At 33.4% G+C, this 72,089-nt stretch overlaps 1 long non-coding RNA gene across 2 annotated transcripts; it reads right to left on the bottom strand.

Moving 5' to 3' along the window:
* Positions 1 to 27,507: 27,507 nt before the first annotated feature.
* On the bottom strand, positions 27,508 to 38,392 carry LOC124887328. Of its 2 annotated transcripts, XR_007044838.1 has the most exons (4): positions 38,115 to 38,392; positions 36,012 to 37,837; positions 35,447 to 35,575; positions 27,508 to 27,563 (listed from the first exon to the last, which is right to left on the bottom strand). It is a non-coding gene; the product is annotated as an uncharacterized LOC124887328 (long non-coding RNA). The 2 variants fall into 2 exon arrangements; XR_007044839.1 differs by lacking the exon at positions 27,508 to 27,563 and having other exon boundaries at positions 35,226 to 35,575; positions 36,012 to 36,504.
* Positions 38,393 to 72,089: the final 33,697 nt, after the last annotated feature.

The following is a 72,089-nucleotide window of genomic DNA, read 5'->3' as shown; positions in this document are numbered from 1 at the left end:
AGTAAGCAATGGTAGCCTTCCTATGTTAGTGTTTAAGGAGAGGTCTTTAGCTTTGGAGGTGTAATGACTGGCCAACAGTTTTAGAAGACTCAATATTTCTGAGTTAGGCAAAGTTCTGACATGTCTAGACTCTCGATTATTATTAGTGGAAAAAATAAGGGATAAGTAGTTTGAGGATGGGAAGTTATGTAATATCTAGGATACAATGTTGAGGGATGAAGTTAAGGACGTGATCCTTGATTCAAAGGCTATTTTACAAACTAACAGTCGGGCATGTATTCCTAGAATGGATTGACTTGACTAGGTTAATCATGAAGAAGGCTCATATTTTGAGGTATTTCATTCATTCGAGTTCATCAAACATGTACATGACTTCAAGAGACACTATTGGTAGTGCGGGATAAACAGGGGAATAGTGGAGTATGTGGCTAGTTGTTTGAATTGTAAGTAGGTGGTTTTATTCAGAGGATGTCGATATCAAAGTGGAAGTAGAAGCAAAGTATGATCAATTTGTGGTTGGTTTGCCATATATTTAGAAAGGTTTGTCTCAATTTGGATGATTATGGACATATTGACGAAACAAGCTTATTTCATTCCAGTGAAGGTAAACTACAATGTAGAGAAGTGATAGTTCTACTACGTGGAATACATATTTTCATCATGTTAGATATAGGTAATCAACTCTCTTCTTATTTTTAGAGTTTCATGTAGCATGAGTTAGGCACTCAATTAGAGATAAGTATAATATTTCACCCTCAGAATGATGGTTAGTCAGAGCATACTACCTAGGTGTTGGAGGATATTCTCCACACTTGGGTTTTGGATATTAATGGCTATTAGAACCAATTCATTCCACTAGTTAAGTTTGCCTACAATAACATCTACTATCCAGTGTTCATATAGAACTATTAAGGTGTTGTATGGGTGAAGTTTTAGGTCCTTAGTAAGTTAATTTGACTCATTTGAGGCTAGGTCTTGTGGTATGAATATTTTAAGGGAATCTATAGAAAGGGTGAGATTAATTTGGGATCGACTCTTAGTTGCTTATAGTAGGTAAAAGAGTTATATTGATATATGGGTTCGTGGCTTAGATTTTATGAGGGTGAATTTGCCTATGGTATCACCCATAAAGGATGTGATGAAGTTTAGAAATAGGGATAGGATTAGTTCGAGGTTCATTCTCCTATTTGAGATCTTTGGTAAGTTTAAGAGGTATCTTATGAGTTGGCCTTACCTCTGAGTCTTTCATATGTGCATCCAATGTTTAATATTTTGATGTTATAGAAATATCATTCTGATAGTTCTAATGTTATTTAGTAGGAGTTAGTGGATTTGGATAAGAATCTGACTTTTGAAGGAGAGCTTGTACCTATTTTAAATAGATTGACTAGGAATGAGGTCTAAGAATAGTGATTCAGTGAAAGTTCAATGAAAAAACCATTTAATTGAGGAGGCTACGTGGGGGTTATATTCTGAAATATGGAGTAGATATCCTTATATTTTGAAACTTTAGGTACCTTTCTTATCTTTATATTTGAGGATAAACATATGTCTTAGTGTTGGATGATGTAATAATCCTAGTCATAACTTTTATCTTTTGGCATATTCTTACCAATTTACCATTCTCTATAGTTGCATTGTAGTATTGGTTGTGTGATAGTAGGTGTCATAGTTTATGAGATAGTTGATGAGTGGTGAATTTACCACTCATTTGAACTCAACATTCATGCACACTTCTATTATTTGAATGTCTAAGTGATACATATTTGTGGCTAAATGCACTAATTCCCATATTTTGCAGGTATACAAGTGCAGAGAAGAAAAGAAGAAACTTTGAGATAAAAAAGATAAAAAAGGGAATAGAAGTGCAAGAGTTGGACATGCTGAAAAAGGGAGCAGGATCTAGACCTTAGTTACCATGATCACGAGGATAAGGGTCGCGATCGCAATCAATCAAGCAAGCCAACCAACAGCGATAGCGATCAGTCCTCCATAATCGCAGTAGGTTCTATCGCTATCAAGCCTCTGTGATTGCGTGAGAGCAAAAAATGACCCAGGGACAAAAATATCATTTGTCCAGTCGATCCCCAATCCCGTTTAAGGCTCAATACCCATTCATTCTAGATCATTATTGATATTGGGTGTATTTATGCATTCTAGCATTACATTTCTAGCCTTTTAGCCATGTTTTGAGGATGATTCTTATACTATATGTGTTGATAATGACATAAATGAGCTTTATGTGTCCAAGTATGTGTTCACAGTGATTAATGGTGTTTCCACACAAGTTTTGATTCAATTCGACCATTTAGAGTTCAGCAAAGAAAACTAGTTTGACTAGCTTGAGCTAGGTGTTGTCTAGTTTCTTGTGTTAGGTTCTAATGTGTTTTAATGAGTTCCTAAGGTTTTTATTATGTATTTATATGTGAAAAAACTTGTTTATAATGTTCAAGGGTCAATTGGATCACGCCAAGGGTCAAAACAATGAGTTAGAGATCAAAGTGATATTAGCCTATGCTTATCTCATGTTTTTTATTCACCATCTTGGATGTTGTGTTGTTTTAAGCTCTAAATTATTGTTTTTAATGATTTACGATGCTTGGTGAATGGATTATGATGATATATGAAGGATATACAAGCTTCAAATCAAGTGGAAACAAATCAAAAAGGCTCGGAATGGCTCAACGAAAGCACAATACAAAAATTGACGCAGTTTGGACCCTGAAATGAATAGGGTGTATGTATGCTGTAGTAAGGTCTAATGGAAACATTCAAAATACCGATGGATTCATAAGAGGACCAATTAAGTTACCCTTAGGCGCGTGTAGCATTTGGTGGAGTTTGAGAAGGTGCCGCAACGCAGTGAAATTACGGTGAGTTTTGGAAATTGACAATTGTGGATTGGCATGTCACCACGTAGCGATGGCTATCAAAAGTGGAAAAAAAATGCCTTGATGAATAAGTATTACGTGTAAATCCAATCCCAATGGATTTATGACTCATCTACTATAAATATAACATGTTAAATCATGTTTTAATCATCCTAGGACATCTTAGAACACCCTAGATCACTTAGGACATCATTGGAGGCTACCACAACTTCTTTTTAGGTTTTCTCATTCTTTTATTTAGTTTTTTTATGGTTTGTATCATCATTCCAATGGATTGGATGATGAATATTTCCATTCAAGGATAAACCCTCTTTCCGGGGTTAAAGCCAAGAACATGATTATTATTGTTTTGGATTAATTTCATTTAATTCACTTATCATTATTGGTTGTTTGTTTATTCGTGTTTTAATTATTTTATGGATTGATCACCCATAAAATACATATATTGTCCACCTTTTGATCTCGGGAGAGGGAATAGAGAGATAGAATATGGGAATAAACAAAGTTTGGATTTTTATTCTTTTATATAAAAGAAAGAATTTAACTCAGAGTCTAGGACGGGGATGTATTTAGATGCCCTACTTGATTTAAACGTAGGATGATAGCTTTAATTAACTTAATTGGATTATTGCATCCCCGCTCAACAATTTAGTTGTAATGCCCATATTAGGTAAAAGATTAGAGGTTGGAAAATCATGATCATCCAATTAACCCTACGAATCAACAATCAAGATAAGCAAGTTGACGAATGAAGTTTGACACATAGTATGATTGTTCGAAGTTCTTTAACTCTAGGTCCATTGATTATCCCAAGACTTTTATTTTTATGCATTGTTTATTTTATTTTTAATTTACAATTCTAAAACTCTATTTGCTACTCTCCTCAATTGGTTAAACTTGAATTAGATAGCCGGTGAATGCAAGTCCCTGAGAGATTGATACTTGGGCTTTATTAAAGCCACTTTATTACTTGATAAGACCACGTACACTTGCGTGTGGGCGCTGTCAAGCTTTTGGTGCCATTGTCGGGGACTTGTAACTAGGCAACTATCTTATTTTTAGTTTTTCTATATTGAGTTGAAAATAGTTTTTGTTTTTTAGTTTCTTTTTATTTTTGTATTTCTCTTTTTATCACACTTCTTGACATGGCAGCCTGGGATAGATGGTTTTTAAGTGATGAAGATTCTATATGGTGTATGGTTTATAGAAATAGTGGTCATTTTGAAGATATGTGTGTTGTCAACCCTGATTTAGTAATGTTTGTGGGCTATGATTAAAGGCAATACTATGTGAACGCCTACAATCAGCAGCGGTATTTTCAATAGCCACAGGTTCAGAATTACCAGGTCCAGCTTCAAACGAGCAATATGGAAGAAATGCTGAAACAAATTCTAGCTAATCAAGCACAGTTGTCAGTAGATATGAAGAGTAATGCGACCATTTTAGAGCGTCAAAAAATTATCATGAGAAATTTGGTGATGCAGGTAGGGCAAGTGTAAAAGGAATATAATACTAGACTTCAAGGTGATTTGTCAAGTGACAGTGAACAAATAATTAAAATCACTTTGAGGAATGGTACGGAGCTCAATGAAAAACCTTCAAAGACAACTAAGGAGGTAGATGCAGAGTTGACTTCCCAACCTATTGAAGACAAAGTTGCTGACAATTCGAGGAAGTTTGAGTACTCAGAAACTCAAATTACTGGGGAGATACCACTGCCACCATGTCTACAGTGGCTAAGCAAAGAAAAATACGAGGAGGATATTAGCCAATTTGTGGAGAAAACACAAGAATTGCAGCCACTCGATTGTCATCTTTATCTTGAGACTAAAATTGAGAAGGTGAATAAAAGTGAGTGTGTAGTAGATAGTGTAAATTTTGAAGTAGGATTGGTTGGGCCTCACTCAAAGCGATTTTCTACATTATGTTGAGATGATATCTTGTTTGCAGAGTTATTTAAAATAGTGAAAGAGTGTGAAGATGAATAAGAATCCTATATTCTTGATTTTACAGCGGATAAGCAATATAAAAACACACCTCACTTTAAGGTCGAGTGGTTTACCATGCACATTCCATTACTCGATTCCTTAATCTTTAAAACACCAACCTATGAGCGAGGCAAAAATATGGATGCAATGTTGGGGGTAAAATTCATATCCTCAAGGTGGAGGAGAAAGTTGATTGGGTCATGCCGCGACACTAAATTAGGCACTTCTTGGGAGGTAACCCAAGTAAAGTTAAGTAGGTATGTTTTATTTTTCAGTTTTTAGATTTTATTTCACGTAGTTTTTATTTTTGGTTGAGTCACAGGTTAATGGAAAGTTTGAGTACCATAAACTTGAGCTTGAAGCATGACAAAGACTGAGTGTGGGGTCCCTTGGATCCCATTTATGCAAAAAGATGCTACTAGCTAGGCCTAGAGGCCTCAAGGAGTATTTCTATCTCTTACTTTTAAAAGTTCACTTTGGGGACAAAGTAGATTTTTAAGTGTGGGGTGGGAAAATTCCTAATTTTTGGCTCAATTTAAAATTCTTTAGGTTAGAAATAAGTGAGATATTCTTGTTGGTTTTTTTTAATTACTTGGTGCGAGTATTTTGTTTGGTAAAAGCAAGTTGAATGAGTGAATTAATATTTTTGAGACTCGTAGGCTCATTTTTATGACTCTTCCACTTTGTGGCTTAATTTTGAATACATGTTATTGTTTAGTTGGGAGTCTATGATGATCCTATTGAGTCAAGCATGTTCCATATGCATGTGAGAATTTTGTATATTCCTTGTTTCATATGATGTCTAAAACTTTTTCGGTCTGTGTGTGAAGCAAAATAAAGAGTGTGGGTATAGGAGATGACTTAGGTATTTCTTTGATAGCCTTGTTTTATATCTTCTTTTTGCCCTACCCTTGCGCATTGTCCTAGATAACCTCCATTGAGCCTTTAGCTTTTTCTTTGGTAACCTCATATGTAGCCTAATTCCCTTCTTTGATAAACCCTAATTTGATCCAAAAAAAATCTTAAGTGCTTTAATTGTAAAAAAATGATTTAGTAAGGAGTTTGACAAATTGAAGAAGAAAATGGTGAAATTGATGCCCCAAGGTAATAGTTATTGGTGTATAATTGATGTGTGGTGGATGATTGTGATATAATTTATGCTAAAAATATTTCCATGATTGGGGAAAAAGAGAAAAATTAATTCTTGTAGTAGTAAACTATGTGTCCACGAAATGTTTGTTAAAATGCTTAAAAGAAATGGGGGAAAAATAAAAGGTATGGATGAATGAATAAGTGTCAATTGCTTGTTAGAGATTTGTTTTAAATGTATGATGTAGTGTATTAAAGAGCTTAGAGAGGTTAGTCACTATTCTTGGCCAAAATAGTTCCTACTCGTCCCTTAGCCTACATTACAACACGAAAAATTCTTATTTGATCCTAAGTTCATCATTCCGATAATAATGGAGCACTACACTGAAGGCAAGCCTATGGTTCATTGTGTGTAACTTGTGAATTCTTTGTGAGAGTGGGCGTAATTTGATTTTTGTACCCATTATGTTATACATTATAGTATTATGAGTGATTACGGGTAACTCTCTTGTTGTGAGGGCACATGTTTGATGAATGTGGATGAATTGTATGATGTCTTTAATTAAGCAATATGCATAAGTATGCCACTTATGGAGTCCATTCTTGAGGCTAGGATGTTTTAGAAGTAGGATTCTTGAGCTTTCAATTGCGTATAACATGCTTAGAGTTGTAAGCTTGCATTCCATGTAGTCATTATAGTGCTAGCTTGAGTGTCTTGGATTTAGTAGAAGTGTAGAGTCTTTCCAACTCATGATTCTTTTAGTTAAGAGTTGTTCAAGGACGAACATGTCTTTAAGTATGGGGTGGTGATGTTGGTGTATTTATACATTCTAGCGTTACTATTCTAACCTTTTTAGCCTTATTTTGAGGATGATTCTTATACTATATGTGTTGATAATGATATAAATGAGCATTTATGTGTCCAAGTATGTGTTCACAATGTTTAATGGTGTTTCCACACAAGTTTTGATTCAATTCGACCATTTAGAGTTCAACCAAGAAAACTAGTGTGACTAGCTTCAGCTAGGTGTTGTCTAGTCACTTGTGTTGAGTTCTTGTAACGACCTGAAATCGCCTTCCGGGACGTCACACGGTTCTTAAGGCTACAAGTAGCCCTAAGCTAACCCTTAGAGCTGGTTTCTACCAAAAAACACCCAATTCAAGATAAGGATAGACTTAAACACTCGCATAGACATATCACAAGAAAAGAAATAAGAAAGGATAATTGGTTCATATGACCACAACATAGAGAAATCTCAAAAAAAAAACACAATACTGATCCCTCTCGACATATCACAAGTTTGATACTAGTCTGACAAAGCCTCTATGAATCAAAATCTAGAGAGTCATTGGGACAGGCCCCAACTGACTCAAAATGAACTTAGGATAAAACATAGTCTCTCAAGTATGGTAAATATCTGAAGATCGGTCCTCAAATCATGAGGACTCACCACTATAGAAAACATAGGCAAGGTACTTGAAGAATAACGGGTGAGGCTAAGACTGATCACCTGAACCTACATTATGACACAATGTAGCACATAGACATATATGTGGATCAGTACTTTGGAATGTGCTGAGTATGCGGGGGTGCATGCATATGTATAAAGTAGTAACGATATTTTCTTCAATCAAATCATGTATGCATAATGAGATGACTCACATAGCTTGAACAAGTGTACAATATGAAACTCATAAGTTATGTAGAATGAAGCATGTAACACAATCTCGTGAGTCATCATTATTTAACTTCAAAATTGGAAACCTTCTCTTACTCTCAATGCCCAAAGGCTAAGGGATTTCAAACCACACTTTCAAGTCATGCATATATCTCAAGAGAGTAAAAGTTCTTTAATGCTCAACACTTCACAATCATTTAGAAACTCATATACTTGGAATTTGAAATCATAAAACTTGAAAAAATACTTGAAGGCATTTCATTCACTAGAAAATATCTCATTTCTAATCAATACCTTGATTAGGGAATATCTTTGCAATTCAACCATTTAGGGAAAATATCTTATAGGGAAGGAAAATAAGCATTTAATTTTGAAGTTCGAAAAGCAAGGGAGGTTCTCGTAACCGACATAAACCATGCGAGCAACATGGAATCCAACGTTTTGTCCTCCTAAGGAAGAGATCCTACGTTGGGGAGGAGCGTCATACTCTTGCCAAGGAGTATAACCTAGGTCTAGTGATCACTAAACGAAAATCGACCTTGGGCCCACATAATCAAATCAGCCTCAGGCCACTCATAATCATAATATAATCAGCCTCAGGCTCACATCCTAGGTGGCACGTAGTTTTTGGGGTAATAAACCTTAGTATCTTACCCGCTTGGTGATAAATACTACTCCATTTAGATTACCTGTGCTCATCTCATAAAAATCCACTTTTAGAACAATCTCATGGTTCACCACGAACCCATTAATCAAATCAATAATCTCGTATAGTAAAGTGGATTTCAAAGCTTTCGGACTATTAGGTCAATTCAATTTTCAACCGTTTCAAAATACTCAAATCATGGGTTCTTGTAGCACGAGAGTTCATAATTTCATAAGTCTCGAATAGGGCTTACTAACTCATAGTTCAATTTCAAGTTAAAGCTTATCAAAAGCATAATATATAGCATATAGATTCATAAATCATGTGGAAATCGGAAAATTTCAGCAATTCATCTCAAAATCTCAATGTAGTCATATGCTTCAATATCTCAACATTTCAAATATAAGATTCTCAAAGAGTAAAGTCATGGGGTTTATCCAGCTGTAAAAACTCAAAAAAACATATAGAAATCATGCCCTTTAACTCTCAATTCATGAGAAATATCAACATAATGCATTCAATAAATATAGGTGAAAACCCCAATTCAAACTCATGTAGAAAACCCCATAATTTCAGCAAAATTTTTATGATGTAAATAAACATTTTGGGCACAAGGTTGAAAGGGTTACCCAAGTTCAAAACCCCACATACCTTGAATTTGAAGCTTTAGAAGAACTCTCACTTTTGGAACTCTACTCTTGCTCTAGAATGAGGGTTCTTGAGACCTTTCACTTGGGAACCTAGAATCTTGACTCAATTTAGAAAATCCATGGTGGATTCTAGAGATTCTTTGAAGAGGTTTTAAGTATTTAGGGTTCTTGTTGAGAGAAAAATTGATAAAAACCCTTATAGGATGCTTGCAAATGGCTTTGATTTAGTGTTTCCACGATTTTATAGGCTTGGAAAAAGTCCAAAATGCCTTTTTAAACATCTATGCGAAACTAGAAAAATTAAACTGGAACCTAATTTTTTTGGACTCCGCGACGCGCCACTAATCGCGTTGGCTCTCTAGAAAATGACAATTGGGAAATTGATAGCCTCCACAACGCAGAGCCATGCATTTTCATACTTGTTGGGACCTGGGACTCCTCCGTGACGCATCACTATCATGGAGTCCCACTGAAAATTGGCAATTTCTAAATGCACCCTCTCCGCGATGCGCTAGGCTCTCAAATGACGTAGTTTTTAAGACGAAGGCTTAAATTGGCCATAACTTCTTACCCGAGTGTCCGATTTGGGAAAATCTTATATCGATGGAAAGCTTTTCAGATTTCTCATGTGATAAAAATTCAAAATTAGGGAAATTCTACATGGTTATAATGATACTCACTTAGGAAGCCACTTCTCAATCTTTTAGGGCCGAAATCACATCTCACTCGACACGCCCTAAGGCTCAAACTACGAGGGAACTTTGCGGGATCTTATAGTTCTAATGTATTTTAATGAGTTCCTAAGTTTGTTTTTATGTATTTATATATGAATCAACTTGTTTATAATGTTCAAAGGTCAATTGGATCAATCCAAGGGTGAAAACAATGAGTTAGAGATCAAAGTGAAATTAGCCTATGCTTAGCTCATGTTTTTGATTCACCATCTGGGAGTTGTATCATTTTGAGCTATAAATTATTGTGTTTAATTCTTTAGGATGCTTTTTGGATGGATTATTATGATATATGAAAGATATACAAGCTTCAAATCAAGTGAAAATAACTCAAAAAGGCTTGAAATAGCTTAACGAAAGCACAATACAAAAATTGACGCAGTTTAGACCCTGAAATATATGGGGTGTGTGTAGGCTGTAGGAAGGTACAATGGACACATTCAAAATACCGATGGATTCAGAAGAGTCCCAATTTTGTGACACATAGGCACGTGTAGGATTTGGTGAAGTTTGAGGAGGCGACGTGATACGGTGAAATCGCGGTGAGATTCTAAAAATTGGCAATTATAGATTAGCATGTCGCCACATTGCGATGGCCATCAAAAGCAGAAAAAATACCTTGCTGGACAAGTATTATGTGGAAATCCAATCCCAATAGGTTTATGACTCATCTACTATAAATATAACATGTTAAATCACGTTTTAATCATCTTGGGATATCTTGGAACACCCTAGATCACTAGGGACATCATTGGAGGCTACCACAACTTATTTTTAGGTTTTATCATTCTTTAATTTAGTTTTTTTATGGTTTGTATCATCATTCCAAGGGATTGGATGATGAATATTTCCATTCAAGGTTAAACCATCTTTCTGGAGTTAAAGCCAAGAACATGATTATTATTGTTTTGGATTAGTTTTGTTTAATTCGCTTATCATTATTGGTTGTTTATTTATTCTTATTTTAATTATTTTATAGATTGATCACTCATAAAATACATATATTGTCGATCTTTTGATCTCGGGAGAGAGAATAGGGAGATAGAATATGGGAATAAATAAAGTTTGGGTTTTTATTCTTTTATATAAAAGAAAGAACTGAATTTAGCGTGTAGGACAAGGATGTATTTAGATGCCTTACTTGATTAAAACGTAGGATGATAGCTTTAATTAACTTAATTGGATTAATTCATCCCCGTTCAATGATGTAGTTGTAATGTCCATATTACGTCAAACATTAGAGGTTGGGAAACCATGATCATTCAATTAACCCTACGAATCAACAACCAAGATAAGCAAGTTGACGAATGAAGTTCAACACATAGTATAATTGTTCAAAGTGCTTTAACCCTAGGTTTTTATCCATTGATTGTCCCAAACTTTTATTTTTACTCATTGTTTATTTTATTTTTAATTTACAATTCTAAAACTTTATTTTCTACTCTCCTCAATTGGTTAAACTAGAATTAGATAGTCGCCGAATGTAAGTCCCTGATAGATCGATATTTGGGCTTTCTTGAAGACACTTTACTACTTGATAAGACCATCTACACTTGTGTGTGCACTTGGCCGCTGTCAATCATAATTTTACAAACCTACATCTCATCGGTAGTTTAAGGTTTTTGTAACTTCTTGGAGCTTGGAGATTTGAAATAAAATTTAAACTAATTTGAGGCAAGATTTAATTTGAGGAACTCTAAAGGGTATATTTGGATTTGTCTATTGAAGATTCATTTGAGTTTAAAGTGTGGTTTGTCCTCTCTTTATTTTTCGTATGAATAACTTTGATGGAAATCTTGGTATATTTGTTTTCATCATCCTTATGATGTGCTAGATCTACCCTTGGGATTATGTTAGAATAGGGTGCAATTGTGTGTGGATTGTGATTCATATGTTCATATGCTAGTTTGTTGGTGATGGGTTCTTCTATTGCTTGACTAAATTTATTGGGGTTTGTGGGTGAAATCCCCAAATACCTAAATGGGTTTGATGGGTGAAAATCTCAAACTCTTAAAAGCATAAACCATCCTTGAAAGGGGGGTTTGGGTGAACTTTAGAAACCCTCATCATCCTTGAAAGAGGGATCAGGGAACCAAGGCAATAGTAGACAATTATTGAGCTTAGTTTTCTAAGTTTCACTATCTTAGACATAAGGATGAATATGAGGTTGACTATCCCATGGGTACCATCCTTGAAATAGGAGTGCCTAATTAAGATATTGGGTGGCTTTAATTGACATACACTCATTAGGTACTCTAAAGATTCAATGAGTGACATCTTTAAGGTTTTGTTAAAGAACCAACCTTAAGGACTTTAGACCTAGCCTACCACTTCATCAATGATTAGAATTTGCATCGAAATATCATGTACCTATGCGTAAATCTCCCCTATGAAAGCATAGTCCCAAGATCCATTTTAATTCATTATACTCTAATTATTCTTAGTCTCAAATTAGTCCCTTAGAAGCCCAAGAAATGCCTTTACATTCAACCAAATTGAAGACCTCCCAAACCATTTTGTACAATAGATTTAACCTTAACAAGCAACTATTATTCCAAGCTTACTCGATCGCCACTCATATTATTCCTAGTGGATTTGACGCCAAATCCTGTTGGGTAAATATATTGAAAACGATCGTCTTACACTCAAATTGATATGTAAGTTGAGCGTTATCAATGGTTGGTTGAGTTTTAAGTGAGTTGTTTATTTTTTAAGGCTTTAGAGCTGAAATGATTGACTTTGATCAGTATTTAGAGATTGAAGCATCATATGAGAATTCTATTAGTTTCATCATTTCTACAATATCGATTTTGGATTAGTTTCATGGTTGGTTTGGATCCGACGGCTTTTGGTGAGATTATGAGAATTTAGATAAGATGTTGGAAAATTAAGGCTTATAGTTAACTTTGATTAATATTTGTTTAAAATGACCTCTGTTGTACACTATAATTATTTTGTTGAGCCCAAAATATTGATTTTGGTCTAGTAGCAAAGTTGAATTGTGTTCATGAGGTTTTGAATGCATTTCAAGGGTCGATCAAAGGGTTTTTGAGCTAACTCTTTTGTTGATCCAGTTGTTCTGGTGCAACCACAGTAGTAGGCCTCAAGTCACTTTTGTGGATCCGCACTAATGGACCAAGCCCTACTTTAGCGAAGTTAGACCAACTGGTCGAGTTCCTCTTTAGCGATGGTCCTCTCACTCATGCAGCCTTATATTTGCAAAACTAAGTCCATTACAATGCTCTATAAGGCAAATGGCTTCTGCTTATGAGAAATTCAAGTCATTTTTCTGACCTCATGTGTGCAAAACTTTGCTTTTGTAGAGATTGCTAAATGACATCAATAGGATTTCTCCCTTTTTCATTCTATTTTTCCATAGCCTAACTTTTGAAGCATGGAAACTAGATTTGTGAGACTTTCAAGGTGTTTTGAAAGATTAGAATCTTGGATAAGTTTATAAACCTATATTTTAACATTACTCATTACTTATTTCATGATTTTACCTTTGGATCTTGATTTTTTAAATTAAAATTTTGGGGTTTCTTAATAAAGTTAACGTTTGATAAATTAATGATTTCAAAATTGATTTCAACTTCATTTTTGATAAAATTTTAGATTTAAACTTTTTAAATTGTGGAAAACATGACTTTTCACTAAAATTTTAGTTTTGCCTTTGTGGGATGGGGCATGACTTTTTGGATGTGTACTCGAAGTATAGCAATATGGATTCTTTAGTTTTGTAATCTTATATATAATTCATATTTTCTTAGATTGAGGTTATTTGGAGGCGATTGGAAAGGGCAAAGCTTTAATTTAATTCTTTGAGCTTCCTTAAGGAAAGTTGAGACCTTCTTTAACTCTTTTTTTAAGTGTTTATGTGTTATTTACTTGAATTAGAAGTAATGATGATGGGAGTCCCATATAGTTATGTAGGTACCAGTGTAGTGCAAATGGCTAAAGATAGAATTTAATGATTTGCATGACATATTTTCCTATTAATTCTTAATTGGTGGATGTTTTGTGAAAATTGGTTTAGTGATGACATGGCACTTACTAGGTACTGATATTGATGGCATATCCTTTTATGAGTGAGATTTAAACTATTTGAGTTAAATTGATGGATTTGGGCTTGTAGTCGGTGTGGTTGATTGAGGATAGCCTTGTGAGCCTGGATTCTCTCATATTCACATCATGACATTAAGAAATATTGTATTAAAGTAAGAATGATTTTGAAAAGATTTGCATACCCGATGAGAAAATATATCGAGTAGTTTTACTAATGAAATCTTGTTTCAAGTGCCCCGACAGAAAGTGGTTCTGCATGGAGTCATTGATTTTCATGCGTAACTAGAAAGTATTTCGAGTGGGTATATGGACCTCGCGAATTCGCATGGTTTCAAGCTAGTTAGATAGAGTAGATGGTGCATATTATCATACATTACATCATATTTCACCATTTCATTATTTTCATATGACTATTTGTTTTATTTAAATACTACAGTAGTTGGAGATTGTTAATATTATTCTGGTTTGATAGTTGGTTATGATTTTCCTTATTATTGAGATATATCTGTCAGACTAGGCTAGCTATCATGAGTGCAGATCATTTGGTTCTTTGGATGTTTGCTTTAATGTTTCTCACCACCACTGTGAATTAGGGTCAGTCAGTCACTACAAAAATGGGTAAAATTGTGGAGGTTTGTTTGCAGGAGTTATTTAACCTCTATAAAATTATATGAAATGCGAGGGTTAAAAATCTGTCACTAAAATTTATAAATTTGAAGAGATTTCAAACCCCCGCTATCAATTGCTGGGGGTTTAAACCCGTACTATCAATCAAAAAATAGCGCTTATGCCATAAAAAAATTATTTTTCCTTTTTATTTTAATTGGCCAAATATTTTCCCCTTACCCTCTCTCTAGACAGCTTTAGCATTGACCCTCTCTCTCATATTTTCCCCCAAATCAACCTCTCTCTCATTTTTCCCCTAATTCGATTGACAGCTTTAGAAGGGGTAAGGCAAAAATGAGTATGCTTTTTGTAATTACGTTGATTGTTAGTACGTAGTTGTTTTGTTCCGCTGTTGAATCAGCTTCAACCGACTGTCTACTAATTAAACAATTTGGTTTGAATGGTTGTTTGGTAGTGTATTGTACGCCCTCTATTTCTAAATCTCTGGTCGGCCGGCCATTGCTCCTTGGGCCGGCTATTCCCCAAACAGCTTCTCGTTCTTTCTTTTTCCCCATTTTGCTAAGTTGAAAACTTTAATTTATTTCATAGAATTTTTGTTAATGTGATTGTAAACTTTTGTATATTTTGTTAGTTTTTTGCTAATGTGCTTGTAAAAATATTATCTTTTAAATTTATTTAAAATCTTGAACAACCATTCTTGAATCTTTATGCAAAATTACACCTTTTTTGTTATGTGGGTGTTTTTTTTTTTTTTACATTTTGTTGGTTTTATGTTAATTTTCTTGTAAAAATGTAATCTTTTTTTATTTATTTAATTGCTTGAATTTGCTAAAAATTCCTTTTCTTGTGTTTTTTGGTTAGGCTTTAGATGCATATCTTGCTATCTTTCTATGTTCTTGAACTAACATTCTTGAATTTTTATGCAAAATTTTACCTTTTTTGTTAAGGTAAGTATAAAGTTGGGACTCAAATAAGGTCTTTGAAAAAGATGGTTCATTGATAAAGTTTTAAATTTAACTTCAATTATTTAATCCTATTTCAGTTCCAGTTGTCAAAGGAGCTCAGGTTAAATAAAACCTTCTTCTCAGGCAGGCTGGATAAAAGAAGATGTAATAGGCTAGTCGTTGAAGTTCTTGTTGTACATATAATATGGTTGAATTTCAAGTGCATTAGTTCTCTATCGAAGCTTTCTGTGTACATGTATGTTGATTTGTATAAAATTGTAATTAGCGCAGTTTCTTGTAATATACTCTTTCTCAATTTTAACTGGTTGTTGTACTGATTTACTTTGGATCCCATATTAGTTTTTGTTAGTTAGGAAGAATTGAGGTTTCTTGAATCAGATATTTGAGGGCTTGTTTTGAATTCTCGATGTTACTGCTTACTTTTTATACTTTATTTTAGTGAAAGAGGCATAGTGACATCTCAAAAGGAACATGATGATGCTTTTAATTATGTGACTTATTGATATATTTCATATTAATTGCACCATTAAGTGACAAGATTGAATCTGGGGCAATGTTTCTCTAGTACCACGAATTGATGAGAAAGTTAATTAAGTTGCAAGTGGATCTGTTTTTGTGGATTATTTACTGGTCATATTGTTACTAGTTTAGATCAATAACAAACTTCTTGAGCTTTTGAATCTATTTGCTCAAGTTAGTGTTGCTCCTTCGGGCTAGAAGAATATGAATTGGATAGTTAGAGACTAAGTTTACCGCTAAATCCAATCTTTCTATCTCTATGAGGTAGGAGTAAGGTCTACATACACTCTACCCTCGAGACTCACTTGTGGGATTTACACTTGGTATGTTGTTGTTATTGTACCTCAACTAGTTTGGGGTTGAAGTTTAGTTGACTAATTGTTGATTAATTATGGTCGTTGAAGTTATTTTTTTATGTCTGTATAGTTAGTCGAGTTGTACAAAAGTTGATCTGAACATTACAATTATTTGTTAGAGTATTTTTCATATGATATTTGTTATGTATGTTCTATGTTAGAGTTCAACAATTTATTTATTTTCTATTACGTTCACTGTTCTTCTTTATGAAATCTTATAGGTCATATTTAGCATATTCATCAAATTCTTTAATGGATAGATCTTAGATTGGAATGCCAAGAAACACACCAGACTATTTTCTTAGTTTGAATCAGTTTCTTGATTTTGCATTTACCAATGGAGCTATAGGAGATAAAATAAAGTATCCATGTCCTATATGTGATTTTAAAAAGTGGCAAACAAGAAATATGGTATTTCACTATTTGATGAAGAAGGATTTTCCTAAACATTACGTCAATTGGGTTATGCATGGGGAAATAAATGTTTTCCCTAATTCCAAAAACATAGAGGTCACTCAAGATTCACAACCTTTTGAAAATCCTACTGAATTATTGATTAATAAAGCATTCGGGGGTTCAAGGTATGAGAGTGTTGATGTAGGTCTATCACAAGTAGCGAGAGAAGAAGAAACTTTACATGATTTGTCTGATTAAACTATCAAAAATTATTTTGACTTACTTAAAGATGAAAGTGAAGATATGTATGACGGATCCAAGTACTCAAAGTTGGAATTTTTACTAAAGCTTTATCACATAAAGTGTTTGTCTTGGTTAAGTGATAAGGGAATGGCTATGCTGCTAGAAGGGCTGAAATGGTGAGTGAATTAACCTCGAATGTAATTATTCCTAAGTAGTATATTATTTTGATTATGTTTTTTAATTTATAGATAGTCGAGACTGTGCAATGGCCTGAACAAGCACAAATGTACAGTACTACTCATAAGAATCAAGATGGAGTATATGTTAATGAAGCGGCAAAAGAAATATGTGTGAGTTATACTTATGTGTCATAGACTCTTATCGAGCAATCAACCACGGTATTCCAAATAAATTTCTATTATTAATTTATTTTGACCATAAATTTTCTATATGTAGGAAAAAATTGAGTCAACTTTGAGCCAAAGCGTCATAGATGAGTCTCAAGTTTTGCCAAATGATGTCATTGGTAAGGTGCTAGGTCTAGAGAACTCTTGAAGGGTAAGATGCTTGGGATTAGAAGTTGTTCCTAGTAGATTTTTTAAACCATATAGACCTCATTTTGATGGTACAAGTGCTTCAAGTAGTGGAGGTTCTTGTTCATTCTAATGTCGACAAAACTTTTCTCAAATGATAAATTCTCACAATCATATAATGAGTGTTTTGAAGGCATATATGATAATAAAAGAAGGAACGATACCGGAACAATTTGTGGAGCTCTTTGATTCTCCTTCAATGGTTTCTCACATAGTCGTAAGTAAAGTTTTCTTTATTTTTTTCAATTGAATTGGTTGTGAAAATTTTCTCTAATTTTATGTTGTTTTTGAGCTGGTGTGCTGCAACTTTTCTTGATCAGATTGAAATTTTTTCTTGTGTTATTTTCTGTGTATTCATAATTTCTTGTGAATTATAACTTCAGCTTTTTCCTTATTTTCAAGTGTAACAAACTGCTGCTTAGGTTTAAAACATTATGTGGACAAATATCTTCATGTCCGTAGGTAGTAGTCTATTTTGGTGTTGTGTTTAATTATTCAATTCACGTGCTAGATATCTGTAGCCATGTTTCCAGTATTGTTATTGATGAGTGAAGAGTTTTGTATTGCTTTCTACTTGTTTGACATAAGTATTTGAGACCTCCCTGGGTTGTTGAGTTCTATATCCTTTGCTATAGAAGAGTGGTTCTTTGGAAAATCCTTAATTAGTTTTTAAATCTTCCATTCCTTATTGAATCCCTGCTCTTAGAATCCCAGAATTGGTGACCATATCCTTTATAGCATCCAGATAAAAGTAGTAGTTTTAGTAGGTTGCAAGTACAAAAATATTCCTTTAGCTTATGAAGTGAAAATTAAAGTCTAACTTCCAAACTTTGTTGCAGTTCATACTATGTAAAACATAAGCTACCTATAGGTTTTTCTATGAAATACATACTTGGGCTACTCAAAGATTAGTCGTGGTGATTGTGTGGGATGTCTGTCACTGATGTGAGTTGTGATCTGGGTTGTGTTTTGAAAATTTTTGTGTTTTTTAACTCTTTGTGATGTTGTGTAAAATTATAAGTTGAAAGTGACACACCATGTACATGCGATGCACTGTCGCTTCCCCTTAGTTTTGATAGAATTGTTTGAATGTTGAAGTAGCATTGGGGATTGAATTGAAGGTGTAGGATGCTGATGTTAAGAAAGTATGCCGGATCTTTACATTTTGGTATTATTTACACAGTATTCTTGAGTGTGATCATTTGACGTGCTTATAAATCTGAACCCTATTAATAATGTTGGCATCTGGGTTAAGAATGAATTCATCACACTATTATATGCTAAACTTAAGGAACTAATGTGATGATGTTATTGTTTGTTGAATTCTGTGGAAGTGAAGTGGGGTGTATGTTTAAAGTTTGAGTAGTGCAAGTTGATGGTTTCTATTTAGGTCATTTAGATAATGGTAAAGTTGTAGCTGATAAATATTATGACTAGTAAGCAGTAATTCTAGAGTTAATAAGGGTAGATTAGAGGAAGAAAAATAAAAACTATTTGTCAATAATATTCATATGCTTTGGTTGTATGTTATCTTATATGGATATTAATTTACAATATAATGTAAGCAATTGTGGTATATTTCCTTTGTTTACATGTCATGAACTGCACAGACCATAGTTACATGAACTGCACAAACCATATCCGAAAAATAGGTAAATGAAAATTTTCAAACATGGTGTTAAAGCATGATGTTCACTATAATGTGTTGTTTTTATCTTTGCTTTTTATCATTGATAATGCAAATGATTAGTCTAACTTGTTGTTTATAATAAGGACTGAAAGTTTATCGATTGATTTTTATACTTTGCATTTTTATGTAGCCAAGTGATGCGGCTAGTGGACCTATTTTCCCCATGGATGCAAGGAGATCACGTGATGATAGTGATCCTAATGACATTCATTGATTTCATTGCAAATTATCTAGTATATCTAATTATGATGATGTAATTGTGTAGTTAGAGTGAATCTTAGAATATTGAAGGTTTTGTATTTAAATTTGATTTTGGAGTTTGAAGATACTAGTTAATGTTGAAAATGTGGAGTTTGAAGATGTTAATGTTCAAAATTTAATTTTAAAGTTTAATGTTCAATGTATTTTTGATATGCTTGTCAATTACAATGTTTAATTAGTCATGTTGTGTTAATGATATATGAATTGAACAAATATTAGATTGTAAGTTATGTCTAAAGGAACAATTAAATTTGAGCTAAAATTGGAATCTATAATTAGTTATTAAAAATTGATGGGCCCCACTAAATTAAAAAAAATACGGAGGTTTTAAACCTCCATAATTTTTAAATAAAAATTTATTATAAAAAGAATTAAATTCAGAGTAATGGGGGTCGACTGTCGCAAAATAACCGCCGCAAATTATTTGTGACGGCTTGTATTGTGGGGGTTTTAGGAACCACCGGTCACATTTTCATCTTAAAATTAACCCCCTCAATTTGACCCATTTTTTGTAGTGGATGATGTTGTTCAGTACATCTGCTTTCATACTTATCATTGCTATGTTTTGCACCTTTTATGCAGGTACTGATCTAGTGGTCTCCGATCATTAATTTTTCGATTGTGTGGTGATTACTTCATGAAGATCCTATAGGGAAAATTGGGCAATTTTCTCACTAAAATAGAACAACCAAAAATTCCCGACAAATAATATTTAATACTAAAAATAAAGACACCAGAAAAAATTAATAACGGAGTTCAGCCAAATAGGCTTAATCTCCGAGCACCCAACGTTTTCTATTATTTGTGGGAGAAGAGAATAAATTTTTGGATGATACAAATGGGAGGAAGAAGAGTTCTTTTATATCTCTAAACCTCCTCCCCAAATGGTAAAATACCGATGTGGGATAAAATGAGCCAACAAACAACAAATCTTCACCTTGGCTCAATTTCAATTCCACCAAAATACAAATCTCCTCAAACAAACAAATAATAAAAAAGTCTTTTGCAGTGCTTTCTATTTTGCTCCGTGAGGCGCCAACTTTAAATGTACAGGATATTAACCAAGTCTAAATAGTGTTCTAACTTGGCCCTTGTAACCACCTTGGTTAGCATATTTGTAGGATTCTCCGTAGTATGAATCTTCTAGAGAAGTATCTCCTCTTCGAAAATTTCCCGCACAAAATGATAGTGAACATCAATATGCTACATCCGTGCATGAAAGACTTGATACTTTGCTAAATGAATAGCACTCTGACTATCAGAATATACCTCAAGTTGTTTATGATCAACTCCCAAGTCTTTAAGCAACCCATGAAGCCAAATTACTTCCTTCACAGCCTCTGTAATTGCCATATACACTGTCTCTGTTATAGACAAAGCCACTGTAGACTGCAAGGTAGACTTCAAACCAACTGGTGCCTTTCGTAAAGTGAACAAATAGCCAATTGTAGAGCATTGCTTATCCAAATCACCTTCTTAATCGAATCACAATATCCAACTAGGCATTGACCATGTGTTTTATCCAGCTCGAATGTCAATCCAATATCTACGGTATTTTGGAGATACCGCAGAATCCATTTCACAACTTGCCAATGACCCTTGCCTGGATCATGCATGTACCTGCTAACAACACTACAGCTTGTGAAATATCTGGTCTCGTACACACCATTGCATACATCAAGCTTCCAACTGCATTTGCATACGGGACTTTTGCCATGTATTCTCGCTCTTCATTGGTTGTCGGAGATAATCTACTACTCAATTTCAAATGAGGAGCAAGTGGGGTACTTACAGGTTTTATATCATCGTTCATACCAAAACGTTGTAGTACCTTCTTTAAAAACTACTTCTGTGATAGCCAAAGTTTTCCCCTCTCTCTATCCCTGCTTATCTCCATGCCGAGAATCTTCTTGGCTTTCCCTAAATCCTTCATCTCGAACTCTTTACTTATTTGAGCCTTCAACCTGTCAATCTCAACTTGGCTCTTTGCTGCAATCAGCATATCATCAACATATAAGAGTAATTAGATATAGGAACTATCTTGAAGTTTGCGCAAATACACACAATGATCGTATTTTCTTCTCTTGTACTTCTAACCCTTCATGAACATGTCAAATCATGTGTACCACTGTCTCAGAGATTGTTTCAGTCCGTATAACAGTTTGTTAAGTTTGCAAACCCAATTTTCTTTACCATCAACCTTATATCCTTCTGACTGAGTCAAATAGATTTCCTCCTTCAAATCACCGTGTAAGAATGCGGTCTTTATATCAAGTTAAGATAGCTCTAAATTCAATTGCGCTACCAAGGCCAATAAAATTCTAATAGAGAAATATTTTACAACTGGAGAAAATACCTCATTACAATCAATTTCCTCCTTCTGAGCATAGCCTTTGGCCACCAATCTTGCCTTGTAGCGAATGTCTTCTTTATCAAGAAATCCTTCTTTATTTGAAAATACCCATTTGTACCCAATAGCCTTTCTGCCTTTCGGTAGTTGTGTCAGCTTTCACATCTCGTTCTTCTTAAGATATTGCATTTCCTCTTTCACTGTACCTTCCCAACTTCCACTTTCTGTACTTCGAATGACCTCTGCGCAGGTGGATGGAACATCTTCATCAGTAACTGGAAGTGCATAAGCTACCATGTCAGTGAAACAAGCAGACTTCTGAATTTCTTGTCTCTGTCTTCTAACTGCAATTGGTTTTGATTACTGCAGAGGTTCTTGGGTCGGAACCTCTTCCTCATCTGACTCTTCTTCTGCCATATTAGAGTTAGTGGTGGTGCTTCATGTTGGGGTCACTACTGTTTTCTAAAACTCTACCTGCTTTGGATTACACTCCACCTGCTTCATAGTACTATTAGCTTTCTCTGGATTTACCTTTATCAACATGGAAGATTTATCAAAGGTAACATCACTGCTAATAATCTTCTTTTTTGCCTCAAGACACCATAAATGGTATCCCTTCACTCCAATATTGAAGCTCATGAAAAAAGCCTTCTTTGATCGTGGATCCAACTTTGATTCAATCACATGATAATATGCAATAGAACCAAAAACATACAAAGTATCATAATCAGTTGCATGTTTTCCAGACCATGCCTCTAATGGAGTTTTGCCACCTATAGCAGATGATGTCAAATGATTAATGAGATGTTGATCGTACGTCATAGCCTCAGCCTAAAATTTTTTGCCTAACCCAGCATTAGATAACATACAACGAACTTCCTCCACAAGTGTCTTGTTCATACGCTCAGAGACCCCATTCTATTGTGGTGTTTTTCTAACAGTGAAGTTTTAAACTATGCCACATTCTTGGAATACATTTAAGAATGGATCATTCTTGTATTCTCCTCCGTTATCTGTTCGGAGAACCTTGATCTTCCTCCCTGTCTAGTTTTCAACTTGAGCTTTCCACTTAAGAAAAATTCCAAGCACCTCATCCTTATTCTTCATAGTAAACACCCAAACTCTCCTGGAAAAATCATCAACCAAAGTGACAAAATAATACCTACCTTTGATTTGCGGAGTTTTGGCAGGTCCCTACACATCTGAGTGAACATAATCCAAAATACCCTTGGTATTATGAATTGCAGTACCAAACTTCACTCTTCATTGCTTACCCAAAACACAATGCTTACAAAATTTAAGTTTGCAAGTCTTCATACCTTTCAATAATCCTTTCTTGGCAAGAATTTTCAAGGACTTTTCACCAGCATATCCCAACCGTATATGCCACAGCGTCGCTGCCTCAACATCCTTATTGGTGCTAGAAGTTACTACTGTTATTGTCTTCAACACTGTACTACCTTGGTATTAGTACAAATTATTATTCCTCATGCCTTTCAACTTCACCAGTGCTCCTAAAGTTACTTTAAGAACTCCATCTCGTATCATCACAACTAGGCCCTTAGATTCAAGGGCCCCCACTGAGATGAGATTCTTTTTCAACTTTGGCATGTACCGCACATCCCTCAAAATTCTGGTGGATCTATCATGATTCCACAAGTTGATCAAGCCTATCCCAGTTGTTTTACATGGATTATCATTACCCATGTAGACAACCCCACCATCGAGTTCCTGAAACTCAAAAAATCATTCCCGAATGGGACACATATAATAGGTACATACTAAATCCAATATCCACTCATCCGGATGAAATGATGTTGAAGGCATAACAACTAAGGAAAAATTTAATTCTGCATCACTTTTGCATTCTGCAACATTTGAATCTTGCGGATTCTTCTCTTTCTTTTTCAACTTTAGACAGTCTTTCTTCCAGTGCCCTTTCTCATGACAGAAAGCACACTCATCTTTGGCAACGGTTCGGCTCTTTGATTTGGACCTTTCTCTTCTCCCCTTAGTTTGACTTTGCTGAAGACCCCATACCACCAATGCTTCTTCAGATGTTGTTGATCTAGTTTTCATCTTATCCTGCTTTCTCAATTCATGACTATATAAAGTAGAACAAACAACATCATACGACACATTCTCTTTTTCGTGAAGTAACGTAGTCTCCAAATGTTCAAATTCATCGAGAAGAGATAATAACAACATCAAAGCTAGATCCTCATCCTCAAATTTCATATCTATATTCAACAGTTCTGCTACTAATTGATTAAACATAGTGATGTGTTCATTCATAGTAGTACCTTGTTGATAATCAAATTGGAATAACCTTTTCTTCATAAGGAGCTTGTTCTGACCACACTTTTTTAGAAACTTATCCTCTAACACCTTCCATAATTTGTACGCAGAAGTCTCATTTTTTAAAGCATACTTCTGCTCTCTGGACAGGCACGATTGAATTGTTTCACACGCCAACTGATTTATGATGTTCCAATCTCTTTCTTCTACCTCTTCTGGTTTCTTTTCTTCAGTAGCAATATCAATACCCTGCTAGAAAAGAGAGTCCAGAACCTCTCCTTGCCACATACTGAAATGGCCAGTACCATCAAATATTTCCACCGCCAACTTCAGACTGGACAGTAGGAACCTCGACCATGATGACAAGGAGCCCGATGCCCCCGGTGTAGGATCCTTCATTTCTTAATCTTTATTTTTCATTACAGACTTAATAAAAAATATTCAATATTACAACAACTGTAAATAACCCAAGAGGACCAAAGTAATTCTTTGTTGATGTGGAACATCAGGCAGAGCTGCAATCACAGAGCATATTCAGACAACACCTTAGCCTAGGACAAAACTTCAGTTCAAAAAGACTAAAGGAATTCTTTTCTGATGTGGAAGATCAGACAAAGCGGCAACTACAGAGCATACTCCGACAAAACATTGGCTCTGATACCACTTATTGGGAAAATCGAGCAATTTTCCTACTAAAATAGAATAACCAAAAATACCCGACAAATAATATTGAATACTAAAATAAAGAAACCAAAAAAAATTTGAGAACTGAGTTCAGCCAAATAGGCTTAATCTTTGAGCACCCAACGTTTTTAATTAATTATGGGAGAAGAGAACAAATTTTTGGATGATATAAATGGGGGAGGAAGAGTTCTTTTATAGCTTTAAACCTCCTCCCCGAATAGTAAAATACCGATATGGGATAAAATGAGCCAACAAACAACAGATCCCGAGGTAGCAATTGTTGAATCAATTGCCCAGGATTTCCTCAATATTTAGTATTATGCTTCTTTTGAGTTTTTGACAGTTTAGAACTATTCATTGTATTATTTCTGTTATAGGCTTGTAACTGTTACTATTAGACCTTGGGGATTTGAGATTATCGTACTCTATCTATCATCTTTGAGACTATTTGGGTTTTATTATCATTTTGTTTTCTTCCAATTCTAAATCCATTTTCTCATTTGTTACCCCTTTGATCTAGCAAGTAAGAATAAGACGTGTCCTAATGCGTGCAGTAGTTAAAAAACAATCAATATGAACAGAAGAACAATACATGTTTGAACACCATTCAAAAATCACTTAAGTACTTTAACCGACGTTAATTTATCATGGTTCCACAACCTTAGTTATGAGACTTAGTTATGAGCAAAGAAATCTGATGTAGGGACACAATCTTGGTGTTTTAGTTTTGTAAGTTTTACCATCTTCTTTAGATATAACATATTTACTTTTTGCATATTTTAGTTTAGTCTACAACATCTTTATAATTTCATGTAATAAAATTGATTCTAAGTCTGGTAGTTGCTCCGATAGTGAAGCTATAACAAGTTTCTATATTCTCTTCTTGGAATTTGACCCCAACCAAGTTAGGTGGCCATATTTGCGTAAGACTGGATTTTAAAGGTGTATCTTTGAGCATATCAGTTATTGACACTTATCGTATGCATAATTATATTATTAATCATTATCACGAGTATTTTGAGCTTATCATAAATTTCATATATTCATGTTGAAATGTGTCGGTGAATACAACATGAAAAATGTGATTTGACATAATTTAAAGGAAAGAAATAAAGATCAGAGATTGGATGAGCTCATCTTCCATCCTCAACTCGCGAAGGTGTCTAGGTGATCCAAGAAAGCTTCCCAAGAATACAAAATAGTGAAGTATAGAGAGAGTGAGGACCATAATGCGACAGGATGAAAGAAAGAGCTAGGGGAGCTCGCATTTCTCAAGGCCTCGTGGCTCGTGCAAACAAATGAAAGATTGACGTATTTTACCATTATATTTTTTATTTTATATGACAAGACTCCTACACACCCAGAGTCATATTTAAATGCCAATGAAAGAACATGCGAGAAACGAAGGCTAACGGAATTTGGTGACGAGTTTTAATTTTTTTTTAATTCTTTTATTTGCTTGTTAATGGATTGATATGTTATGTTCATTATTATTAGTAGCTAGATTTCTAATCTAGGATTTTAATGTAACCTTTTATGGAGTGGATTCTTATTACGTTTTTATATAATTGAGTTATTGAATTTTTCCACATATTCAAGCGTGTATTTATTTCAGTTGATTGAATGACAATCCATGGACTGCCTATTTTTATGTATTATTTGAGAACAAAATGCATATTTAGGTTTTGGTTGAACAACGTCAGTCCTTCGTATGTGATAGATCAATCTTGTGGATTTAAAAATGAGTTTAGAGATAACAAAACTTTGACGTGGTCATAATGAGCAGATTTGTAGGACTTTGACGTGGTCATAATGAGCAGATTTATAGGTAGAGTAGTTCCAGAGTGAGCTAGGAAGAAAGAGAACACGTTTAGTAAACTACTAGATAGCATTGTTCTGAGCAAGCACGGGCCCAATATTTTGGTTTACCTTATTTCAACATGACGTTATATTCTGTAATATACATATTTGCTGAATTTAACTCATTTTTAATGGTTTTATAAAAATTTTAGGTAACGAAAACAATCTCTCAGAAAGAATGAAATACCAAATAAAAAGGACAACACGTAGTTGAATTCTATTCAACACGATTAGATGTATTAGTAAGATACAACCCCTGACAAATGTTTTAATTGCTTATATCTTTACTTTCATTAACGTTGAACACATCTACAGATGCATTACTGCTAATAAAGTCATTCGCTATTTAGCTTATAGTTGGTGTAGTCACTTGAGGCCGAGCTTTTCAAAATGCATATTCTTGTGTCATTATACATATGATCAAGGAAAAAAATTTATGTTTTCTTCTATTTCTCGACAGCTGCATACTCTCAGACCTAGGTCAGCGCTTCTACCTAATGGGAAAATCCTCAAAGCATGATAAGCCAGCCTGCAGTGACCAGTGCTAACATATCACACCCCTTGTTGTCACGACCCGAACCTCGGCCTGGCCGTGATGAGCATTTCGAACCATGAAGGCACGAAACACCCCTATCTGTCTGGTAATCATGCACGTAATTCATATGATCAAAGTAATGCAGAAAAACACAATAGTTCAGAAACATGGTCATAAATATGAAGAGAAACAATAACGAGGAGATAAGGTTCCCTCAACATCAATTAACCTCAAAACAACTGTCTGCGAAAATCCCTAACAAATGACTGAGCCAAGTAACCGTATATAAACTGGGACAATGCCCCCAATAGACCCTAAAACTGAATATAAGATAAAAGGACTGCAGGACATAAGACCTTCCGAAACATAGAAGGCTCACCACTTGTCTCTACAGCTCTGACTGAAAGATCTACTGATTCTCTTGACCCCTAGACTGGGCCTCTAAACCTGAGAGGTTGGAGAGGAGAGGGGGGTCAGCACAAAAGTACTGGCACGCAAAGATATCAAAACAAAACATAATATTTTTACAATACATAGTTGAGAGCCATTATAAAGCAATTTCGTATCAAATCATTTGAAAGCATATGGGTGTAATGCAATAGTTTTTCTCAACAATAATGAAATGCAACTGAGCTAGGTGGAATACCCTACATAATTTACATCAACTGTCAAACCTCGGTTGTCGCTGAGATTAGAGTATAAGTGAGGAAGAGACACACAAGATCACATAGCATGGTGTCTCGACCCAATGGTAATGCCCAAGATCACTTAGCCCGGGCTCCTACCTATAGTCCTAATTTGGGAATGACATGAAGTCAAGTACACAAGATCACTTAGCCTGGTACCAATATTCCGTGTCAGCCAACACGTTTTCCAACGATGAGCCCTTGTGTCTCAAACACCTTCTTCGGGCATCCACCTTTCTTATGTAAAATCAATGCATTCAAATTTCATCTTATTCAATCACATATCGTATTCTGAAGGGTATCATCATACCCAACTTGCAAGTCATCAATATCACATCCACATATGCATAATCATGTAAAAACTAAGGTGCTTCATCATTTACAAATGGTGAACAATATTTATTTCAAATTCATTCTCTCTTTTGTTGATCACAATACAATATGGAGTATCGAAACATTATCATGGGAATTTGAAAATAATTTATCACTCATATTTATCAAACTTCCATGGAAAATCTCAAATCACATATGCATAGTTTCAACCATTGAAGTATATAGGCAAACAATTCCCACGACATAAAGAAAATGACTTAGAAATCATATTGAAAGCAAGATATTAGCATTTGATTGAAAACCCCATTTTAAAGCATGCATGTTCATAAAAACTACACCCATGATATTTTTGGATAACCCCACGTACCTCTATATGCGAATATGATAGGTGCTTCTTGAAGCCTATGTTGCAGAGATTCCAAATCTTCAATTTGTTTTGAAAACCCATGGTTGAATCTTGAACTATTTTGATTTTTATTTTGAAACTCTAGAGAGAGTTCTTAAACTATTTGGATAAATGAAGGTGTATTTTGGGGTCTTTGGAAACTGAATTTCGTGTTTATGGCTAAATAAGGGTGGAAAAGGACCATTTTGCCCCAAAAATGAATTGTTTAAGTCACCTGAAACCTTTACATAGGCGGTGCCTATGCCATTGCCTATGCTTACATAGGCGGTGCCTATGCTATCGCCTATGTTTGCATAGGCGCCGCCTACTACTTTAAAAGGCCATAACTTTTTGCTCGAGTTTCGGATTTTAGTAAAATTGGTATCGTTGGAAAGCTAACTCGAAGACCTATCATTTGACACATAGTAGGCTCTCTAATTTGACATATACAGAGAGTTATGATCGATAGAAGCTGACACAAATTACAACGTCCACTAAAACTTAATCGATCGAAATAGTTTCAACTCGTCCTTGAGTTGAAGGACCTCTATGGTCGAAATTCAAGCTTGAATGGATTCACATACTACGCAATTAATTAACATGCCATATTGGCATAGGATTTATGGCTTCGTAATTATCAACGCATCGAAATTATGATTTTTATTCTAGCCCAAATTGCGGGGTGTTACATTATCTCCCCCTTGGGATCATTCGTCGTCGAATGATGGGTAGGAACATATTGAAGCTTAGAGGTATGGAATAATGCGGAAACAACATGTCCTCTAATAAAAAATACACTGATCTAAAACATGACCATATGGCTGGAACTACTGATGTTCTGAATTCTTATACTGGACATGCATGTCTAATACATGCATATCATGAACGTATGACTGAATATGCAATGAAAACTGGTGCAGAGCTTGTAATAAGAATCTATGCATGCAGCTGAATGGGGTATCTCCCCCTTAGGACCTTATGTCCCTCTATGAATGTTCAATTCACTAAGATACTCGAAAAACTGAGACGATGCACAAGGCACCTACGAATTGAATCATAACTGAACATTTGGAATCTGAATTTAATGCATGATGCATAAACTTGGCTATACTCGTAACTACTGGTATACTCTATCTTGGAATAGTAGCATGTCTGAGATTTCGAATAGCATGAATAAGTGCAAAGACGAGAAAATAAGTCATGCGAATCTGACTGCTAAACTGACTTATTAGCCATACAGACTGTATTATACTACAGCCTCATACTTAACTGGAGTATTCTCTTCAACACTCTCTCTAAGGAAGCTCTAGCAGTAATAGGGAGCCATATATCTTGGGTACGGATTACACAAGACATCCAATTGAGGAAATCACAACATTGACACTACTCTGCAGTCTGGAATATAGATATATAACTCCTAAATTAGGATAGAATTTTCAGACCTTTGGCAATACAACTTCTTACTTTCAGGCTTAGAGCACTTCCCGAATATCCCTTAACTATATTATTCCCTATAAATATCATATTCATTCAACTCAGCTTAAGATTCTCATATGAGCATTGACAAATCTTTCTACTAGTGTCGGAAATAACTTAATCCCTTTGCCATGATCAAGCCTAACTCTAAATCACAAAAAAAAATACATCATGCCAAACCACACTATTATTCTAAACCATATGATGCCACCTTCTATATCTCCTTTAAAGATCACATCCTAAGTATAACATGCCTTACCACTTCAATGACTACTCTGAACTCTTAATATGAAGTCGCTAATGCATATTGCGACCTTCTGCTACAATCCCAAAATATCATTCAAGCCTAATTTATAACCACATGTTAACTTCAAGGCAACCACACATAAATACATACTTCAAATAGTTTCTAAACTATTGTCAATATAACTCCCACGCGCTACCCTATGACATACACACACAAACTTTTCCACTAACCATCACATGTATCAAAGACTTAGCCCCAAATCTTACTTCATACTTATCGCCTTATCTTAACAAGCATACTATGATCTTGTATCAACAAGAACATTTACATCATCACCACTATCATTGCATAGGAAGGGTCACTAAAAGGTTAAAACATAAGACTCTCAAGCATGGAAAGATCTTTATACGGGACTGAGCACACTATAAAGAGTGAGTACATGCGTCATGAGTTGCATGACCTCAACTAGAGTTCATAACATAAGGAATGTGATTCTGACTACTTGAATGAACTAGAACTCATTATCTTGGAACTGGAAGAGTACGTGACTCTCTATCATATACTAGAATCATGAACTATTATCACGCAACTGAATCGTAAGGCATGAGTAAGCATCCGGATAAGAAAAAACTACTGAGGTAGGAATAGGTTGATATTTACCCTCACTTTCTGATGTTCTAAATCATACTGCATCACAACTAGAATCTGAGAGCCTTACTTAGTTATTCGTTATATCATCTCCCCCTTAGCTTCAAGTCATCATCTAGAGTTTGGGATATCCCTTACCAGATTCTAACTGAACTACACTTACTGCACTCTAGGGTTTCAAAGAAGAAAAAACAATGACAGTACATGCATATCGTAGACTTAACCCGAATGACTACCTTCTAGGATACACTCTATCTTTCCATAGCCACCAATAGTCATAGTATAATGCTTGCACACTTATTCATATCGGTTCAACCTTTAAAACTCAAACCTAGATTCTAACACTTAACATGGCTAATTAGATCACCATATACCATCTAACTAGTCTTTCTCCACTTAACAATTCAATGGTACCACTAGCCACACAAATTATGTAAAGTCTTAGAAAAATATGCCACAACCTCATATCACCTTGGTATACTTCTACACCATACCTACAATATTATACTTCATTACGAATCAATTTAAACTTAAGCTATTTCATACACCGTTCAAGCCTATTAGATCACTTTCATATAACTAACATCATTGATCAAGAAATCATCACATCCACCTTTATGAACTTCAACTGTTCAAACTTAATGTCTAGTGCTATGCATGATTTACAACCCAAACTTACACAAAATTTTCACTTGGAAAATATAAATAAACATCACGAAACACTAGTGCACTAGAACTTCATAACCACGGTAATCGATTATGACTTAACGATTTTCCTTATCATAATCCGTTAGCATGTACTATGTCAGCACCTCAAGCCTACAAATTTAATCCCACAAAACATGCATCATCAAACTCTTGCCACTATTTACCACCACACCATTTAAATTCAAGCCTATAGTTTAGTATCAATCATCTACCACCAATGAAAAATGCAACATAATATAAATATACTAATCCATCAAATTGGGACATTCTACCCAAATATCTCAAAAATCTACTACATACCTTCTCATAAGTAGCACTAGTTTACAACTACCAATGAAAAGAGGGTCAAGGGGGTTAAAGCCTCATAATAGACACGGTCAACCTTATCCTTATATTATAACCCCGTACAATTGTATCTACTTATACAGCTTTCTCACATCACAATTACTTACCCAAGCGTACATTTACACTACCTTCAAATTCCTCAAACAACCATGAGTCTATAATCATGACTTACTCGCTAATATAGCCATTTTCACATTCAAGCAACCAACAAATCACCCTGACCAACAACTCCTTCTCTACCTTCTACTAATAACACACAAGAACGAATCACTTCATTACCAACTCTATCTCATGCAAATAGATTCATCCATACATATATTAAACCAACGAAAGAACAACAAGTTGGACAACAAATTACTAGTGAATCAAAACAGGCCTCGCACAGCTTCACTAGACTTTGGTTTTGTATTTTGAACAAGAAAATGGGATGAATGACAAGTCAACTATGCTAGTGAATCGAAAGAGCCCCACACGGGTTCACTAGACTTTTTAGTTTCATCAACACAATGATAAAATATTTTCAAGAGATAGAAACTTGTCACACAATATTCCATAATCTGAGAATACACATCTTACTTTGTATAGATAAAAATCTGAGTCAAATATTTCCTCCACAGATTATGATATAATCCACGCACGCTACTAGCTACCAACAGGTCATGACATTGACACTTTAACTTATACTACTATTCGGGTGGATACAATTCCAACACTCCTACTACACATCTTTTCCCTTAAGCATGACATCTGTAACAAAAATTTCTAAAAAGGGCTGAATATACTCAATACAGAAGGCTGAAAAGCACGATTTCATCAAGATCAAGGTTCACACTAGAACCCATACACTCTGAAGCAATAACGGACTCTTCTTAAGTCCTTGCACAATTTTAAGATCTTATATGACGCTATCCGAAGGGACAATACCATTTAGACTCTAAACTTTTGGACTTGAATCACCCCAGTAATGTGATGGTTCTGAGAACATCCGAGTAAGGAAAGAATTTAGGATGATTTTACTTTCGTATGGACGTCACCATAGCATGAATTAGAGTATAAAGGAGAAATATTCTAACTCTGTTGCACAAACTAGAACATAAAGAAAGAGAGACATTCCTAAACGTCTTGTAGCCTCCTGCTTATAAGTGTGGTGCGCTACACCGACATAATTTCGCAGACACCCTGGGACCATGAATCATTCTTTGATACCAAGCTTGTCACGACCCAAACCTAGGCCTGGCCGTGACGAGCATTTCAAACCATAAAGGCCTGAAACACCCCTATCTGTCTGGTAATCATGCACCTAATTCATATGATCAAAGTAATGTGGAAAAACACAATATTTCGAAAACATGGTCATAAATATGAAATGAAACAATAACGGGGAGCAAGGTTCCCTCAACATCAATTAACCTCTAAACAACTGTCTACGAAAATTTTTAACAAATGATTGAGTCAAGTAACCGTATATAAACTGGGACAAGGTCCCCAGTAGACCCTAAAACTAAATATAAGATGAAAGGACTGCAGGACATAAGACCTTCTAAAACATAGAAGGCTCACCACTTGTCTCTACAGCTCTGACTGAAAGATCTACTGATTTTCTTGACCCCTAGACTGGCCTCTGAACTTGAGAGGTTAGAGAGGGAAGGGGGGTCAGCACAAAATTACTAGCACGTAGAGATATCAAAATAAAACATAATATTTTTACAATACATAGTTGAGAGCCATTATAAAGCAATTTCGTACCAAATCATTTGAAAGCATAAGGGTGTAATGCAATATTTTTTCTCAACAATAATAAAATGCAACTGAGCTAGGTGGAATACCCTACATAATTTACCCCAAATGTCAAACCTTGATTGCTGTCGAGATTAAAGTATAAGTGAGGGAGAGACACACAAGATCACATAGCATGGTGTCTCGACCCAATGGTAGTGCCCAAGATCACTTAGCCCGGGCTCCTACCTATAGTCCCAATTTGGGAATGACATGAAGTCAAGTACACAAGATCACTTAGCCTGGTACCAATATTCCGTGTCGACCAATACGTTTTTCAGCGATGAGCCCTTGTGTCTCAAACGCCTTCTTCGGGTATCCACCTTTCTCATATAAAATCAATGCATTCAAATTTCATCTTATTCAATCACATATCATATTCTGAAGGGTATCATCATACCCGACTTACAAGTCATCAATATCACATCCATATATGCATAATCATGTAAAAACCAAGATCCTTCATCATTTACAAGTGGTGAACAATAGTTATTTCAAATCATGCTCTCTTTTGTTAATCACAATACAATATGGAGTATCAAAACATTATCATGGGAATTTGAAAACAATTTGTCACTCATATTTATCAAAATTTCATGGAAAATCTCAAATCACATATGCATGGTTTCAACCATTGAAGTATATAGGCAAACAATTCCCACGACATAAAGAAAATGACTTAGAAATCATATTGAAAGCAAGATATTAGCATTTGATTGAAAACCCCCATTTTAAAGCATGTATGTTCATAAAAACTACACCCATGAGATTTTTGGATAACCGCACGTACCTCTATATGTGAATATGATAGGTTCTTCTTGAAGCCTACATTGTGGAGATTCCAAATCTTTAATTTGTTTTGAAAACCCATGGTTGAATCTTAAACTATTTGGGTTTTTATTTTGAAACCCTATAGAGAGTTCTTGAACAACTTGGATGAATGAAGGTGTATTTTGGGGTCTTTGGGAACTGAATTTCGTGTTTATGGCTAAATAAGGGTGGAAAAGGACTATTTTGCCCCAAAAACGGATTGTTTAAACCACCTGAAACCTTTACATAGGCGGTGCCTATGCCATCGCCAATGTTTACATAGGTGGTGCCTATGCTATCGCCTATGTTTTACATAGGCGGTGCCTATGCTATTGCCTATGTTTACATAGGCGCCACCTACTACTTTGAATGGCCATAACTTCTTGCTCGTGTGTCGAATTTTAGCAAAATTTGTATCATTGGAAAGCTAACTCGAAGACCTATCATTTGAAACATATTAGGCTCTCTAATTCGACCTATACAGAGAGTTATGGATAATGAAAGCTGATACAAATTACAACGTCCACTAAAACTTAATCGATCAAAATAGTTTCAACTCATCCTTGAGTTGAAGGACCTCTATGGTCTAAATTCAAGCTTGAATGGATTCACATACTACGCAATTAATTAACATGCCATATTGGCATAGGATTTATGGCTTTGAGATTATCAACGCATTGTAATCATGGTTTTTATTCTAGCCCAAAATATGGGGTGTTACACTTATATCTGCCAATATAAAGACATTTGACTATTTACAAATTTGTAAACTTGGTTGAGATTCAAGGAAACCTATTTTAGAGTGCACACGAATTTCAGATATGTAATTATAGAGGTCTTGATATGCAATGTCAATGTATAGCAAGACAGCTAAAGATAGATTGTTGAGCAATACAGAAAGGGATTCGAAATTCACCCTCAAACAATTGGTGAAATGTCATTCACCAAAGATGGCTCGTGCTACTCCATCTGGCCTACATTGTGTTGCAACCGATTTTCTTCTACAAATTGCTAGCAGCAGGAATAGTTTTACATGGGAACCAACCTATAAAACTCGATAAATTAGGAATAATAACAAAAAAGGCAACTATAACAACAAAAGAACAATAACATAGCCAATGTTATTCCATAAAGTTTGATTTGAGATGGTAGTATGTATGCAGACCTTGCGCCTACCTTAGTGAAGAGGTGGTTTTTAATGGACCATTGAGAAAGAACATAATAATCTAGAACAAGAAGTAATGGTAGTATAAGAAACTAAATAAATAATAAAAAATAATAGATCAGTAACATAACCAAAACTACAACACGGTAATTGAGGCACAATGAACAACAGATAGTAACAAAGAAACTACAAAGTAATTTAACAAAATGGAGCAATTCGTGTGGATATGTACTTGTTTGATCAAACTACAAACCTTATCTTAATTTGGACATATACATTTTCTCATAGGTTTTCAAATTGCAAAAGCAAATAGTACCTGAGGCTCAAAGTCTTCTATAAGCAAGATATTTGCAGCCTTAATATCTTGGTGAATGATTATTCTTTAACAACCCTCGTGAAGATATCGCAGCCCTTCAGCTATCCCAATAGCTGCCTTATACCTTATTTTCTAGTCTCGTTTCTGCGTTGAAACTTTAAAACACTAAACAAATTAGTAAGGTCATACAAGAACAAGAAAATGATTACGCACCACATTTGAGACCATAAGAAGCATTAACCCCGCAACATATTGGCCAAGATTCCATGAGGAGAAAGCTTAAGAACAAGATAGAGTTCACCTTCAACTGCATAACCAATCAACTTAGCAGTGTTTGGATGACTGACATGAGCCATTATTCCAAACTCTGACAAAAAATCCCCTGTTTTCTCATCTTGAGGTCTCCTCATAATCCGCTTAATCGCAACAAATTGTCCACTTCTTAAACATCATCTGTAAACTTCTGCATAACCACCCTTTCCGATCAAGTTTTCTACAACATGAAATGCATAATTTAACCAACAGAAACTTCACAATGTAAGACCTTTTCTCTTGTAACTTTAAGCATGCTACCTCAATTAACAAAACAACAACAACCACGCCCAATCCCAGGCAAGGCGTGATCGGTCATATAAATCCACACTCGTTATATCACACTATTTAAGGTCATCTTATACCAACTAATTAAAAAAAAAAATGTAGGAGAAGGCATCTATATCTTCTACTTGTATATTAATCTCTCACGTGATTAAAAGATTCCTAGAAAACATGAGACCCAACATTGAACGCTCTATCAGGAATATATAATAATCCTGACTAATCAATATCGTCTATATAGATCTTTTTCTTGTTAGTAATTCTATATTTTGTGGACTCACATATTAATATATTATTCATAGATATGCTATCTCTAAAGAAACCTAATTTTTGATCTAATATAGTATTAAAGTATTTGGGCTTAAAATATAAATATCTATTTAGTATCATTTTATTTTGATAAACTTCATGCACCTTTTCATAAGTGTGATGGAAACTTAATTGAAAAAATACCTCTTCTAAAGAGGTATAGTTGAAAAGGTACTTCTTCTAAAGAGGTATATCTAAAAGGTGTCTTTTAGAAGAGTCAGATTATGAATAACATGGTCCCTAAGTTTGTACGTAATTTTTTCTATTTCTCTACCCCATCTAAGAAAAGAATACAGAAAGCGTATTAAAACTTAGAAGATCATACAACTGATAGAAAAATAAGAATTCAAAATCAAGTTATTTGCAATGGAACAAGGTTAGTGTTCTTACTATTCTTCTAGTTTTGAATCTCTGTCTAATGATTTACATGTGATCTTGGGTGTATATTCTGTAAAGTTTTCTATCATTTCTTTCATTTTAAACTTTGTTACCTCAATTAATAAAGCGAATTGGATTGAAAAATGATTCTACCAACTTTGTCAGAAACTGTTGGTTGCAACTTGGAGCTCAGAGAGGGTGAAATTCCTCCACTGAAGTTTGAAGTACTTGAAATCATCATCAACAATGGAACTTTTCACAGCCCCAACTAACTCTCTCATGCTCCTGCTAAATCTTTTAGACAGTACTTTAAGAGAAGAATTTTGAGGATACTTAGTCAAGTATCTCTTCGATTTCGTTCGAAAGAGCTCGAAAAATCCAGCCCATCTAGAAGCAGGCCTTCAATGTTTTGCACCTTCCAATTCTGAAGTGCTATCTTATGAAGAGTCTGATTGTGATACTGCAGCCCTGAAAAAGTCCTCTAGAACTATGTCCGGAGAGCCATTTACCTTTAATTTGTCCATGCCTAGAAATTCAAATACCTAGCATAGAGTTGCACAATTTTTATTTTTATTTTTACAAGTTTGACGAATTCAAATTTGTAAAACTATTCAAAATTTTATAACTTTTAGGTGCCTCTTCTGCATTATACAATCATATATAAAACAGAGACGTAAGAAAAGGAGAATATCATGAGTTGCAACATTCACCAAAGGAAAAAAGAAACAGAGATTAGTTTTGTTTAGAAACAGAAGTAAATTATAATATAAAGGAAGCACACATAATACGAAATTGGCAATTCATAAAGATGTAACTCACCTGAGATGAAGAAGAAGCTTAGTGACTGAATAAGGAAATGACGGTAACGATCTGGGAAACACAGGAAGAAAATAAAGTTAATAGATAGAAACTCCAGCTGAGGGTTTCTATCGCAAAATGCACCCTTCCATTTCCCCAGTTTCGGTATAGCTTGTGCTGCCTTTGCCTCAGTAAGTACTACTTCCATATCATAATTTACAATTCAATTTGTTTTTTCAATTTGCTTATATAATATAATTCAATTATATTGCAGATGCTGGCCTTCATTCAGAGTCTCATGATAAAGCCTGATAATGATGTAGCCAATTCCAGTGTAAATGATTCAAATTTAGCAGAGCCATAGCCTTGCAAATTGGAGTAACCACATTGTATATATAGTACTTTATTTACTAATATATTCTATTTTTGAAGCCAAATATTAGTTACCCGAGCCTCTTCCTAATGGGATATTAAGAATTTGTAGAAATGTATGAAATCAAAGTAGATATTGAAGGTTTTTTCTATGTTATTTATTCTTAAAAGTGAATGCAATATGATGTAATTTATCAATATAAACCTTTTGAGTGGAACATGTTTCCTTCTTCTAGAAAATATTATTTATTATTTTATTTTTTTTTGTTTTCTATCAATAATTTCTTTTCTTGAATACGATATTTTAGATTTATCTTTTCTGAATCTTTGTGTATTTGAATTGAAGTGTAGTGTTCATTGAGTGGCTACCTGTTGAGTTCTATAGCGATGAATTCAAAGGCAACTATTATAGCAATCTTGCTATTTTAAAAAGAAAAATAAATACTTTAAACGTGTTCAATTGAGTAAAGTATTTTTAAATTAACTAGATCGTGCTACTTTAAAAATTTCTCATCTTTTTTATAGTGATCTAAGGAATTGGTTTACTTTTGACATGCTTCAAGAACTTCTATTTTCAAAAAAAAAAAAAAAGTGTTTCTATCCGCGTGTATCAAGAGATAGACTTAAACATTGTTATTAAAAAATAAATGTGGTTCAGAGAATTTCTAATTTTAAAAATTATATCTTGAAAGGTAACTTTTAATTATATTGAAATAAATGAAAGTATCGAGTGGCAATGGCTACATATTTCGTATAGTCTAGCCAACATATTTAAATAATTAACACATCTAAATAGCTATCGAGAACAAGTAAATTACAACGTCATTCATTTTCCACATCCTACAAGCTAACACCCTAAATAAAAAGTTTTAAGAAATAAAGTTTAAGGAGGGGGGAAGGGTAAGGTGAGGGATGGGTGTGAGATTTGATGGGGCAAATGATTATGAGAGTAACATAGGAGCTTCTAATTAATTTATTTATAAGATATAATAATAAGTAAAATAAAATAGTTAAAGATATAATGATGAAATCAAATAATGAAAAAATATGAACACTAAAATAATGTCTAGAAATTTAAAAAAAATATATAATAATTTTGAATTGAGTTGTGAACTTTAAAATTTCAAATTAGAAGTTTTGTAATTGACATAATTAAATATTTAAAATGAGATTGAGAGATAATTTTTTTTTTTTTTAAAGTATAGTTAGGTCTCATTTGTCTGCACTTAATGAAGATCTGAATCTGAATGATTCAGATATCAGCCCATTAAGTGCATTTAATTTTTACTAAGTTCTAGCCATTTATTATATCTGAATACCTCTTATTCGGTCAAATGCAGGACAAAGTCTAAAAACTGTTCAGACCCTATTTATGTTTTTTTATTATTTTAATATTAAATTTTTCTATTAAAGATGTTTCTTTCTTCTTTGATTTTTGTCTCCCTGCAAACATCCAAATCATCCATGACTAAGGACTTTAAACCTGCCTCTTCATCTCATCTTTATCAATATTAAACTTTGAACCTGTAAAACAATGAAAGTAAGAAGCAATTTCTATTGTTGATGATGCTACTTCTCAATCATCACTCCACCAACCTGTGGAAATATAACCGAAACAAATCGCCAATCACGGATAAGATCTAGAAACCTATCCACCATCACTTTCTTGGAGGTGATATTTTAGACAAAAATGGTGGGTTTGTTAGTAAGAGTAAGCGACAGAATGAATGTTGGGAACTGAGAAGACGAACAAACTGGAACTTGAATCATTTTCTTCCTTTATCTTTGAAATTTGAGTTTATAAAGAATGATTTTGTGTTCAAATTTGCTGGTGAATATTCGAAATTGTGATTCTTACGAATTAGAACTGAACTTACGAAGAAATCAAGGGGATATATTATAACACAATAAAATCTGATAATGGAAGATTTTTGACATAATGGATGTTGAAAATATTTTGTAGTTCTTTTTTTTGTGCTTATTAGTAATTTAGATATAAAATTACTTTCATTCAGATATTGAAAAATAAACAGTATTAATTATTCAGTATTCAGATACAGAAACAGTATCTTAACCATTCAAATATGTATTCAGATTCATACGTCTTAATCTTAATAAAAACAAATGTAGCGTTAGTTGTACATTAAAGTTGAATTAATGGACTAAAAAAATTTAAATTTGAAATGAAAGATAAGAAATATAAGTATATGTCTTAATTGACTGAAAATATAGATGAAATGTCCAACAATAAAACTAACAATTATTTGAAATTTTATATTTTATTATTTTGAACAATCTGGCAATGGAATATAATTAAAGAAAAAACTAATATTGTTTTTTTCATATCAAAACATCTAAAATGATTATAATTATAATCAATTATTAAGTATCATCAATGGCAATTTCACTACTAGCAATTTTTTTTTAATATTTCATTGACTTTTGAAATATGTTAAAATCATACAATAAATATTGATTCATTTTAAGTAGATAAACTGATATTTTAATGAATATGTAAAAAAAAAAAATATTTTGTGCATCGCGCAGGTACCTATACTAGTATATATATAACGGCAAAACTAAAACAAGACAAGAAGTCAGATGACAACACATTAAAATATTCACATGGCAGTTTTCATGACAATTAAAAAATATTTTTAGACAAGTAAAAAATATTTTAATAAAAAAATTTGAATTGAAAGGTTAAGTACTTGAATTTAAATACATTATCTTAATAATTAAAAACTCATAATTGAAGAGTTCTAATAGACTATTATTATTTCAAACTTATGTCTTTTATAATTTAAAGAGAGAGAGTGTTTATTTTAATAATATAATGATAATAAGCAATAAATAGTAGTAGTAGTAATACGCAAGTTGTGTTGCTTTTAATTTGGAAAAAATGTGTTAATAGTAGTAGTAGTAACAATAATAAGAATCAATACAATATTTTTGTAAATAATAAACTGTATGATGTAGTGAATATATAAAATAAAGTCACAAAAATATCTTGAATCTTCTATTAGACAAATCGTACTTTGAATTTTGTCAATGTTATCGTATTAGTAGTTAAAATAAAAATAATAAGTATAATAAATAAAAGAATCGTCTGGATTGATTTCAAAATTTTCTCTAATTAAAATTTATATATTATAGGATAAATATGCATTTTATTTGAAAAAATTTAAGGATATGGAAAGAATAATAAAATGATACTATCACAAAAAAGCTAATATAATATAATATTTTTAAATTTGAACTTAAATAGAATTTGAATGGAAATGAAATTCTAACTTCTTAACATCTCCTAAATTTATAATATTTACTATTATATATAAGTTATTGATAATAATAATAATAATAATAATAATAATAATAATAATAATAATAATAATAATAATAATAATAATAATAATAATAATAATAATAATAATAATAATAATAATAATAATTCATTAAGGGCTCATTTGTTTGCATTTAATGGAGGTCTGAATCTGAATGGTTCGGACTTCAGACCATTAAATGCATTTATTTTTTATTAAGATTTTAGCTTTTAATCGATCTAAATAGGTCCTAATCATTCAGATCTAGAATCAAGTTTTAATAGGTTTGAAGAGACATTCAGGTGTTGGATAATATTCACCGCCTCTCTATTCATGATCGTCAGTCGCCACCTCTTCCACCGCCATCATTGTCTACCACTATCCACCTCCACCATCACAACCACCATCGACAACAAATATCGCTACCAACCACTATTGCCAACCGCTACCACACCTACTACCTCTATTATTCTAATTATATTTAAAGCTACCACCACCGTCAATAGCACCACTATCATCAACCACTACCGGTCAATCCCTACTATCGACTAACTCAACTATCACAACTAGCACCACTCCTAACTACCACTAATATATCACAATCCCCACACATCCTTCGGCGTCCACCACCATTGTCACTCGTAATGCCAACTCTACCATTACTTCAATCACTATCATCGCTACAATTTATCTCTACTAACAACCATCTCCACCATCACAACTAACAATATCTCTAACTAGAACCAACATATCGTTAATCATCATTCATTCATTTTTCAGTCATCACAATCAATACCTCCAACTACTAACACCAAGCAACGTCACATCACAACCACCACCACCACTATCATCCGCCACCATCATAATAGTCACTACAATACCAACCATCACAACTATCACCACTAACATCAATCATTGTCACCGCAACCATCATTATAAATCATCTCCACTATCACTAATAAACATATATATTTTTTTCAATCAAATAATAAGTTTGTTGTATTAAATTACATACTTTTCTAATATAATTAGTTTTTTATTTGAATTGTATTTTTTATTATATATACAAATAGTTTTTTTGTGTACATTTGGATGTTGAAAAATAAATAGTCTTAATCATTCAGTTTTCAGATCTAGAGACAACATCTTAATCATTCATATGTGCATTCAGATTCAGACGTCTGAATCTTAAAAAAATAAATGCAGCCTAACACTGACTTGAAACTAAGAACGTACTACAGTGTTGTTTTTTACGATTATCATTAACTTGAAATTAAGAAAATAATATTGAAAAATTCAAAATGAACTCTTACAATTGATCCCTTTCAAATATTATTTTCAATATATTCAAATATCAAATAAAAGATAACACATTAATCTAAATAATAATAATAATAATAATAATAATAATAATAATAATAATAATAATAATATATGAATGATAATAGTAGTATAGTACACGTTTAACCAAAAACAAAAAGCAATAGTACACATTGTAGCACTACTTTTAATTTAATAATAATAATAAGCCATTTGGAAATATTAAGATAATAAATAATAATATTGTAATAAAATTTATGAATTAAAAGATTTTTTTTATTTGTATTTAAAGATATTAGTGTTTTCTTAAGATTTTCATTAGCTTGAAACTAGGAACATATATTGAAGAGTTCTAAATGAACTCCAACTATTCATAAACTTATCCCTTTTAAATATTATTTAAAATATATTTAATTAAATAAAATTTAAAATATAAACTAAATAATAATAATAATAATAATAATAATAATATATGATGATAATAATATTAATAGTAAGTACACGTTGTAGCAGTGTTCTATTTTTTTTTAAAAAAATGTAACAGTATAGTATTGTAATTATAATAATAATAATAATAATAATAATAATAATAATAATAATAATTAAAAGAGTTTTAATTAAACTCTTATTATTTTCTAACCAATACGATAGAATATTATTTATTTTATTGATCTTTTGAATTTGAATTGAAGATACAATATCTTTTCAAAATAAACTAAAAAATTTCCAAAAGAAAAAATTAGAATTTTTTAAAAACAAATATTAGATTTATTAATCAATAATGCATTCTACACAAGTTTTTGCTGCACAAAATGAATAGAATCATTAATATTAAAAGAGTTATTAGTTTAATCAGATACAAGAAAAAATGAAAAATAATGAAAGATAAAGAATTAAAATTTTTAATTTAAATAATAAGTAGTATATTAGAATCTTGAATTTAAACTAAATAAAATCATGATATTTTAAAATCTTATCTTTCTAACAAATTCATATCACATTCAATTTTGAATTTGAAATTTAGTTTGCATGCATATCTAACTTCGTAACCTCTTATATATATACATCTTGAGTGAGACGCATATTAGTGTAAACTTTCTTCTTCTCTTTTAGTTATTAATCAATTTTAAATTTAAATTTTTATTTATCTTGAGAGAACTATGATCGTTTTATTCAGACAGATATTGATTAATCTTTCTTTTTATGTGTTTTAATACTATTTTATTTCATACATTGAATGTTGTTAATATATTTTTGTTTATAGCATTTTGTGCAAATAACTAATTACTAGCTTTCAATGAATTATAGGTTGAAGTTGCTCAATCTCCATCAAAGCTTTGTTTTCATTTTTCTGATCTATACATCGATAAGTCGTTAATATCATATACAAAGTAACAATTTCTATAAACCCTTCATTTAGTCCCACACTTAAGAAGTAAAATTACATTTATTAATATAATTTCTTCATACACTTATATATTAATATATATTTTTTTGGTCTTAGAGAATTTCTATCATGGATAAAAAGGTTATAGATAATGTTCATCACATTTCTTCATATAACTTTTAAGGTATGTTGTTCATGCTTAGCTCAACTTTCTAATTATTTTATTATTATTTGTAATGAATATTATACTTATTTTTTTCATAGATATACTTACAATGAATAAAAAAATTATAATTAATGCTCATTATATTTCTCAAATAACTACCAAGATATGTTGTTGTACTTAATATAAGTTTTTAATTATTTTATTCTGATTTATGATCAACTTTATATTTATCTTTTACTATAGATCTACTTGAGGAAGCTGAAGTTCCTACAAATCTGATGTATGAAGATATCCCAAGAATGTGAAATGTAATTGAGAAATCAATAAATGCAAGGAGGAATGAAAATATATAAAGGAGACTTACCAGATCATGTTTGCAAAGAATGAGTGTGGATGTATTTTTGCATATCTACTTTCTTCTAGGTGATTTATAAAATAGAAATATATGTATTTAAATATTATGATTAATTTATTATTTACATCATTTAACTTCGAATTTACATTTATTTATTTAAATCATTTTACTGATTTTGTGAGTCGTTTATATTTTATCAAATAAGTGGTATTTTTTCGTTCCTTCTTGATTTAGTTTCATGCACTTATAAATTATTTTTAATTCTATGTATAAAGTTTATTAATTTTTCAAAATTTTAATTAAAAATAAAAATTGAAATCGAGTTTTAGATAAAATTAAACATATATATGTAGAAGAAATATGATAGAAAACAATGTTATGATTAATATTTAACTTTGAATTTGAACCGAATATAATTAAATTAAGTTTGTGTGTCTTCAAATATTTTTTATAATTATTTTAAAAATTATATTGATTAATAAGATATGATAAGTAAATATTTTTTAAAAAATGAGCAAATATATATAAACAGTAATAATCATTTAAAAATGAATTAAATGTCGGTAAAGGAGCACACAGATATATCTGTCAATGAACAAATTATTTTCTACATCACAAATATAATAATTAGGTTACCAGTTGAGCTTTTTATTTACTTTTTTATTTTTGAACTTTTTTACTAATCAATTAAATGATTTTTCTTGATGGCATGAAATAATTTACTATGTTAATGTGTTTGGTATGAAGAAACACATTTTTCAAAAAAAAATTTTTGAAGAAAACAAGTTTCTAGATGTACAAGTAAAAAAAATAATTCCTAAAGCATTTGTATATTTATTTTATACAAAATAATAGAATGAGTTGGGATAAAGTGATGAATATTATGGTTGGAAAGGAGAGGATAGGAGATTGTGGTGGGTAGGGTAGGATAGGATGTAGGGGTAGGGGTGGGGTGGGAATTTTTTTAAATTATTTTAGTGATCAATAGAATAAATTGTATGTGCTTAATTAGTTTTAAATTAAAAGATAAATTTTAAAATTTGAAACAAAAATTTTTGGAATTAGACACATTCGACTACTTTTAGTGTAATTATTGATTTTGAATCAACAGACAAAAAAATAAAATATGAAATGAAAGATAAAAAATGTAATCACATATCTAAATTAAAAAACGTAATCACATATCTTAATTGGTTATAAATATACAAAACAACAACTATTTAATATTTACATTTATTATTTTTAATAATCATCAACAAAATTTAATTAAAATATAAATTTCATTCTTTTCACATCAAAACATCTAAAATAATTGTAACTCTGACTCTATATTAACGTTTAATTAAAATTTCACTATTAAACAATTCTTTTAATATTTCGTAACTAATTTAAAATATGTAAATTTTTTCAATAATAATAATAAAGAAAAGTAACTCATATATTATTCAAATTGTAACTAGTCACATCATGAATCAAAGATGAGGGATGCACAATCCACTTCATAACATCAAACATAATAGAAAAAAATACTTTTTTAAAAATAAAAATTAATTACTTTTATAGAAAAGTATTCCGCCCATCGCGCGAGTACCGATATTAGTTGGGGGTTTGGGCTGTAGGTGACAAAAGAGTTTTAAAATGAGCTGTAGGTGACACAAGTCTTAATTATTAGGTGGAGGTGACAATTACTTTATCATGAATTAAGAAAGTTGGAGAAATTTAAAAATAACCCACAAGTTTTTAAATTTATACTTTGATCCAAATGTTAGTTAATATAATAGAAAATGAAGGAAAAAAATGCGCGTTTCTCTCTCTTCTCTTCCGTTGTTGTTTTCTCTCTCTTCACGAGTATTGTTGTTCATTGTTGCTGTTGCTGCTGCTTTATTCACCATCTTCTTCTACTTCATTATGATCTTCAACTTTTTCTTGTTGACCATTGTTGTTGTTACCGCTACTGTTGCTATTTTACCAATTTCTTAGGTCAAATTTTGTTTCAAATATCACCACTTTTCACTTTGACATTACTTTACTTCATACGAGACCTTGGTAAGTTAAATTATGATTTTTAGTCAAATTTGTCATCTAGGTTACAAAGTTATTGCTATTTTTTTCAATAATGGATAGAAGTCGATCATGAATCCAACATAAGTTCTCATAATTTAAACAGATCACCCATCTGGTGCATCAGATGAGTAATATGTTGCAACAGAAGATATATCTGTTGCAACAGACTAGTTATCTATTGCATCAAACTGATTATCTGTTGCATCAGATTGATTATCTGTTGCATCAGATTGATTATCTGTTGCGTCATACTGATTAATCTATTTGGAATAACACAAATCAACCCCTGCCACAAACCCAACAGATATCCAATATGTTTTGTTATTGCTACTGGATTCAAAATTATTTCTTATGTCCAATCCTCGACATGTTTGTTGAGAATATAATAAACAGAATGAAAATTAAAGACTCCCTCCGTCTCAAATTACCCGTCCCAAATTTTCTAATATGATTTCTCAATTTACTTGTCTTTTTTTATTAATCAAGAAGATATAAAAAAATTTCCATGTTTTACCCTTTGCATTAATCACTTTTACTTTAAATTAAAATGTAAACATCATTTAATAGGGGTATTATGGTAAACTACGCATGTTCTTAATTATTTTTCTTAATCAATGTGCCATCTCAATTTGGAATGGGTAGGGTAATTTGAGACGGAGGGAGTTATCTGTTGAAATATACTAGTTATCTGTTGCAACATATGAGTAATCTGTTTGGAACAACCTAAATCAGCCCCTGCCACAAACCCAATAGATAAATCTTGAATATTGCTATTGCTATTGAATTCAAAATTACTCCTTACGTCCAATCTTCGACATGTTTATTGAGAAGATAATAGACACAATGAAAATTAAATATGAATTAAAACGGTTAAAGTTGATCAAACATAATTTTTTTATTAAACTAAAATAAATAAAAATACATATACAGACTTAGAAAGAAAGAAGAAACAAAATAATCTAATTATTATTAATAGGTTCTTTATCATTATTATTATTATCGCCAGCCACATCTTCGATAAGCAGCAACAATGCCCTTCTTATCCTGTGGATCTCCCACAACATCCATACTCTGACAGCGGCCAACTCCCACTATATATCATGTACCTGCCTCTGCAGTTTCCATACGTCATCTCGTAAAATAGCGACATTCCACACAAGATCACCCATATCTAGAACACGTATAAATTGACAAAAAATGCGAAAACAAAAGTAAAGAAAAGAATTCAAAAGTAATACAACGTATATTTATACAAAAAGCAAGAAAAAAAACTTATCAGAGACAGGGAAAAGCAATCAAGTTCTTGAAGAGAAAGTAGTTGAAAGTGTAATATGAAAGACAAGAGAAAGAAATAAATAGATATGTGTAGTAGAATGAACGAGTAAGGAGGGACCTATTTATAGAAGATTGAACTTGAATGAGTTAGGCAAAAACACACGACTTTTCACATCCATTTATTAATACTGGTGACTTTTTGATTACTTTGAAAAGTTGTGACTTGATAAAATTCTTTTTAATAACCTTTTTTTTTAGTTGTGGCAACAAATTATATATCTGTTGCATCAGATAACCTATTTGTGACAACAAATATAAAATTTGTTGCAACAAATCTATGATCTGTTGCAACAGATAATATATCTGTTGCAACATATATCTTTTTAATAATCATCATATCTTTATATTTAATCCAAATTTGGTGACTTTTTTATTATATAAATTAAAAAAACTGATTCAAAAATAAAAAGGCGAGACTGTTCACCTTCATTTATTAGTACTGGTGGTTTTTTTATTATTGTGGAAAGTTGTAACTTAATAAGATCTTTTCAGTAACCGTTTTTTGAGTTGCAACAGATATACCATATGTTGCAATAAATCTACAATCTGTTGCATCAAATAATATATCTGTTGCACATATAAGCTATTTTTTTAATAATCAACATATCTTTAATCCAAATTTGGTGACTTTTATTATATAAATTAATAAAACAGATTTAAAAAGAAATATGTCGAAGAGTCACGATCAGTTATTAAAATTAAATAACCATTCTGTTACGATTATAAATTATGTTTATCAGTTATTTTCTTATTATTTATTTACGAACCGTTCTTCATATTAAATAATTGGAAAGTCATGTCATGTCTTTTCACCCTTTCAATAACAATAATTCTTTTTTATTAATAACCGCCTGCTGAACATATGATCGATCTATCGCATCAAATTAACCTCTGTCAATATGTTGAGAATAAGGAATAAGCAAGAATGATAATTAAATACTAAATAAGAATTAAAAATTCAAAGTCAACCACCAAACATAGATTTTTGAATCCCTTAGGTAGATTCGATATATAAAAGGAGGAAAATACATATAGACGCTAAAAGAAAAAAAAACATAACCTAATTATTATTACTACTATTATTATTATCATTATTATTATTATTATTACTATTAGTATTATCAACCGGACAATTTTCATCCGGAAGCAGCAGAGCCCTCTTCAGCCTTGCTCCGAAGTCGTCCAAATCCCTCTGGAGTTCATCAAACTGCCTTTGAAGTTCCTGCAAGAACTTGATATGAATCTTCTTGTACGAATCTAGATCAACCATATTTGTAAGTGTAGTAGAATGAACGAGTAAGGAGAGACCTATTTATAAATGATTGAATTGGAAGGTGTTAGTCAAACAAAAAGCCATGATTGTTCATATCCCTTAATTAAATAAAACTGGTGATTTTTCGAATATGTAAATAAAAAAAAATGGATCTAAATACAACATTTTATCTTTTTATTGTATTTCGGAAAGAAAAAAAATTGCTTTAAAATAAATCTAACAGATGGATAATCTGTTGCAAAATATATTCCATCTGTCAGATAACTTACAACATATTGACAATCTGTTGCAACAGATAGATATATCAGTTTGCTTTTCCAGTAGATGTGGCATCTGCTGCAACTTTCTAGTCATCTGTTTATTCAATTTAAGCCATAGATGGGCTAGGAAGAATTAGGTGCATGTAGATGGATCCACTATCATATGTGTGTGAGTTAAGAAGTATTACTGATAAGGTCACCAGGACAACACACACAAAGTACAATATTGTTATGAATGCAGTTTTTAACCCATTAGGCACTGATCATTCAAACAAGATCCTGCATTATATAATTAAGTTAGATGAGTTCAAATTGATAAGGCTGAGGGCCTCATGAAGATGGTGCAGATACCCTATTAGGAATTATTGACGGTTGTTGCTCCTGTTTATGCATGTCAAGTTTTGAGAAGGGATCAATATTTGGTGTCATTGCAAAGAACCAATAGCGATTGGACTTAACTTTGAGTGTGCATTGGACTTTGAGAACATTTTCAAAGCCTCGTACTACATCAAACAAGAACGAAAAACAAATAGAAATTCCACTGGCCCAAATTTATATGGAAGGGTTGATCAAGAAGATGATTATACACTAGAAGGAGCCAAAGGAGAATGCCTACGAGGGAAAAGGAAGTTGATAAAAGACTATATCATCTGAGAGCTAATTGAAGATGAGACATAGGGTAGAAAGTAACTTCTAGCGAATTTGGCCCGATGAAATTATCTTAAAACTAGAGAAATCTAAATCAAGTGCAAATATGAAAGTGTATTCGGTAATATAAATTCGTTTGTTATCTCTCTGAAAGAAAAATAATATAGATAGACACTTTGATAGGGAACTGCGACTAGGTAGCGTGGTCGGGATTATCACCTAGATAGAAAATAGCAGAAGATGAAGAAAGCATCCTTGAGGGCATCGAGGGTTGAAATGATGTACAATAAGTCTAGAAAACTTTCGCCAAATGAAACTATAGTTAAAGTAAGGAATCTAAGTGAAGGTGGCAATTTCTAAATTTTAAATTGCATACTATGGCTTCTTGTTTGTGGTTTCAATTAGGTCCAGTGCTGTTGACCTAATCAAAACCACAAACGTGATTGAAAGGCAAATTGAGTATCACCACTTCGATAGCAATATGGTTATAATTAATTGTGTTTTATAGCATTAGCAAGCTTTCAATATTTCTTGGAGAAAATCAGAGGCTTGATCTAGTTTGTGAATTTTGATAATTTTCAACCTTGTCTTTATCTTGTTGATTCTATATTCAAGATGGTCGTTGCCGTTTTTGAAGTTGGTATAGAGTTTCTGATCTCTTGTGAGATCGATCAGGAACACTCCCTTCAAAGTTGTGGTATTGAAGAAGGCCTTCAGAACACTTTCTTGAGAAGTCTTAAAGGATACACAGAGGGTTGGTATGTTTGTTTTAGGTCAAAATGTGTTGATGCACACTGAAGATATGGTCTCAAAAGTTGAACAACACACTTTTATCGAGATGCAACTTACTCAACCAATTTGATAAATTAATAAGCAAGGAGTTATGTAGCGTGTGATCTAAACCAACTCTACTAAGCCTATCAAGCATTACGTAACTCGTGGCTCATTATCGTGTCAAAAAATTTTAACAGAGATAGTACACAAATCAAACGAGCTAAATCTCTCAGCCTTTCTGATGATCGCCCTTTTCCAATTATAGATAACAAGATAGCTGCTATGTAAAATTCTACACCGTTGCCAGAAATGCTTGTCAGGGCGCAAGTGTTCAGATGGCATCATCAGTAATCTCTTAATATCAAGTGATATTGAGATATTCCTAATCATGCCTTATCAAGGTATTCGCTACGAAAAGAATTTTTGCTGATGACTAGATATCTGCTATGCGAAAGTCTACACCATCAGCAAAAATTCTTGCCAGAACAAAAATCTTCAGAAGACATTATTAGTAATCTCTCAACATCAAGGAAGTCTTGTACGAAAGTCTTCTGAAGATAATCGAAAATAAAAAAATTTTAAGCAATGAGTACATATAATTGATGTCACAGAAAGAACATTATTCATCTGTTCAACAGAGGTAGAGTCAGTTGCATCAGATGTGGATTCTATTACAATAGATGTGCAGTCTGTTGCAATAGATCTAGAGTCTGTTGGAATACATTAAACCAGCCATGCTGGTGGTTTTATTTGTTCCAACAGTTGCTCCGTCCGTTGCAACATCAACAACAACCTAAACTACAAAGAAACAACAAATAAAAAATATCAACAACAAAGAACCAACAACATTTGTTCCAACATCATCAACAACATAGAAGCAATATCCTTTGTTCCAACACCATCAACAATACCACACCATAACTTCCAACAACGCCAACCCCACCAACAACATCAATAATAGTATAAACAACAAAGAAACAAACAAAATACCTACAAAAAAATGATACTGCCAACAAAGCTTTTAAATTTCTCCGAACAGAATACTTTTTTCGCATATTATAATAAAAATTCTCAATTTATTTATTCAACACTTAAAAATTCCTTCAATTTTTTAAAATAAATATCATATGGGTAAATGGTAATTAAATAAAAATATATGTAAATAACTTGCAAAGAAGAAGACGAAAATGAAAGAGATAGTGAACCATAACTTAACGTCGGAAGGGGATTAAAACAACAATTTTAGTCGAAGAAAGATATGGATCTATTTAGATCCGAAAGGATCTTTATGAGAAATAGAAGAGAAAAGATAGAAGAGAGAAAAAAGATTGTGATAACCCTAAGCTAAAGAGAAGAGAAAGAAAAAGGTAAGAGATAAATAAAATAAACTTAGGACTGAAGCTGAGGAGAGATGAGATAATTCTAGATGTATCATATACGTAGACGTGGGTTTCAATATTCATTAATTAATATAATTAATATTCATTAATAATTTGAGGCGCATGAGAAAGACTAGTGACATTAAAAAGAGAAGAAAAAACTACTCAATGAACACATTTTTGAGTTACCCAAGAAAAAGAAACTCTTCATTTTTTACCGCATTTTGTAGTACTTACTTACTACTTTATCTAGTCAAATAGAAGCTTGCTTTAAAATTGAAAGAAAAAAGGATTTTTAAATAGATATATCATCTGTTACAACAGATAGCCATATCTGTTTAAAAATCCTAACAACACATTCATCTGTTACAAAAGATACAAATATTTGTTTAAATATCCCTTTCTATTTGATAATTAAATATGTCAACTATTACAACAGATATCAATATCTGTTTAAATATCCGAAAAGCTTAATTATCCGTGACGACAGATGCAAATGTCTATTTGATAATTAAATTAGATATATCATCTGTTACAATAGATACCAATATTTGTTTGAAAATTTCTAACAGCTCAGTTATCTGTCACAATAGTTTCAAATATCTATTTGATAATTAAATCAGTTATGTCATCTGTTGCAACAGATGTGAATATCTGTTAAAAATTTTAACCAGCTCAGTCATTTGTTCTAACAGATTTCATTGTAATTGATTTAGGTGGAACTAGGGATGAATGAATGAGCTCATAGGGTCAACTAAAACTTCAATTGAGTCTTTGTAATTGGAAGGCATTGGTATTGCATTCATCCCGATCTAGGTCATTGATCGATCACTCTGAGTTGAAATAAGCTCTCATTAACTTATTGTTAGGATTAATTGTACCTAAATTGATTTAGGTGGAACTAGGGATGAATAAATGAGCTCATAGGGTCGACAAAAACTTCAATTGAGTCTTTTTAATTTTATGGCATTGGTACTATGTTCATCCCGACCTGGGTCATCGATCGATCACTCAAAGTTGAAATGACCTCTCATTAACTTAATGTTAGGATTAATATAACCTAAATTTATTTAGGTGGAAATAGGAATGAATTAATGAGCTCATAGGGTTAACAACAACTTCAATTGAGTCTTTGTAATTCCATGGCATTGGTATTACATTCATCCCAACCCGGGTCGTCGATCGATCACTCTGAGTTGAAATGAGCTCTCATTAACTAAATTTTAGGATTAATATTACCTAAATTGATTTAGGTGGAACTAGGGATGAATGAATGAGCTCCTAGGGTCAACAATAACTTTAATTAAGTCTTTGCAATTGCATGGCATGGTATTGCATTCATCCCGACCCGAGTCGTCGATCGATCACTCTGAGTTTTAATGAGCTCTCATTAAATTCATGTTAGGATAACTATTACCAAAATTAATTTAGGTAAAACTAGGGTCAATTGAGTCTTTGTAATTGCATGGTGTTGGTATTGCGTTTTCCCGACCCGGGTCATATATCGATCACTCTGAGTTAAAATGAGCTCTTATTAACTTAAAGTTAGTATTAATATTACCTAAATTGATTTACGTAGAACTAGGGATGAATGAATGAGATCATAGGGTCAACAACAACTTCAATTGAGTCTTTGCAATTGCATGACATATGTATTACATTCATCTCAACCCAGGTCATCGATCAATCATTTTGAGTTGAAATGAGCTCTCATTAACTTAATGTTAGGATTAATATTATGTAAATTGATTTAGGTGGAACTAGGGATGAATAAATAAGATCATAGGGTAGACTACAACTTCAATTGAGTCTTTGCAATTACATGGTATTTGTATTGCATTCATTCTGACCTGGGCCGTCGTTCAATTATTCTGAGTTGAAATGAGCTCTCATTAACTTAATTTTAGGATTAATACTACCTAAATTAATTTAGGTGGAGCTAGGGATGAATTTATAAGCTCATAGGGTTGATAACAACTTCAATTGAGTCTTTGCAATTATATGGCGTTGGTATTGCGTTCATCCCGACCCGGGTAGTCTATCGATCACTCTGAGTTGAAATGAGTTCTCATTAACTTAATTCTAGGATTAATATTACCTAAATTAATTTAGGTGGAACTAGGGATTAATGAATGAGCTCATAGGGTCAACTACAACTTCAATTGAGTCTTTACAATTGTATGGCATTGGTATTGCATTCATCCGACTCAGTTCGTCGATCGATCACTTTGAGTTAAAATGAGCTCTCATTCACTTAATGGTAGGATTAATATTACGTCAATTGATTTAGGTGGAACTAGGGATGAATGAATCTCATAGGGTCAACAACAACTTTAAATGAGTCATTACAATTGTGTGGCATTGGTATTGCGTTCATCCCGACCTGGGTCGTCGAACAATCACTTTGAGTTGAAATGAGCTCTCATTAACTTAATGTTAGGATTAATATTACCTAAACTGATTTAGGTGGAACTAGGGATGAATGAATGAGCTCATAGGGTCAACTATAACTTCAATTGAGTCGTTGCAATTGCATGGTATTAGTAATGTGTTCATCCTGACCTGGGTCATCGATTGATCACTCTGAGTTGAAATGAGCTCTCATTAACTTAATGTTTTAAAAACTAGTATATATTTTGAAATTTTAAAAATTAATTAAGATCAATTTGGACCAAATTAACAATTTCAAAACTTGTCATTCTTTTCTAAAATTACAAATCAACCACACAAATCATCCATTTGTGGGAAAAACTTTTCCTCATTTTATATCTCAAGTTCTTGCTCCTCTTTCTCTTTCTCAATAATACAGATAACAACTACTCAATATATTTCTCAATCCTTCAAAATAGATCAATTTTATTCCCATTTTCGACCATATAGTTGTTATTTTCGACTTTATTCTCGTTTGTATCCATTATTTTCTATGTCTTTGTGGGTAACGGAGTTTGGGAAGAGTTCTACATTTGTTCTTGATTCTAAAAATTAGGGATTTTTAGCTAATGATGGAAAAAAAGACTTTTAGTTGTATTATCTTCGAGAATGGGTTAACAATTTTGTGTTTTGATGCTAAAAAAGTAGGAATCACCCGAGAAAACTCTAGTTTTTGTCTCAGTGTTTTGTTGATTGTTGTGGTATTGTTGGATAGTGTTTGTGGTGTTGTTGGTGGATGTTGTTGTTGGTGTCGGTATTTGTGTTTTTGGTGGTGGTGTCGGTGGTCTTGGTGTTGGTATTGGTGGCATTGGTAGTGGTCTTAGTAGCATTGGTGGGGGCATTGATTGTGGTGTTGGTAGTCCATCTGTTGCAATAGGTGGGATATCTATTGGGAGATATTAAGTTGGTCTTCAAACAGATTCCTCCATCTGTTCCAACTAATGGCTTATCCGTTGGAGTATATTTTTTTTTGTAATGTGGCATAGAATAATTTATTGAAATTTGTCTTACCTTTTAAAAAAAAACTATACAGACATCAAATGCAATGTATTTTTTGTTTCCTATTATTTGTAGTTAAAAGATGTCTCCCAAAAGAAAAGAAACTAAAAGTGGATCAAGTTCTGACCACCCAATAAAAATGGCTAGAGTACAGATAGATTAGGAGTAACTTCCTGAACAATCTCACCAATGGGGCATGAAATAATATCAAAATTCCAGCATGATTTTGTCAAAACCATTAGTATCGACAGGTTTTGAGTTACGATACCGATAGATAGCCCTGACAAAGTAACTGGTGATCTTGTACTTAAATGTCAGTTGGAGAAACGTTTTGATGAATTAAGGAGAATTATGAAGAATGAAAACATAGACAAACTTTTTAACGAGAGTTGTTTGCATATTTTCTTGAGCTGCCTGAGGACTGCACTCTCCGTTTCTCAATGAGCATAGTATATGGTCTTCTCAAGCATAGGATCAAGTACGCGGGAGATGGTAAAGATTCGAAGGAGAGAAAAAAAAGATGGATAAAATTTGTATCAACTACTGTGGCATGCCGATTTGTTTTGGTTTGAAAGAGTTTGCCATAGTGAGATGCGATCGTCCAGATGAACCTCTCATCAAGGAAACACCCCACAAAAGGTCTAACAGACATAAAGGAAAAAAGATGGGTTGTTGGGCATTATTGGACGTAGTAGCTACAAAGCGGAGGATTTGATGGCAGATATCGAGGATAAAGACATACCAAAGAACTGTAGGGAAAAAATTATGCTTAGTTTGGTTTGTCCATTCCATTTTATTGGCAAGAGATTTTAGGAAAGTCATAGAAGATGATTTGTTGGTGCTTGCTGATGATTTTAACAAATTTAATGACTATCCCTGGGGATATGATAGCTACTACTTGACTGTCGAATAATTACTGACAAAGCTATCCCCAAAAAAGATCACATTGTACGGCTTTCCCTGGGGTTTTATGGTAAAATTGATCACTATTTTTACTCATCCATTAATTTATAATGAATATACTTATTATGACCCTTTTTTTCTTGCTTCCTGTTTATATTTTTTAGGCTTGGGCATGTGAAACCATTCCTCCCCTCTAAAAGCAGTTCAAGGATTACCCGTATGAGGTTTCTCATCCAAGGATCCTTAGGTGGTTGGCGGCTGCAAAGGGCAACAAAAAAAATATTAAGGAGCAGGAGGCTGATCTATTAACCCTCCGAATGATGCAGTACGACTTCTTTCAACTAACATAACTTTCCTCAAAGAAACATATTGAAACAAATGGGTCATCTGTTGTAACAGATTACCTAACAATTGCAATTAGTGCAATAGATGGGTAATTTGTTGTGATAGATTATCCATATTTGGCTACAGATTAACCATTTGTTGCTCTGGTTCCCTAAACCTAACTCAATATATTACCCATCTGATGCAAATTATGAAACAAATACGTAATCTGATGTAACATATTGTCAATCTGTTATGACATATAGATCAGCTATTGCGGCAGTTAAATCATTTGTTGCATAAGTTGGCTGTGTTAACATCCATGTAACCCAATTGACTGCAAATTATTATTATATGATTTAACTACCTTCTATTTTTTTTATAGGTTGTGCATCCTTGGATCATGCCTACTGTTGATAAGCTGGCAATGACTTCTTTTCTTACTCTTGGTCTTAGAGATACAAAAGAAGATCCAATGGTAGAGTTAATAAAGAAAGAGTTGGCTGGATAAACATCCATAAGAAGAGCAGTTAGGCAAGGTTATCCTAATGTTGAAGCTCTTCACGACCAATCTTAAACTGCAATAGATCCGAGTGATTCTTCTGGGGGTGTTGCTGGTGGAGTTGTTTATGATGGTAGCAGTCATCCTGATGTTGTTGCTGCTGCTAGTCATGATTATGAGCATGCTGGAGCTCAGCAAAAAACAAATACTTTTGAAAACACCCCTTGCACAGGTCCCTCTCCCCCTACACCGATCCCTCCCACCCTTACAGTGGCCCTGTCACCCCTCCCCACCCTTATGTTCTTATTGTAAATGCAAAGTGTTCAAGGACAGAGAAGATAAACTCCTTGAAAAGCTAGAGGGTATTGTTAAAGCTGCTGAGAAGTTGAAATTCAGAAGAGGTGTCATACCATCCAACGAGGTGAGGGAGCCATGCACTCCTACAGTGACAATTAGGAGAAAAAAGAAAAACTACACAAGTTCTCTCCATTATGAAAAAAGCAAAAACTGCAACTCCTCCCACTCCAAGAGTTGTTAAAGTTCAGGGGCCACTGAAGAAGGTGGACATATTTGCGGTGCTTGGCAAGGAGAAGAAGAAGGAACTATAAGAAATCATGAATGGCAGGACGAAGGTTCAAAAAGAATACACCATGCATTCATTTGCCGCCAAAGACTTCACGAATATGGCAAATATGCGTGGGTGGTACGAGGACAATGTAAGTTTATTTTTGCTAACCTATCCTTCTAATCTACTCCATGATGAAGAATCTATGCAGAAGATGTGTAATTTGTTGCAACATAATACACATCTGTTGCATAAGTTGTGTTGGCTGGGTAATGTGTGAACTGATTCAGAGAACCCTCTGCATTGGATTCTTTCCACTGTATTTTTATTCTTTACAATTACTAACCTATTTAAAAATTATCTTCTTAAACCACAGTATGTTGATGAAATTCTCTACCTCATGAGGGGCAGGCAATTAGCGTACCCGGATGCTTATGATGCTGCCGATAGGATAATGGACCTCAACTTCTATAATAATATCAAGGATATGTATGTTGATCTCTGTAAGCTTGCTGATTCTGGTGGATCGAGATTTGATAAGTTAATTTCTATGTTCCAATGGGATGAAGAAGTGATTAAATATGTTAGAAGGAAGAGGCTATATCCACACAGCAAGAGATGGACCAAGGCAAAGAGTATCCTTGCAATCATGAACATGGAAGTCAAACATTTTCTCTCTATTGAGATACTATTCTACGAGGGAAAGATTAAGGTTTATGACTGCAACTTACCTGTCTTCAGTGAGGACATATTTTTAGCCCACATGCAGCCACTCTTGAAGTTATTGCCCAAGTTGTTGACGCAGAGTAAGCTGATGGATCATTTGCCAGCTAAAGTCTTGAAGAAGGAATCATGGGATTTTAAAGGTCAAAATAAGAACATCGAACTCCCAAAAAATAAAATTGGTACAATGTGCGGGCCATACTTGCTTTTGTACATCGAGTATTTACTGACTGGCATAGAAATGACCGACATGTACGATGCCGTTATGGGAAAGATGCAATGGGTTTGGGCTTATGGGGTACTAACTAAATGGTTGGATCCCACGTATAAAAAAAATATGTTCAAAGACAGAAACGAACACGATAATATTTTTCCATTTCAAGCCACTTCATTTTACTTTAATATAGTGACAATAATTTTTATGTCTGCGGATAGTTGAATTTTTATAATACAAAAGATAGTATATCTATTGTAACAGATATAATACCTATTATGACAGATTGATTATCAGTTGGAATAGGTTGGTCATCTGTTGCATTAATAGATGTTTCCTAGTCTGTCTGTTGCAACAGATATCCAATATGTTACAACATATAATCTATCTGTTGCAACTGATAGGTAATCTGTTGGAACAAATCATGAAAGTAGGAAGACCTATTATATAATTTCTAGCAGATGACCTACGTGTTGCATCTCATGTTGCAACATATGTCTAAATCTGTTTGATAAGATATATTATCTGTTACAACAGATGTATTATCTGTTGCAATATTTGAATCTAGTGATCTATTTCAATTAACATGTTCAAAACTAAGGATTAAATTATATTCATAGGCAACATAAAATAAGTTAAAGCTTTCGAAAATTACATGAAATAACTCAACAAATAAATGAAATGTAAAAAAAATCATTATGGGTACAAATGATCTACTCTATAAATAAATCAACAAGTTAAATCAAGGAGGATAGGTTATTACATTGATGGACTCAAGCTATAAAAATCTACTCAATATGGACAAGTTGTTCTTCATCCAGTGCTGCAAAATTCGACTTTGGTCGTCGTGGATCTTTAGTGTCGCTTGCGTACGACTTCTAAGCTTTTATTTCTCCATATTTCCATAAAAGAGCAGCATATCTTTTGTGGAGTAATCCAGCATCAAGTCCATCATTTGGTACTTGTAATTCATCGCTCAAATACTTGGCATACGTGGTAATAAAAAGACCGCAATCCCTGTGTTTTAAAAAAATATATAATCCATATCTTGTAGTTCATACAAGCGTTGTGAAATTTGTGGAATGAAACTAAAATATGACACTTAAACTTACAGGCTACCAATGATTTGTTGATCAATTCCTTCAATATATTGTACATCAAATGGATTACCCATTTTATCCCGGTATGCTTCAATCATCGACCAATCTGTATGAACCTTTTGATCTAAAAAGCCACTCATATAAAGGTAAGTAGGCAATATTTTGGCCATCTTTTGTATCTCAGACGACGGCCCAGAACGTCTCCTTTGCGATATTGAGTCATAAACTCAAATGTGCCTCTCTTTTAGAACGACGACAGCCAACACTAAATGAAATTCATCACCACAATTGATTGGGATGTATATTTGATTGACCAAATACCAAGGTAAGCTAGATGGAATGTTAATACACTTTGATAATGTTGATTAACCATTCCTCATTTCGGAAAAATTTCGGCTGCTATTGACAATACCTATCGTAGGCATTATTGATGTAAACTTTGTACAAACAATTGTCTATCGTGTATCTATATTGTTTTTGTATTTACAACTTGGCCTTCTTTTGGAGGTAGTAAAAAATGACATCGATGTGTTGCGCATATTATCAAACATTTCAGATTACATGATGAAAAAATTAATACAAAGATATAATTAAATAAAGTATTAATTAATAGTAATATGTATGGCATTTAAACCTCATCATTCCAGCAAGTTTGGGGTTGTGACATCAAATAGAACCAATTCTCCATTTTCGGATGTGCAACAACAAAGTTGAACATATTAAAACCAAGCATCGATTCGTTCACTTTGTAGCGTTCGTCATTTTATTTTCTACATGATGATTTATATGTGTTAATGTCATATTCTTACAACAAGAATAGTATAAACCAATATCTTTAAAAATTAATTTATGTACCTGCCGGCATGATGCTTTAACAGACCATCAGCAATTCATTCTAAATAGTCATTGATCAACTGTGTTAGTTTTTTTGGAGCGTCGTCCAAGATGTTGAACCCTTAAAATGAGTAATTCTTTTGTTCTCCCGAATTGACAAGATCCACTTTTTTTTAAAGCAGTTGATGGATTATCAACTGTGATATTATGCTCTTCAGCAGTGGCTTCTACTGTGACATCCACCTAAAAAGCCAGAATTATCAATGCTAGTTATAGATATACAATAGACTGTCCATCTGTTGCAAGAGATGATGAGCCTTATGTTGCAATAGATGGATCATCTGTTGGGATAAATTTGAATAGGTAAATCAGAGCAGTACGACAATTTCAAACAGATGATCCATCTATTGCAACATAAGACTCATCTGTTGTAATAGATAACTCATCTGATGCAACAGGTTAGACAACAATTATAATAGATGTATATATCTGTTTGATAATTTTTAGTAGATGTATCATCTATTGAAATAGATATATGCCTATTTGTTTGTTGGAACAAGTGATGTATATTCACTTTCTTCGGTTCATGTTGCTCTCCTGCGGCCCTTTCACACTAAACATCAATGCAAGACAAATATAGAGGTGTTGTAATTTTTCTTTTTTCAATGCTTGATGATGCCTTGGAAGTATCTTTACTTCTCCTCTTAGCCGTCTTAATCTCTAGTGGAGTGTATAGATATGAAATACTCTTTGATGGAATGACACCCCTCTTAGATGCTATTTTCTTTACAGAAGCAGTTAGTGCATTAATAATATTAATCACTCTATCATGTTTTGCCTTGCAGTCTTGACATTTGTGTGCAGAACATTTGCTAAATCTATACAATCAGTATGGTCATAATCATAATGGCTCGTTATTTTAAAAATAGTAAGAGAAGCATCATTAGCCCCAATAGTAGTACCGCTACCACTATGACTACCATCGTCAACAGCAACAAGCCCACCCTCTAAAATTATTTTTCTTACTATGGTTGTTGCTCCAAATAATTCCACTTTTATTCCATCAACGACCTTAGGGTCTGATAAAGTTTGTACATACCATAAAGTAAGGATAAATGGCATCTTCAACTCTCGGTTGGTCAGAACAAGCCACGGATGGACAATCTAAAATAAATTGGTACATATATTAGAGTGATAATGAAATCATTTAAAATAATTATTAATTAAAATAAAAACTTGATTAGAATTAAGCTTACTAATTTCTTGGGGGAATTGAAAAGATCAAGAAATTTTGTATTTTTATCAGTTTTAGCCGACAACCATCTCAGGATTCTTGGACAGGAAACTTTTTCCTGGTAGTTCACTTATTATCTCAAATAAGGAATGGCTTCAAATGCCCAAGCCTATAACATAACGCCAATAAATCAAAAGCATTATTGAATAAAAAAATGATGAATCATATCATGATAAAAGAAATATTTATAATGAAGGCCCATGAAAAGTCATATAAGTTGACTGTCTTTGGCGTCAACGGAGTTAACAAATATTGGACAATCCTTTTAAAGCTTTCATAACCCTAAGGATAGCTGTTAAATGCCTCAAGATCCTTAAAGAAATTTATTAAATCGGGGCTTATGTTGTTGTTAACATCTCTAGCCCAAAGACTATTATGTACAAACCAAACCAAGCACAATGATGGATTGTGCTTCTTTGAGAATTCTTTACCTTTCAACGCTTCTATCAAATTTTTGTTTTTGAAGTTTGGACCAACAATGGACACCAGGTCCTCACGATCACTGGACTTGCCTTTGCCTTTTTTGGGTGTGTGGGGTACTTTTTTGGGGTCAGAGTAGGTATAACTTGAGAAGGAGAAGGAGGATAATATTTTAGTCTGGTAACTATGGCAAACTCCATCCAACCAAAACAAACAGGCATGCCATAGTAATTTATCCATACCTCATCCATATTGTCTTTGTTTTCATACATAAACCTATGCTTGAGCAGATCATATACCATTTTCATCTGGAAATAAGCATTGTTGTCCTCCGACAAATCAAGATATTGCCCAAAGTAGCTTTCCCTGAAATAAGTATCCAATTTTTGTTCTCAAAGTATTTTTATGAAGGCATCGAAAGATTTTCCCATGGCTGACTTAACCACAAAATCGCTTATTAAATCCGTGGCACCATCGCACTACATTCTCACAAGATAACGATCAATGCTTAAGGTTTTGACCAACTCTTCGATGGAAGGGCTATTAGTATTTAGATCATATATTTTGAGATATTCCTCTTCCCCATTTTCATTATCTTCTACTCCTGATTGAGATAACGTTTGTAAGACAAGCTCATAGAGTGGTGGATGTACCGAGCTGTTACATTTGTTACTATACTTGGACTTGATTCAATTTCTTTTCTTTTAGGAGCCATATTATCTTAAATTAACAAGAACATAAAATAGATTATAATTGATTAATGCATCATTAAAAAATAATAACAGTAAATCTAATACGCACAATGTTAAAATAACAGTTTAAACAGAACACACATCTGTTGCACCAGGTATGTTATCTGTTGCAACATATAACCGACCTATTCAACGGATGAGTAAACCATTGGAAATAATAAAAATAGATCACTAATCTGTTGCACCAGGTATTTTATCTAATGGAACATATAACTGATCCATTGCAACTGATGAGTAAACCGTTGGAAACTATAAAAATAGATCACTAATTTGTTGCATCAGGTATTTTATCTGATGAAACATATAATCGACCTATTGCAACGGATGAGTAAATCGTTGGAAACCATAAAAATAGATCACTAATATGTTGTACTAGGTAGTTTATCTATTGTAACATATAACCAACCTATTGCAAGGATGAGTAAATTGTTGGAACCCATAAAAACAGATCATTAATCTGTTGCACCAGGAATTTTATCTATTGCAACATATAATCAACCTGTTGCAACGAATGAGTAATCCATTTGAAACCATAAAATAGATTACTAATCTGTTGCACCAGGTAGTTTATCTATTGCAATATATAACCGACCTGTTGTAACAAATAAGTAAACTATTGGAAACTATAAAAATAAAATACTAATCTGTTGCACCAGGTATGTTATCTGTTGCAACATATAACTGACCTATTGTAGTGGATGAGTAATTCGTTGAAAACAATAAAAACAGATCACTAATCTATTGCACCAGGTATGTTATCTATTACAATATATAACTGACCTGTTGCAACTGATGAGTAAACCGTTGGAGACAATAAAAATAGATCACTGAACTATTGAAACATATCACTCATCTGTTGTAAAATGAGTTATCTGTTGGATCAATATTATTTAGATTTCTACCAAATAGAAGAGTCGTCTGTCGTAACAGATGAATGATTTGTTAGATTGTTTATGTGTTGCATTAGATTTTTGTAGTTGCATCAGATTTTAATCTGTTGCATTAGATGTTTTCATCTATTACATCAGATGTCTTCATCTATCGCATCAAATATTTCATCTGTTGCATCAGATGTTTCATCTATTGTAATACTATTTTTACCAAGACAAACAACAAATCAACCCAGCAACATCAACACATCACACACACACACTCTAAGAACATCAACTGTGAACAAAAATCACCAATAAATCTGAATCAACAGTACGACAACAAGAAGAATAAATGCTAGAAATTAGGATTTTATTTAGTTCACATTTCTATACTAGAAGAGTAGTTGACTCAAGTTTCTCTGTTTCTTCATAATTTTTTTCCTATGAAAAAAGAAAATGGGATGACGAAGAACTCAAAGTTGTTGTTGTCGGAGAAGTATTCACATCGATTGATGGTTGAAAGTCGAAAGGAAAGTCTCCCAACTATTTTTCGGCTAAGGTTGAAGTCACCAGGGATCGAATAGAGAATTTTATAGAACTATTGGTTGGAAGAGAGTTGAACGAAGCTATAGAGAGAGAGAGGAGAGAGACTAGTTGATTTGGATTAAAGATGGGTGTGGGTTGATTTGTATTTTTAAAAATATTAGAAAGTTTTGAAAGTTTTAAAAATATTAATCAAGTCCATAATTAATTTAATCAAGTTTCCTAATGATGTTTGACCCTTTAAGTTAGTCAATGCCACCAATCCTTCATTCAAGACTTGAAAGACACCTTTCCTTCAATTTTCTCATATTAGTTATAGCTAATAATTAACTCTATATGGGATTCACAATTCTGGACTCTTTATCTGAATTTGCAATGACTGGTTTTTTAGGACTAAATTTGTTTGTGATCAAAGACATTTATAACAAATTAAATTTTAATAAAAATGTAAGGGTCCTTTCATTTGAAGACTAAGGTTGAGATTATGATATTACATGTACTAAGCTTAGTTATGTTGAGATAATTGTCTAGGTAGTATTTTTATTGAAAATGACATGCATTGTTTAATTTCTATGAAGTTGTTTGGTATAAAAATATCCTCCATCTTATTTATAGGAAAAAAGTTTAAGAGTCCTTAAGGTTGTTTATGATTTTTATTAGTTTATTATCATATCACTAATTCCAATATTACTAATTTTAATATAATTTGATCCCTAAATTAATTATCAAACAAGAGATAAAATAATATTAATTTTTTGTTGCTTTACTATTTACTACTTGTGAAGCATACAAACATGATTAGTAAAGTTTAATTAATACATTCAAGAATCATCTGACTGGGAAACAAGTTATCTTGGAATAACTTATTTTGGAATTAGTTATCACAGAATCGTTATTTCACTATTAATGAGGGGTAAAAATAACACTAAAATTCTGGAATAACTAATTTTAAAATAAGTTTCACAATTTTATTTCAGCTAGTTTAATATATGTGCTTTGCTGGTATGTCTCTCGTTAATCAATTCAATTATATAGTCAATTGTTCACAATTCATTCACTGAGACATTTTGTCAAATACTTGGAGGTCATGAACTTGTACATGAATGAGAACACATGATAACATGTCTTGATTTCACTATTTAATTCACATGAACATTCTATCAAACACTTGGGGAGCATAATTAATGCACATAATAATGAACCACATAAGCATTGTGACTACAACTTAAACTTGCAAATCTCAAGGGTTTTAACATTGGAATTACATCAAACAACATACATGCTATCTTATGTTCATGGAAATTATAATTAAATCTTGAATTGAAACTCATACAACACCACAAACATGAATACAACCCACGTTGCACATGTAAATCATGAATATAAAAACTTGTAGTTTTAAAAAGGGTTCTTGAACTCCAAGGGTGGAAAGAAACCAAGGATGAACACCTAACATACCTTGATTGTTGATTTCGTGAAGATTGTTGGTAATTTCTTGGAACTTGAACTTGAACTTGAAGAAACTAGGGCTTTGTTCTTGAGAGTATTTTGTGAAAAGATGAGTATATTTGCCGCTTTGGATCCTTAATTTCATGTTTTAGCTGAATTGGGTGACGGAAAAAGGGCCTAATTACCTTTGGAAAGTCAGAATTTAATGAGAAAAATATGCCCGGTGATGCGATACCCGATGCGCTGCATCAATGGTGTCGACGCGATTGTCCATATGTCACTACGATATTATCGACGCGATTACTGATGCGTCGTGGCCTGATCGCATCGATGCACTATTTTGGGCATCCAAACATGACTTTAATGATGTTTGAAAATTCTAAAACTCACCCAATACGACATATTGACATTCCTGATCATGAATCAATTTAAAAATTGACAATCTAAGGTTGAAAATATCGTAAATGATTCTATTGAAATATTGAGGCAAAAAATGAGACTAACTGTCAACAATTAGCTGAAATTTTCTAAGTCTGGAACCTCTTTTGGCATGCTCTATAGGACTAAAATGACTAGGACTTAGCGGGGGCTTACCGGGGGCTTACAATATCTCTTTCCTTGGGAACATTCGTCCTAGAATGAGACTGATTAAACTGAGAGGAACTGAGGAACTGTACTTGCACTGACATGCATAACTGAAGTATGACTGAATACTAGAGACATGACACATAATTGGACTATTTCATGAATGCATGAATGATATGAGAATGTTATACAATTGTAACTAAGCACGAAATAGAATAAATCTAAGCAAGATTATTACCTTAGGTTGAGTCTAAATTTGTGGATAAGAGTTGGGGATACTTGGTTCGCATGTCTACTTCTGCTTCCCAAGTAACTCCCTCAACGGACTGATTTCGCCAAAGAACTTTGACCAAAGGAACTTTTTTGTTCCTTAGTATGCGAGTCTGGCAATCAAGGATTTTGACTGGGACTTCCTCATAAGAGAGACTGTTCTAACATCTACACTCTCTATAGGGACTACAACTATTGGGTCACCAATGCACTTCTTTAGCAAGGAGAAGTGAAGCACTGGGTGCACTAATGCTAAGTTTGCAGGTAACTAAAGTTCATAAGCTACCTTACCGAAGTGACTCAGGATTCTATAAGGACTAACATATCGGGGACTAATCCTCCCCTTCTTACCAAAACTTTTCACCTCCTTCATGGGAGAGATTTTCAAATACACATAATCACTAATCTCAAATTCAAGATATTTCCTTCTCATATCTGCATAAGAATTTTGTTGGTATTTAGCTGTCTTAAGCCTCTCTCTGATTAATTACACTTTCTCTAAAGCATCAAATACCAAGTCAGGCCCCACTACCGTGGCCTCACCTACCTCAAACCAACCAATGGGAGATCTATATCTTCTTCCAGAAAGAGCTTCAAACTGAGCCATCTGAATATTAGGATGATAGCTGTTATTATATGTGAACTCAATTAAAGGTAAGTGGTCATCCAAACTACCCTTAAAAAAAACAATACACGCTCTCAGCATATCTTCTAAAGTCTGAATGGTCCTTTCTGCTTAACCATCTATCTGAGGGTGGAAGGCTATACTGATATAGACTTGGGTACCATGACCCTTTTGGAAGGCTTTCCAAAAGTAAGAGGTGAACTGCATACCTTTATCTGAAATGATAGACAATGGGACATCGTGCAACCTAACCAACTCTCTGATATAGAGCTTGGTATAGTCCTCGGCTAAGTAAGAGGTATGAACTGGCAAAAAATGAGCTGATTTGGTCATTCTATCTACAATGACCCAAATCGAATCATGCTGTCGACGAGTATGAGGCAAACCCATCACAAAGTCCATGTTCACCTCTTCCCACTTCCATATAGGAATACTGAATTCCTACATAGACCCACTAGGCTTTTGATGTTCAATCTTAACCTGCTGACATATGGAGCACTTAGCTACAAACTCTATAATATCTCTCTTCACCCCACTCTACCAATAGACTCCCTGTAAGTCGTGGTACATTTTAGTGACCCCTGGATGAATCGAGTATCATGCACCATGCACTTCTGCAAGAATCCACTATCTTACGCCATCTACGCATGGCATACAAAGCCTACCCTGGTAACGCAACACTCTATCTCTCTCTTAGGAGCAAACCTCTACCTTCTGGTCTCTGACTGACTCTTTCAGATTAACTAAACTGGGATCGCTATCCTACTTTTCTTTTACTTCACAAATCAAAGATGATTCCAAACTATTCTGTACCCAAATACTACCCTCAGCTGAATCGACCAAACGAACACCTAGTCTGGAAAATTAATGAACTTCCTGAACTAACTTCTTCTTACCATTCTCAATGAGAGAAACACTACCCATGGAAAACCTACTAAGAGCATCTTCCACTACATTGGACTTGCTCGAGTGATACAGAACACTCATGTCATAATCGTTCAATATTTCTAACCACCTTCTCTGACGCAGGTTCAAGTCTTTCTGAGAAAATACATATTGTAGACTTTTGTGGTCTGTGAACACATCAACATGTGCCCCATACAACTCTAGAAGCATCACAATAAACAACAGATCCGTCTGAACCGTCAGGCAAAGTCAAAACTGGGGTTGTAGTGAATCGAGTCTTCAACTCCTGAAAAATCTTCTCACAAGAGTCTAAACACTAGAATTTGACTTGCTTCTGAGTCAATCTGGACACGGGAGATGAAATAGATGAAAATCCTTCAACAAACCATCGGTAATAGCTAGCCAAACCCAAAAAACTCCTGATATCTAATGGAGAGATGGGCCTGGGCCAATTTCTTACTACTTCAGTCTTTTAAGGATCAACTTTAATACCATTACCGAAAATGATATGACCAAGGAAAGCTACTGATCTTATCCAAAATTTACACTTACCAAATTTGGCAAACAACTGATGGGCTCTAAGAGTCTGTAATACTATTCTAAGATGGCTCGCATAGTCATATTCATTACGGGAGTAGAAAAGGATGTCATCTATGAAGACTATGACAAATATATCCATGTACTACTTGAACACATGGTTCATCAAGTCCATGAAAGCTACTGGGGCATTGGCAAGACCAAATGACATGACCAGAAATTCAAAGTGATCATACCGAGTTCTGAAAGTTGTTTTCAAAATATCATATTCTCTGACTCTGAGCTGATGATAGCTTGATCTAAGCTCTATCTTAGAAAAGTAACCGGCACCTTGAAGTTGGTCAAATAAGTCATCGATTCGAGGAAATGGATACTTGTTCTTCATAGTGAATTTGTTCAACTAACGGTAGTCAATACATATTCTGAGAGAACCGTCTTTCTTTCTCACGAATAGAACTAGTGCGCCCCATGGGGAGATGTTAAACCTGATGAATCCCTTATCCAGGATATCCTTTAACTATTCCTTCAACTCTTTAAGTTCAGCTAAAGCCATTCTGTATGGTGGGATAGAAATGGGCTGAGTATCAGGAAGAAGGTCTATTCCAAAGTTAATTTTCCTTTCGGGAGGAACTCTAGGAAGATCTTCGAGAAATACATCTAGAAATTCACTTTCTACTAGAATTGACTCAAGATTAGGAGTCTCTGAACTAGAGTCTTTGACTCGTATAAGTTGATAGACACACTCTTTGGATATTATTTTTCTTGCTCTAAGGTATGAAATAAGTTGTCCCTTAAGTGTTGTAGTACTACCCCTCCATTCTAGGATAGGTTCATTTGGGAACTGAAAATAGATAACTCTATTTCTATAGTCAACTGAAATATAGGATGAATGAAGCTAATCCATGCTGAGAATGACGTCAAAATCTTCCATCTCTAACTCTAGTAAGTCTGCTGAAGTAACTTTCTGAGACACCATAATCAAACAGTTCCTGTATACCCACCAGGCTATGGTAGATTTACCCACTGAGTAGAGACTAAGAAGGGCTCTGCTAGGATTTTGGGACTGACTTCGAAGTTAACAACTATATAAGGAGTTACAAAGGACAAAGAAGATCCTGGATCTAGAAAGCATAAATATGTAAATGGTAAACTTGTAACGTACCAGTAACTACATTAGGATAACTTTTCTGATCCTTTCAGGACTGAAGTACATAGAGCCTGTTTGGGCGTTAACCACTGGTGGCTGGAAGTGGCACTAGAAGTGGCACCCTACTGAGACGGGCAACCAAACTGAGTTGGGGGACGATTATGCTAACTCTATGAACCCACCTAAGGACACTCTCTGATTCTATGACCTGGTTTGTCACACCCAAGATATACATCGCTGCTAGCCATACAGACACCCTAATGGTTTCTACCACACTTCTGATAAAGAGGATTTGTTCTGGCACTGCTAACACTACCCTGAGATTTAGAGCCTAACACCCTATCCTTATTACCATTTTTGAATTTAGGCACCAGAGCATTAGCTGAGGACGGGGCTGGGACTGAAAATTTTAGGTAGAGCTGAGGACGATTACCACCCTCTGACTTAGGCTAAGTAAAGATGAAGCTACCTATTCTAGCTCTCTTGTTCTCCCTCTCTTTCTTCTTAGTTTTATGTTTATTAATTTGTTGAGCATGGACCATCAACCTAGCCAAGTCCATCTCTTTAAGTAGTATTGATATCCTACACTCCTTGACCACATCGTCACATACACCAGACACAAACCTACTCATTAGATTTGTTATCAACTACCACATGAGGAGCATACCTATCCAAACTGAGTAAACTTGAGGGAATACTCTTTCACACTCATGTTTCCCTGCTTCAGGTTAATGAACTCTAAAATCTTAGATTCCTTCAACTCTAATGGGAGAACCTATTTAGAAAGGAAGTAGGAAACTCCTTCTATTCTATAGGCCCTGCATCTGTGACCCTATCTACCTTCCACTGCTTAAACCATGTATGAGCCACATCCTACAAATGATAGGTAGCTAACTCAGCACTCTCACTCGCAGATATCCCCATAATGTTTGTTACTTTCTGCACTATGTCAAGGAATTTTTATGGATCCTCTTAAGACTTAGACCCAGAAAATGAAGAAGGGTTCATTCGAGTGAAGTCCCGAATTCTAGATACAACAGTATTGGCTACTGGGTTGGCCTAAACAGTTGCTGGGCATTCATTCTAGAATGCCACAGAATGGGCTATAATGGTGAAATTTTCTCTGAATTTTGCGTGAGAAACATGCTCATTCAGGGGATCTTCCTGAACGGGCAGAGGTGCTGGCTGGTTTCCAGTTCTTCTTTCATTGGTTTTTTTAGGAGGCATGTTCTGTAAACTAAAGGGAAAATTAGATCAGACAGAGAGTTTAACTTGAGCTTATACTCACTCGCACGATATGAATACTGAAAGAACTTTTCCTAAAGTATCTCATAGCCTCTTGTTCA

This window comes from Capsicum annuum, chromosome 9 (assembly GCF_002878395.1).
Source record: "Capsicum annuum cultivar UCD-10X-F1 chromosome 9, UCD10Xv1.1, whole genome shotgun sequence".
Taxonomy (NCBI): domain Eukaryota; kingdom Viridiplantae; phylum Streptophyta; class Magnoliopsida; order Solanales; family Solanaceae; genus Capsicum; species Capsicum annuum.
Note: the sequence above shows the minus strand (reverse complement) of the source record. Positions and strands in the feature narration are given on the sequence as shown.